Raw genomic sequence first — 72,089 nt, 5'->3', positions numbered from 1 at the left:
ATAAATGAAGTGGTTATATTCGATGCCATGAGAAAGAAACGTTTCAACTAAAAGCTTGCAATGAAGAAAAGTATTTCAACAAAAAAGCTTTTGATGAATATAAAGATGGCATTCTTGACGTTGAAAGAGAATGGGATCTGATACGAATCGTTGTAAGTTTAGCTTCGGGGCCACCCAAATGCAAAAGACTTATGTTGCATTGACAACATTGTCATCAACATAGTCGACTCTAAGGAGGAACTGTGCCTTTAGTTCCTTTTCGATTTCAATTTGTGTCTAGGTTGTAAAGACTTTCACATCAGTCTATTTCCTACATTTACTATAAAGAAAATTAGATTGGCTTTCTCATCAACTTGAAAACCAACAGAGCGTAGAAGCTGGTCCCAACTGATATCTTGAAAAAAATTTGGACGATGGCAAGGCAAGACACAGCTTTACTACAACAATACTAAAGTGTTTTTTGTTGTTGACATTTTGCAATTTTTATTTCACAAGCACAGATATCACTTCACACAAAACGGTGTAGTTAAATTTGTCGGATCGAAGCTCTTAAATAGCTTTGGTGTCAACTGTATATCTCCCAGATCATAGTGTACTACAAGTAAATAATGCAATACTACGCATTGACGCAAATACATATATTATCAGGTTCGGTTGTGATATACAATTTCTTACTTGTTAATCGACAATTGCCGCTCCGAAATGGAATTGAACAAGGTCGTTATTGCTTAGTTTGGGCCATATGCAGTTGTTGTTAAAGACCAAATTTTATTTTCTCCCGCAATATTGACTTGTTTGTTAAACATTGAATAAGTGTTGAACCTACACTTGTACATCTAATGGCCTTTAATACTATGATTAAATGAACGACTGTCGCTGTGTACACGCAACTGAAGTTGAGAATAATAAGGGATTTTACGTCTCGTTACAGATCTCGTGAGATATACAAACATGCTTAGCAACAACGGTTGTCAAACATGTGATTGTGGTCAAGCTTTCGATGTAGCCAGGTGCGATGATGTTGAGAACAATAGTGTTGTTAAAAGTTTGACACTTTCAGCTTGACTACCCTCATTTGGTTGCTATGGATGCAATGGATCACGCGGGATCTCGTGAGATCGATATCTGCCGCGGGACGAAAAATGGCTTATTGTCGCTCCGCTTTTGATGCAAGAAAGTAAATGTCAAATTAAAGTAGATACAAACTTCAAATTGTTTTCTTAATTAAACTATTTCTTGTTTTTCTACTTTAGCTTTACAACATTTTGTGTCGGTTTTTTTTCGAACTCATATCGGGTGCAATTTGGTTATAACTCTTAAGGAAGAAATGTGGAATTCTGTACAAACTGAGTCACATTTTACGATCAAGTATTTTATTTCTTTTGTACAATGCCTTTATACTTCCTCATATTTCTTATGGCCTACAGGTTTAACGCAGCACTTACCCAACATATCTGAATTGCAGTCTAGCCGCCCAAAAATGATTGTTCACACGATGCTCTTCAAATCTCACGTGAACCATTCCGCTCCCAGCTAAACATTCTTTATATTTACAAGCTTCACAAACTCTTAATAGGTTATTTTATTTACCGTCTGGTTCACTTGGATTCGAGAAAAATAATTATAAAATCGCGAAAGTCGTGAAGTCTCGCAAGTAATAGTAGATGCAGAAACTGACATCAACTTAAAAAGACAATATAAAAGTATTATTCCAATCTGTAATGGCTGTACATCTGATAGGAAGAAATAAACAACACAGGCTGAGACCATTTGAAAAACAATGGAAAACCTGAACTAGACATTCAACACATGAAAAAAATATATTATAAAAATGAAATAAAAAATCTACCTATCCCACCTATTTTAAAATTGAATGTAATCGGAACCACACAAATTTTTTTTTTACGCCTTCTCGTATTTCAAAAGTAAAAGTTGACAACGCCATGGGCAAAATGGAGATGTATGTGATAGGTCTAAGAAGAACGGGGAGATAAGACCCAATGAAAGAGACAACAATTGAAGTCAACCACGTTTGTTGTTTGTAATCAGTAGACACTCGGAGAGAAAACAGGTATATAATTACCAATGTGAATAACTGTTTTAAAAAATTAAGGAACCTTCAAGTTATCATTTTTCACCATTGTGCAAACTTATAATCGGCTATTTCATCCTGACGGCCCTAGTGATGTCCTTCCGGGTTATCTGATCAGTGCAGTGGTAAAAATAAAGTAAAATAGGCCTGATACATTACAATATAAATACAACATTAATCCCAGTATATATATCTTACCCAACTCATGTGAAACCCACTTCTCTCCTCATATCACAACTCTGAGAGTTTAATTTGATTGATATAGGTTGATATTATGGTAACTAACCTTAACTTTAACCCTAACCCTAACCCTACTGGCAGCAATATGATTTGGAACTGGTGGCAGTGATGTGATGGCAAAAAAACCAACAAAATGATGCAAAGTTAGACAACACAATAAGTCAAAGTAAAATATGACCCTCCCCTAATCCCACTTTCGAAAATGTGGCCCTCCCCCGACAGCCGAATTGTAAAAAGTGACCCCTCTAATTCATCCGGCCCTCCCGCTTTGTGAATGCTGAAGGCCCCCTTACGATGGTAAGTTTACGGCCATGAATACCAAACATCAACTACATGTATATAATCTAAATTCGCTAATGACATTGCCAATTATATTTTTTTTTAAATCCCATTCGAAAAAGAACAGCTTACTTTCAAATTGTAATATATTGCTAACAATCATAAGGTTTACGTTTACTTTCAAATTTCATGCTGTATTATATATTTCATCACTTTTTTCAGCTTGGATTTCTTATTGACATATATAAGTAAATTGTCATGAATAGTAGTCAAAGACTAGTCAGGGAAAGAAAAACGATAGAAAAATTAGCGTTATTAAACCACCCCAAAAAATCAAATCAAATCAAATCAAATCACTAACATTTTCGCCGATCCCTGTGATAGTAGGATTGGGCAAAAAGTGTATAACCGCGGTCGAAAAGTATCAGTAACCTAAAGGGTCTTTTTAAACTAACACTGAGTGATATAGGCACAAGTTCAACTTGATGCAATTTTAAAATCGTATGGAATTGTCGGTGATCTAACATCATGAAATGACTCTCCACAACCCAAATTTCAAAATGTCTCTATTTCTTGGAGTGGCTTTCCCCTTTAATTAACTGCCGTGTCTGGATCTAATTGGCTGAGATGAAGTTTAGAACTCCCTAAGTTAGAGAGGAGTGCAGTACCAATATTGCCTGGACACTATATATAGCCCAATGCAATAACCACCGTATTCCCATTCACTCTATCTCCTACTTTAATATAAGTACTGAAGACTCCCTTACATAATATAAGGTGAAATGATATAATGTAGTAGTGCTGAAGTGTTCTGTATCACACATAACACGCACCGTCAAGACCTCCCGGGGGCGGTACCAGTGGCCAGCTCTGGTAAGGGTGTGTAGCAAGTGCTGGAAACCCCAAGCCCTATTTTAGACCCACTTTGACCAAACATCCACACCCCATTTTAGACCATTACAGGTTTCTAAAAGATGAAAGTTTTACACTTTTCTTAGGAGGCAACACTCTGGGGGAATTAATGGCAGTTATGATTTGGTATAGGACGTTGGAAGACATTTTAGACCAAGCCAAATAATAAATAGTGCAAAGTGGACCCCGTTTTAGACTCTTCAGCTCGAAAAAACAGACTCCATTTTAGACCCAAGGGCTAGAAAACACATCCCAAAGGGCGGCACATATACATATACTCAAATAAGGGGAGTAGCCCCCCCCCCTCCCAAGACCTATACTATCATCGTTTCCATACCAGGCATCATGAGTCTAAAATGTTCTGTGTAAAGTTGTCGAAAACTCCCCAAGTCGGTATCACCATCACTGCTTTCAACATGGAGTCAACCATTATTACTTTTAGCGCTATTATAGATACATGTACTGTAGTCTGAAAGGCTGGTATGAAACATCCAAACTTTGTTCCTCTTACGTAACCTCTCGCTACCCCACCCACGTCAAGTAAATTATTAACTAAAAGGACATGTGTCAAGTAATCATGGCTGACTCCGGGTTAACAGCAGCTATTGCTGAACAAGATCGTAAGATCGAGGGATTATTCGCAAGTGGTACTACCGACTTGGAGACTCTTCGACAAGTTTACTCGGAAGATTTGAAAGTTATGGCACCATACTGTTACAGTAACATACATTTGTACATGTATCCTCTCTCAGCGAATATTGAAATAATTCAGCCTGGACAACCTACAACACATTCAACAAGTCTTACCAATGGCATTTTAGTAGCTTCCATGATCATAGTATGCCCTACTTAACTCTGATTGTATGGCCTGTAAATAAATAAATAAATAAAAAAATACATAAATAAATAATTAAACTGTACTCAAGGTCACGATACTGAGGCCGGGGGGGGGGGGGGGCTATTCCCCTTATTTGAGTATATGTATATGCCGCCCTTTGGGATGCGTTTTCTAGCCCTTTGGTCTAAAATGGTCTCTGTTTTTTTCTAGCTGAAGAGTCTAAAACGGAGCCCACTTTGCATTATTTTCGATTTTGCTTGGTCTAAAATGTGGTCCACTGTTCTTTACCAAATAATAATTGCCATTAATTGTCCCAAAAGGTTGCCTCCTAAGGAAAATGTATATGGATCTAAACTTTCATCTTTAAAATCCCGTGTAATGGTCTAAAATGGGTATTGACTTGTAAACTGATAAGACAGTGATAAAGTAGGAAATAGGAAAACATTGAGAGGAATAAAATATCGACGGGTGCATAATGTCGAGATAGTATGTGACAGACATAGGGAAGAACCATTTAATTTCGGGGGGGGGAGAAGGATTTTGGGAAAAAACATTGTCGGCAGGTGGAGAAAAAAAGAAAATAATTTGACCCCATAATGGCTTGAGAAAAAATTGTTCCAAGAGACAGAAGTAAAAAAAATTGCTGCGATGTCCTAAAAAATGGTAACCGAGAAAAAAAAATTCCATTGCTTCTGCATATTGAAAAAATAATTTGATGCATGACTGACAATAGAAAAAAATTGCTGTCACAGTAATGGGGAAAAAATTGCTGCCATACCCCCCCCCCCCCACCCAGAAATCAAATGGTTCTCCCTTAGTACACTGTACTTGCCGTAGTAATCATATTTGTAACAGTCCATTTTCTTTCACAATACTGCAGCTGTAGCAGATTTTATCAATGAATTCAAGTCCAACGGCTTAGCAAAGCTGTGCTTTGACATACAGGAAGTGGGTAGAATCGATGGAGACACGGCCTTTGAACGCTCTAACTTTGAAACGTTCAAAGGAGACGGCACCAGTGTGGCTGTAGGCAAAGTTCTCGTCATCTGGAAGAAGGTAGACGGCGTTTATCTCAAGGTGGCTGAAATCTTCAACAACAACAAATAAATCTATTTGCTGTACTTGATGAGGGCATCATTGGAACTTCTATAATTTTAAATTCAATTTAGCAAATAGAAATAAGCACTGACTTTAAAAGGTCATTGATCAGATCTGGACATTTATCTGAACTGATACGCATCCCATTATTAGATGAGAAAGATCGTTAGTATGATGTTATTCATGCATGATGAATGAATTGAATGAATGAATCATTGAATGAATGACATTGTGCCACAATGATCTTTCTCATCAAATGATTGAAATGACGAGAAAAGGAGAGATTAGACTCGAGGCAGTTTTGGGAGAAATAACTGATTTTATAATGCTAATATGAATTAAACATTAGGGATGATAATCTATGTAATTAAATGAATTAGAGTCCCTCAAGATATCTTGACTATTTTGATTTCTAAATACTCTGATGGGCCTTCAGTGATTACGTGACAAATTGTTTTACTCTCTGATCTTTGCACTTAGCTGACAGATCATGTAACTACATTCGAGTCACTCTCGTACCTCCACTTGTAAACGGGATCACTTGGACTTTACTGCATTAACTTGTGTACCGGGATCACTTGGACTGTAGGGAATTAAATCAGACTGTATTCAATGTTCATGGTTGACTTGGATCATTTTAGAAGTAGCCACGGAGCAGATCGAAGCTCCTAGTCTTGGCCTAGCTGTTGTCTTCAGCCCGCTTCCTTCTCATGAATCAACATTAAATTCTTATAAACATAAAATAAACAAATGATTGGATGATAAAATAATCAGCACCATAAATGAATAAAACGGAAGTTTTACCGACGCCTTGATTCAATGCAAATGATATTAACTAATATGAAAACTAGCTGAACAATATGAATTTTAATAATGTTAGTTTTAATTATATATAGTGCTTTCCAACTCTGTGCTCAAAGCGCTTTACAATTATTACCCTAGCCTGGTACTGATCTACAGCTGCACAGCGGCCTTTAAGACTTCCCTCAACTGCCTAGGGAGCATACAATCCATTGCAGCCTTTATAAGCGCACAGATTAAATCATTCACATTGCAACCTCTATCCTACCAGGTCCCCAATTATACAGCTGAGTTGGCTGAGGCACAGTCCAAGGACTTTAGCCTCTCACAAACAAGTGGCAGCGATGGGGGCTCAAACCTGCAACCTGCAGATTCCAAGATAGCCACTCCAACCATTCGTCCATCATGAGAAATCGGTTCTCGAGGAAGGGTCATATATCAGTTGGAAAAACCAGTGCCTTGAAAATTATCGATGTGGTAGTAGCCGTGGGATTGAGTGTTTACCGTTGATTCTGAGACCTGCTTCCCATTTCACATCTGGCAACGTTTCTCAATGTTTTGGAAATAACTTAACAGAAAAGCTATGTTTTAGAGTGAAGGAATCACAGAGGGTCATATTTTATGCAGCGGACTGGGTTTTATTTTTTTTCCAGCCCTCCCCTTGTAAATGTTGAAGGCCCGGCTAAACTAGAATCTTCATACTAGAAAGTTTTGGGCATGTACGAGTTTTTGTTAGCAGTTTTGCATTAAGAGATAACAATAAATGTACTTTGTAATCAATACATATTCTGGTTATTCTGTACTAAAGAGACCTTTGCTCACCAGTTACTCTGATGTATAAGGCCTAAAAGAAATTGTTTGGTATCGGTTACCCGACCCCATCTAGTTTTTCACTGCCAACCCTAAATTTGTTTACATATTCGAGAAAAAAAGTCGCGAAAATTGTAAAGTCTCGCAAGAAATAGTGGATGCGCGGAAACTGATATCAACTTAAAAAGACAATATAAAACTGTTCTTCCAATCTGTAATGGCTGTACATCTGATGGGAAGCAATAGCACAGAGACCATATGGGGAAACAACGGAAAACATAACTATACCTAAACTAGACACATGACAAAACTAGACACAAGTAAAATAAAAATCTACCTACCCCACCTATTCTAAAATTGAGCGTAATCAGAACCGCAATTTTTTTTATATAGGCCTCATTATTTGCATATGAGTATAAAGTTGGTCTCAGATTCAGAATCAGAATCAGAATCAGAATCAGATTCACATTGGAGGACAATATGTGGTCAGTCTCATATTGAACCTCAGCTTCAGAGATATGATTCTCTGAAAATGTTACTGGGTGGTCATATGGATGAAAATAACGTTAATTGATAAAGCAACTCTGCTACGTGTTTTTGTCTGGAAACACAATGTGAAAGAACATATAACAAGTCCATGTTTGTACTCAATAAATTGCAAACAACTCTAAAGCATGTAAAAAGTCTGTTGTATGTTCAATAACAAACATTTGACACATTTTTTAAATGTTTTGCTATACATGTTCTTTCACATTTTATTTTCAGACAAAAATAGTGCCAATGGCAATGCAGCACAACTGTATTTGTCTGTTGCTATGGACATGGTCTTGTTGCTAGGGATATTTGCATACATTTTTGGAATCTTTATTAACTTGCCTACCATTCCCCATTTTTCATCTTTGCAATATAAACCAGTATTGAGCTGTTGCTATGGGCATGGTCCTGTTGATAGGCATATTTGCATACATTTTTGGAATCTTTAGTCACCCATCCCTGTTGTTATCTTTGTAATATGCATCGTCATTTCACTGTTGCTAAGGGCGTGATCATGGTTGCTAGAGCCAATTGTATCGAAATGTTAACAATAACTGCAGAATAATACCTCCAGAATATTCCCACCAAGTTTCAATCCATTCACCATGCAGTTTCAAGATATGTTGTTGACCAAAATTGAGATTGTTAGACCTAATTTGCATATCACAGATTTGATCATCACGTTATGAATATAGCTTCATTTACACATCCCCATTTTCCGTTCAGTTGTGCTAAAAATGTAGAAACGTTGTTTCATCAATTTAAGTCCACAGATAAATAGCAAATGTTTATCCATATGACTACTTTAAGCTATAATAACACTAACATTTAGCTAGTTTTGTCATCTTTTGATAATGTTCTTTAATTTGTGCATGTTGAAATATATATCTAATCTTTACACAAATCATCTTTACATGAATCAGTTCAAGCCTTCTGACTAGCAAAAGTACCTATGCAAACCTGTCTTAATGGCCACTTCTAGTCAGTTGTGGAAGCGACATGGTCCAGCCGCTAGCTTGTTAAAGAAGGTACATTTGTGGGATGCTGATAAACGTTGATCACTTGGTGATCATGAATGCTTTCTGCAAGAAGTTCAATATCATAAATGAGATGAAAATATACATACAAACATTAAAAAAAATAATTCCCGTAACAGCTAGAAAAGTCATATTTCACCATGTCTTTCCACCGGAGTAAATCTTTAGCAGAGGATGTGTACATGTGGTGAGTATGAGACGAAGTGACACCTTTGACTTCATTTTCCAGTGCTGATCCCTCCCCAGGGGGTTGTAGACAGTAAAAAGTGTCACTTGATCTCGTAGAACCCCTCGGCGGAGATGGTAGTTAGGTGGGTCACAGGTTGGGTAAAGGTGGGTAAATTTGACTTTTTGTATAGTGATAGTGAAGCATTATGCTCATCTGAATATTGTGAAAGAGTCCCTTTAATACATATATTTGCACATATGGTAATATATATCTACAATAGCTATATTCAATTCAGACAACCATTTTGTCCAAGTTCTTGAGATTTTCGGATCTGGTCATACACGTTGAAAATGTTTTGTATGCTTGTATTCTTTGATTCCGGCTGAGGCTGGGCTGTATTTGGTTGAATTTACTGTGGAACATGTGAATACTCAGAACACTTTAATGTGATTTAGTTTATAAGTCAGGATTGTAACAGACTTCATAACACAGAACTTAACAGTTAAATAATCAACATTTATTACATGTTACATGATATCATATTGTAGGCAAAAATAAGTTAACACATCTGACAAATCTAAATAAGAATTATTACCCAGGTAGTTCAATGGGTTACACTGAAACACTGAACTGTACTTGACTTTATAACACTCTCTCAAAGTTGGACAAGAATGCAAGATAAATCAGATATGCATATCACAAAGTTACATAATTTGCTTTTTGAAAAATGCATCAAAGTGGTAATGACAAACAAGTTTTTAGCTTCTACGGATGAAAAATAAAAATTGAATTGTCTCAAAAAAACTTTACTCAAAAGTACAGTGCCATCTACCCTACAGTGAACAAGACAGTTGGAAGATCTTATGTTGTGTGTATTTGTTAAATTTCTGGCACTCAGTTCAAAAGGTTTAAAGTAACACTGACTAGCTATCACCAGATCATCATTAGTCGGTGCACATCATTAATCAGTCAGCTTTATAATCATTTTAATACTGTCTCCTTAATATGGTGCACGGATCAATTGTAGAGTGTTTACGGGTACATGTATTTCCAATAAAATATTGGTAGTTTTCACAACAAGACTCTGTGCAACTATGCATGTAAAAAGAGGGGGGGGGGGCACTGCATGTTAACAAAATAAAATTGGTAGACAAATGAGGTGTCAATAAGGCCAGGAAAAGGAACTCATCAAAACAAATCCATAAATGAAATAAAGAAAAACTGAGAGGGTTTTGCAATTCAAACGGCAATAATTCAACAATGTAACAAGTAAAAAAATATTTTGGCATATGCTGATATCGGAAGAAAATGTTTGCCGAATGTGAAATATAAAACATTTGCTGCTCATCCAGTAAAAAAACATTGCTGGTATACCAAAAACTGTTTGGTGGTGTAGAAAAAGACAGTTTCCAGATTTATTGGTTCATTAAAAAAGTCTTTACTGGGCTGCAATGTAAACCTCAGTGAAGAACGAAGTTCAAGATTAATTCAACCCTGCGTTTCATCTATGTATAATGTACAATGTATGTTGCATTAGAGTTATATTTTTACTTTGCCCTGGTATGTACACACATAGTTTATGTTCAATCTTTTTCAATCACAACTATAATACAGTAGATATCAACATGCAGACTGTCGGAACTCATCACTCATCAAGATACTATCTCCTGCCGAAATATAATCTTTATGAGGCAGTTTAGCTGGTAAATACAAACCACAATTATTGTGAATATTGATATTGGAAAGGGTGTACGAGCAAGCACAAACATTACATGACTGACACAACACATGGTTAGATTGTAATTAGAGTGTATATATATGTGCCCTTGCTATGTAGAGTTAGAGGTTAGATTGTGTGTATCACAATAAAGCTCTCAGTATAGTATACTACTGTCTCGTTGTTCATCTCTGTTCGTCAAAGAACCACCCTTCTTAAAATACTCCCAGCTTTTTTGGTGCTGAGACCGGGATTCAAAATGATCAACGATCAGAGTGAACAGCAACAGCAGCCCGTCAACCCAAAGGGCAACACGCCGCATATCGAGGGAAAATGACGATCCTATTCAATCGTGCCAAAGATAAAATGGAGAACTACCAGCCCGGTGGACTGATCGACTTACTAGCTCTACGGGACCTGATCTACGAAAAGTTTCGATGCCTAAATGAACTCGACACCGTCTTTTTCAATGCTACACCAGACGAACAACTCGAAGCAACGATTACCGAAGCAGAAGATCACCTAGACACAATCTATATACAAAAACACAAGTTCGGCCAATTTATGGAGAAAGTGAAGAGAGAAGCTGAGACGACTGCTGCTTCGAATCCCAGACCACCTTTAACCACCTTCAAATCAGTAAGCCTGCCTAAACTTCAGCTTCCTATGTTCCACGGGGATGTCTTACAATGGGTGAGTTTTTTCGATTCTTTCGATTCAGCCGTAGACAAAGATCCCAACCTGAGCAACATACAAAAGTATCAATACTTGAAGGGTCAACTCACGGGAGAAGCCGCACGGACGGTTTACCACTTACAAACCAAAACTACGGGCAAGCACTAGATCTCTTGAAAAAGAGATACGGACAAACCCACAAAATAGTAACTGCCCATATGAAGTCCTTGTGGGATCTCCCAAGACCAACATGTGAAAGGGATAGTTTGCGTACATTCTGTGATACGTTAGAAAGTAGTATTCGTGGACTCGAAGCACTGGGGAAAGGAGAAGATTCGTGCAGAGATTTATTGGTACTGCTAATACTGGAGAAACTTCTCGGTAGTATTCGCCAAAACATTGCTCGCGAACATGGTGACAACGAATGGAAACTACCAAAACTACGCTAGAAGCCAGTTCCACCTTGGAACCCAAACGCATGTACAGAGAAGCGCCGTATACCGCATCGGCATTCTACACCGACACGGAGAAGACTACAACACCACAATGAAAACAGAGACTGTGCACCTACTGCAAAGGGTCACACTTCCACAACGAATGTGTTGTAGTCATTGATACTATGAAATGTTACGATATCCCTAAACGAGATCGATTATGTTTTAACTGCCTTGGAAAACACAAAGTTTCAGACTGCAAATCGAACAGTAAGTGCCATAAATGTGGACGGAAACACCACACTTCGCTATGTAATTCTGGATCTAATGCTAAACAAGAAACTGCGTCAAGAAGGTCTGAAGAAACCATGCAACCCGCTAAAAGTTCTACCGCCCCTCCTTCGACTGTGAAGGAAACTCATGTAAACTTTGCTCAAACGAAAACCGCTCGCGACCAACAAACTGAAGTGAGAGAAGATTTATGGACCATATAATTAATCGTTGATATTAGAGAGAGAGAGAGAAAAGAGAGACACAAAGTCTGTGGAATTAATTAAAAGACATAGAAGAAACTAAACTGTCAACTACAAGGAAACCATACAACAGCTGCAAGGCCAAGAAGACTGTCTTCCTGTCAAGTGAAACGCATCCCTTCATGTGGTGAAAAAAGAGAATGTAATTGAAGTATACAGTGTTACCAGTATATTGCCAAGCCTGCTAAATTAGAATACACTACTTTGGACAAATTTTATATGGTATCAAATTTACTTGTGTACAGTGTGAACAGTGTCACTATGGCAACTGCAGGAATGGTGGACATACTGCAAAGGGAAATAGAGTTCTATAAAGACACTTCAGAAACAATGCGTGATCCAACTGACAGAGAGAAAACACCAGGTATCATGCAAAGAAAAGAAGACAAGAAATTAGAATTCAGCCAAGAGGATGGTAACCAGAGAATACGCAGAAGTAACAGAGTTCACAAACCAACACACAAAAAATGGCTGAATATAAACAGACAGAGAAGGTGAAAAAGGAAAGAAAGTTGAAAGGGGTAGTTGACCAAAAATATGATTCCTGGAAAAGAGCAAGCAAGTTAGGACGTAGAAACTTAAAGGGACAGTGTCCAGAAGACACCATTGCTGAGTTATACACTGCTATAGAAATGGCCCAAGATGACGTGATCACAGCATATGAAGCACTACGTGAAGTTTGCCCTCCAGTCCAAGAGATGCTGCGATGAACTGACACATGTACAGCAGTTACTCGCCAACTCCTCCAAGCAGCAATAACGAGAAGAAAAGGAAACGAAGGGGAACTTGTTAAACAACTACAAGAGGTATTGTTATGTGATGACAATGTTACTATATTCAGTATGGTGTCACATAGAACCACAGAGAGCACGTCAGCAAAATGTACAGATGCTGCAGCTGAACTTCAGCTTCCGATGTTCAACTTCAATGGGGATGTCTTACAATGGGTGAGTTTTTTTCGATTCTTTCGATTCAGCCGTAGACAAAGATCCCAACCTGAGCAACATACAAAAGTATCAATACTTGAAGGGTCAACTCACGGGAGAAGCCACATGGACGGTTTACCACTTACAAACCAAAACTACGGGCAAGCACTAGATCTCTTGAAAAAGAGATACGGACAAACCCACAAAATAGTAACTGCCCATATGAAGTCCTTGTGGGATCTCCCAAGACCAACATGCGAAAGGGATAGTTTGCATACATTCTGTGATACGTTAGAAAGTAGTATTCGCAGGCTTGAAGCACTGGGGAAAGGAGAAGATTCGTATGGATATTTATTGGTACCGCTAATACTGGAGAAACTTTGCAAACACTTCATGGACCTTGGACTACATGTATATCAGTTTTGATCATACCCAAGATTTCCTTGCTGATGACAAACCTTATATTGCACTCGCTTCTAAGCCGACCACACCTGACAGGATTACAATTTGTCCACCCCATCTCAAACGTGGACTCTTTCGAAATTTCTGTACTGATAGGGGCAGATTGCTACTGGGAATTCATCGAAGACCGTATTATTCTTGGAAACGGTCCTACAGCAGTTTGGCAGTTTCGGATATTTACTCTCCGGCCCGACTGGTGATAGGAAAATGGATGGAAATGCAACAATGTTCCACATCACTGTGAACACGTACAAAGATGAAACTCGTCTACAATATTAATCTTACTGGGACTTAGAGACAATCGGAATAAGGGACACTAACGCCTCTGTTGAGAACAAAGATTTGAATTTCGAAACATATCGCGATACCCATCTTAAAGTTGAAGATGGAAAATACGTTGCCAAACTACCATGGAAACAAGATCACCCGCCACTACCAGCGAACTACTACATCACCGAGAAACGAACCCGCTCCATGGTACATAGACTTTTGTCCAATTTATCAAACGTATATGACAGAATAATTAACGACAAAATATCTCGTGACTTTATTGAAGAAGTTACTTAAGATGACAATACTCGTGGACACTATTTACCACACCGCCTCTGTTAAACGACTTGACATCGATCTTACTTAGATTTCGCTTGAATTGAATCGCATTCACCAGTGATATAGAGAAAGCATTTCTAAATGTACGACTTCATGATGAAGATTGCCACTTTACCAAATTTCTCTGGTTATCCGACGCCACAGACCCAGAAAGCCCACTCAAAGTGTATCAATTTAAATCCATACTTTTCGGTGCTGTTTGTTTTCCCTTCATTTTGAACGCAGTTGTGAAAACACACCTCGAAACGCTCAACACAAACCAAACTTCAGACGATCTGGGGGATAATATTTACGTTGACAATGTAGTCACGGGAACTGACAATTTGAAAGATGCTGTGAATACTACAACGAAGCTAATGATATAATCAAATCTGGAGGATTCAACCTTTGTTCATGATTGTCAAACAGTGATGAAGTACGCTCACTTGCACAAAGAGACAACAAATTGGAAGAGGATGCAAACGTGAACATTCTAGGATTATGCTGGGATACTGAAACAGACAAAATTTTGTATGCAAAGAAAGTCGCTCCACACACGACGGACACCCTCACCAATAACATGAAATTGTTTAAGTTACTGCTAGTATATTCGACCCTCTTGGATATTTGTCGCCCGTCCACATCAAAGCTAAATGAGTGATTCATATCGAACTTGAAAGGAAAGGAAACAAAGAATACCCGACATTTAAATGTCACAGAACTACAACGAGCAGAAAATAAATGGATAAAGGACATTCAACTCGCTACCTATCACGATGACAGAAACTATACAGAAACGAAATAGTACTACTTGTAAATTATTTCTTGGAAGACAACTCGGACTTTTCCTCGACGATGATAATATTCTGCGGTGTGGAGGACGATTACACAATGCAACATTGGATTACGCTACAAAATTCCCGATTCTACTTCTTCGATTCCAACTTATCATCGATTCACCCGAGTCATACACGCTGGTTTACAAGCAACCGTTACCAAACTTTGCCAACGCTTCTGGATAACGAAGATTCGCCAAGCTGTTAAGAAACGTATCCACGGTTGAGTGATTTGCAAGAAAATACATGGTCAACCCTGCAAGAAACCCACGCATGCCCCTCTTCAGTCGTATTGCGTAAAGGAAACGCCACCATTTGCCGTAACTGGAGTAGATTTCACGGATGCGCTCTATGTGCTATCACCCGACAACAGTAAGGAGACGAAAGTATTTGTTTGTTTACATGTGCTGTAACACGTGCTGTACAGTTAGAACTTGTTAAAGACTTATCTACAGAAACTTTCTTACATGCCTTCCATCGATTCGCAGCCAGACGATCATTACCGTCTAAATTGATTTCTGACAACGCTTTTACATACTTATCTGCGGCTGAAGAATTATGAAGTTTATTTCGATCGCCCAAAGTGAAACAGTACCTGACAAATCAACAAGTTGAGTGGACATTCATTCCTAGACGAGCCCCATGGTTCGGAGGCTTCTGGGAACACCTAATTGGTATAACTAAAACCGCCATAAAGAAAGTATTGAGTCGTTCATTCGTAACATACGACGAACTTAGTACGATACTCACTGAGATTGAAACCGTACTGAACGACCCTAGCTATATAGGGTTCCCCAACCTTTGCAAATACACTGAAGAAATGTGTCATTGAATGTGAAAATAGATCTAGTGTTGTAAGCTCTGCACAGGTGCTGTTTCATTTCTGTTTCTTTTTTTACGTAGTAAGGAAGAATTAATGAAAAAAACAGCACTGATTCAGTTGAACAAACCAACATGTACGAGCCAAACCAAGATGTTGAAGAAGCATAAAGCTACCAATGATGAAACGGAAGTACAAAGAATAGAAAAACAGGCTAAGAAGATGAAGAAGCGTGTAGGTAGTGAACAGGAAAACGCAAAAAAAGCAGAAAAGGAAGAAAAAAGGAAGGAAAAAGGAGAAAAACGAAAGGAGACTGCTGAAAGGAGAGAGGCTCAAATCAAAAGAGATGAAAAGACAATGAAAGAAATGCTTGCATTTGGAGGCAGACATACTCCTGTTAAACCTATTGTCTCAGGCTGACATACACCTGTTAAATCCCCTATTGTCTCAGGCCAACTTACACCTTCTGAGCCCCCTGTCTCAGGTGCAACCGTGGGGAGAAAATTAAAAGAACTACAGGAGAAGGTTGACAGTCTGACCAAAGAGAATATATCTTTGAGGGAAGAGAATGCTGCCCTCAAAGTGAAAGGTTAGTACATGTACCTTTATAACTACAGTGATCAGTTCACACTTTGTCTTTATAAGTAGTCGAGTATTTGTCATTATTGTAATAGTAATCTACATTGTGCTTTCCTCCAGTATTTAGAGTTCATTGCCTTTTAAACAGACCATTTCAAACAAATTTGTTGCACTAACTAAGGCATTATTTTTTGTTTTCAAGTCATCAAGGATGAAGACATACCCAAACCCTTCAAAGGCGAAAGCATTTGAGGTAATTCAATTATTAAAAACTTGCCTGTGCCATTCATGGTTGTCATGAGTAAATAACTGTTTCACAGTGTTTTTGCTAAGGTGGACCCTGGTAAGAGGTAAAACTGGCAATGGTTCCCATACAATGTATCATAATTTTGGTGGGGAATCCCTGTAAAATGGATTTTACTGCCCTTAAATAGACCACACTCTCAGATTTGCTATGGTTGTCCAATGCATCTTACTTTCATCCAATGTCCAGGGACCGCCTATCCTAGTATATATAATATACTCCCTTCCTTTCAAGGAGGCATTCAATACAATGATTTCATCATCACATCAAAAAAAAACGCTCCAGACTAATTTTGCGCTCAGTTTTTATGATCAAACATGTTTGATAAAGGCAACTTTTAATCAAGTAACATTAACAAAAAGTGAGATAAGTACCCTCTGTCCAATTAGTATGTCACCATGTGGGCAGAAACAGTAAAACAAAGCACATGTACAATGAGTAGTTTGAATTTGGTGCTCATTGGTACTCTCTCTGACTCTGCTCACAAATGATGGTATACAAATTGGACAGGTGGTACTTATCTCACCTTTTGTAGATGTTACTTGATGAAATGTGGCTTTCATCAAACATATCTGATCATAAAAACTGAATGCAAGATAATCTAGAGATGTACTATGATTTTGTTTATTTTGATTCAACATATACATCAGATGATTGAGCTGATGCCTGGAACAAGGATCTATGTGTATGAGCATCAACTAGGGATTGCGGAGAGTAAGTTAAAGAAAAGTGGAACAGGTGTCACTCTCCATCTCCTAAACTGTTTTTACAGTAACAATGAACTTATAGGGAAGAATCTCACTGGAGCAAACGATAAAGACTCCCTGGATGACGATATCATCAAAGCTATAGTTGGTATGTACATTACATGTCCTGTTATCGACTATTTTTATTACCATTTTGATGAAGATATAAAACAGACAAATTCATAGTGCAAAGGCAAGAAAAGGGATGGATTTAACATTAATAGTTATGGTGTTCGGTGCAGTGGTGTAGAGCCCGAGCCTTAGAATGACTATGAAGATATACAGAAGATAGCTAAATTTAGGTACATATGCCATCAAATCAGATCCTATTCTACAGGCAATATTAGAGGAGTATATACTCATACTAAAGCATATAGTTCGTAGGCTTCCGTTTGTGAAGTGTGTTGATGATAGTTGCAGTACTACACAGTCTTTCAATTCTCGTAATCAATGCACTTCAAGCACAACTTCGCAAATTACACTTTTGCTACAGTGGAATCGAATTCACAACCACATTGACAGCGGGCATTATTAGAGGCTGTTAACAACAGTGAAATGTTTTGGGAAGAAACAGCTACAGACTCTCTGTCGTTCATTAATGTCACATGTCGAAGTGTACAACAAAGTAATGGTGTTCAGGAAGCACAGTATGTAGCCATGGATGTAACTACGTGTTCAATTCAAAGTTCGACCAGGAGAGTTTACTGAGTAACCCATACCATGTACTGTGGTCATGGTTGCTAGGGATATTTGCATACATTTTTTGAATGTTTACTCACTTGCCTACCAGATGATGTTGTTATTTGGGCAAAAATATACTGCCATTCAGTTGTTGCTAAGGGCGTGGTAATGGTTGCTTGGGCCAATTCTGTCAAAATATTTTGAAGAAAATCTGCACAATAACACTTGCTGTGACTATTGGAAACATACAGCTTGCACCACATGATCTCCTCCAAGAAATGCCTTAGGAAAACTCCTGGAAAAACATGGTGAAACACAGTATTAATCTATTCTGGAAGCACAAGCTTACCCATTACTTCTTAACTGTGTTAACTTTACATTTTAATCAGCTTCACAACATATGGAAGAACACAGGATTAGACAAAAATCAATATTATGAAAGCCAGTATAAAAAAGACGCTCCTTCTTGATGTTTACTTACTGCAAACATATAAAGCGAAATTTAATCAACACAACGTCAATACTACTTGCCCAATGTGTCAGCAACAACTGGAAACCAGATCTCACTTTCTACTCATGTGCCCAATTACAGAACATATTTGTGCACCACTATTGAAGAAATTGAACCTTGTTATCACAGATTACCTTGGAACTGAATATTGGGAAGAACTATGGCAAAATAAACCACTCCTCCTTCAACTCATCCTGGATGTTACTGCAATTCCAAGAATCACAAACTCACCAGAAAGAACAGTTGTCACCTACCAAATAGAATCTACATCAAAAGGACTGTGCTTCATTCACCATACATGGTGCACCCAGCTTTCTATCCCAATGAGGCTTTAGATTACCACAGTAATTAGCTAGGATTTGTGTGTTTTCCTTGGTGTTGGGATCTTTTTTGCTCTAGTCCTTAACACTTTCAAGTAACTTTTTATTTCTACACATTTTTTGTGGTTCTGTGGTATTGAAGGAAACTAATTGACCTAAATGGCAGCATCCACACAGCCATCCAAGGTCTGACCGCAACGGTTGCGGAAAGGCAGGCAAACCTAATGGCCCTGGCACAAACAAGATAGGTTTGATGGAACAGCCAGGCCAATCACCTTTACCAACTAACAGCGAAGAAGGTGTCCCAGGTACGCTTGGTTCTGTTTTGTGCTCTCCACACCCAAATTTGGCAATGAACCCATCAACTTTGAGCGGTGGTACTGGTACAAGGACACAGTTTGGTATGGCAGCCGAATCTCTACCATTCGTAGATCCATCACTCCCGTGTTATGCAAACATATTATCGAAGGTAAGGATGTCAACCTCGCTGCCCTACTAATTCCCTATTATAATCCAAATGACAAGACAGACAAGTAAGATAGACAGCAGACTCAATAAAGACCTTCATTAAGTGAGTTTATTCAAGCTTTCGGCATCTATAAAAATGTGATGAGCGACGCATTCCCACAACGCAGATTAGAACTAGACCTATACGAAAGGGACTTGATCGACATGGGTAACAGATATGGTGGTAAAGGTTTCTATGAATATCACAAGCAGTTTAGTGCCAAAGCCACAGCCCATCTAAAGTACCACAATGTCAAAGTAGATTGGTCCATCAGGAATAATACCTTATTCTGTAATATTTTCGCCAACCACAAGCCATTAAGTTGCAACTTGTGCCATACAGCTAATTTCTGCCCAAAGTACCTCAAGGGCAAGAGACCAGGAAAACTGCAAGATTACCAGAGTTAAAATACAAGGACGTGAAATTTGTAATAATTGCAACGGCGATATGGGATGAACCATGCGCTAACCTCCACGTTTGTTTGATCTGCAAAAAAGACTGCCCTAAATCAGTATGTGATGAAGCAAAAAAATGGGAAACGGCCAGGGAAAAAACATTATAATGAACATTATCTCTAACCCCCTGGCAGTTACATTATACTCCCATTAACATTGAACGATTATCAACTTATCTAGCTAACCATCCATACACAAGATTTTGTAAATCACCTGATTGACGGACTTATAGAAGGTTTTAACACTGGAACTAATGTAGCTGGTGTCATTTTCAGAGTAAGTTCTCTCAGTTCCCTTCTTATACTACACTCAACATACCAATCTGTTGGAAACCACGTGTAGTTTTTAACTCTTCCCATCAACAGTCAATTATGTTAATTACTAGTATGTAAACGGTAATTCACTTCTTTATGGGAACACCCCCTTGACTTGTAGTTTTAGAGCTTATGTAAACTTGTAGAGTTTGTAATAAACTTCAGATGTGGTTTAGACATTCAACTCCATGCATCTGGTCTCCCCTACTCTGGCCACTTGTCCTCTCTCTCTCTCTCTGACGAACCACTCTCTCAAGTGTACACGCTACATTTGCTGGTGCCAAGACCAGGATCTCAGAATTGGAGAAGGACAAGCAAAGCAGAGAGGGCCACCGCGGTCAGATGACCAAACTCATCAACAAAGCACAAGGAATTATCTCAACAGAGGAGACACTCCAACAATCCCAGGTCAATGTACTCAGAGCAACGATCAGAAGTATGACTACAAAACTAGACCAGATCAAGTCTCTGGACGACAAGATACTGAACCGCTTGGAAGCAGCCAAATACGATTGAGCATTCGAAGAGGCAGATGACTACGACATCGAGATGACAGAAAACTTGGTGTGATTCGAAAGTTTTCTGGAGTGGAAATCAACTCCGATGACACTCATACTCACGAGCGAAACCGTAAGTATCTCTTCGGTTTCTACCTCACGAGCAACAGTACGAAAAGTCAACCTGCCGAAACTGACACTCACTCCTTTCAGTGGTGACATTCTTTCCTGGCAGTCGTTCAAAGAAGGGTTCGAAGCTGCTATACACAACGATACTAGCCTAGATGATGTCCAAAAATTCTAATATTTGAGGGCTCATTTAGAGAGAGAAGCAGCAAAAACAATCCAATGATTACAACTTTCATACCCTAACTATGCTAACGCTATAGAACTCTTAACAAAATGATACGGACAACCACAGAAAATAATCAGCACCTACATGAAGGCCTTATGGCAACTGGAAAAGCCTACTGGAACACTAAACAGTATTGTAACCTTTCATAATACACTTGAAGGTTACATCCGTGGTTTGAATGCACTCGGCAAATTGGAAGAGACTTACAGAGATTTGCTGGTCCCCATAATTCTAGAGAAGTTACCGACCATGATAAGAAAGCAGATACCACATGACAAAGGAGAAGAAGAATGGACACTGAAAAGTTTACGGGCAACAATCCTACTCGAAATCAACGCAGACAGAGCTGGTGAGTCAATCAACGACTTCGTCATCGACCATGCCAGGCAACCACCAGCACCCGCCTCATTCCTGACAACAACCCGCAAGAATTCAATGTCATTATACGTGCATTAATTGTTCCTCAGATTACAACACCACTTACAAATTATTTAAGATCAACTGCTAGCATTGCCAGATTACCATATTTGCAGGGATTAGAATTAGCGCACCCAGTGTCTAGTGAGCAAAAATCTTGATCCGTGCTGATTACTATTATTCATTTGTTGGTGATCATGTCATCCGTGTTGAGGGACCCACAGCAGTGTCTTCCAAATTGGGCTATTTGTTATTCAGGCCCCTCCAATCACCAAATCCCAATCCCTCTCCCACTTCAACTGTAATGCGCGCATGTCGCCACACACACAGTGAATGAGGATTCTTTACTTCAAAGTTTTTTGGATGTTGAAAGTATTGGCATAACTGATGATTCGCAGCAGTCTATGACAATTTTACTCGAACACACCTCCGTTTAGAAAACGATCACTATGCAGCGAAACTTCCCTGGCATGACAATCACCCCCAACTACCTACAAACAGAAATATATGTGAAAAGAGAACGCGCGCTATGATCGCATGACGGACTCCGGAGACTAGACAGGTGTACAAGAGACTGATCAAAGAACAGTTAACACGCTGTTTCATTGAAAGAGTACCTCATGATGATATGACTTTAGGTCATTATTTACCACATCATCCCGTGAAGAAAAATTCCGAGACAACACCTATTAGGATAGTTTGCGATAGCTGTAAAGTCAGGAACCATCCTAGCCTGAATGATTGTTTAGATGCGGGTCCATCACTTCTAAATGATCTCGCTTCAATCATCATGCATTTTCATTTACATAAATTTGGCGTTTCTGCTGATATCGAGAAAGCATGTCTTCACATCGGCCTCGATGAATCCGATCGCGATTTCACTAAATTCATGTGGATATCTGATCCACACGACCCACACAGTTTGTTTGATATTTACCACTTCAAGGTAATACTTTTTGGTGAAGCCTGCTCACCATTCATTCTGAACTCTACTTTAAAGTTTCACTTAGAAAATGATGGTTCCGAAATTGCCTCAGATTTGAGCAAGAATATCTATGTAGATAATGTTTTTAGCGGACAAAACACAGAACGGAAACTCATCAATTACGACACTACGGCTTTAAATCTCATGAAATCAAGCAGATTTAACCTACGAGAATGGGCCACGAATAGCACAGAATTAAAGGAAATAGCCGCGAAGGCAAATATTTCCTGTTCAGAGTCGATTACTAACTTTTTGGGTTTGCGTTGGGATACAAATTCTGATTTACTTGGTTTCCCGAAGAAAGATTTAGAGCAATCTGAAAGCCTGCCATACGTTACAAAATGAGAAGTCATTAGCGTCTGACAGTCAAATTGTTCTACACTGGTTACACGGCAACAAGAAACTACCTTGTTTTGTAAACAATAGAGTCACCAAAATCAAAGCAAACAAAATAAGTAGTGAGTACAAATATTGTCCTACACTGATAATCCAGCTGATTTGATATCTCGCGAAATTCACTCAACCCAACTCACAGACAACAGTCTGTGGTGGTACGGTCCGGAATGGCTAAAATTCGGTGATTGGCCTGTTTGTGATAATTTCGATAGTCAAGTGTTACACATCGCTGATGAAATCGTTTCGACAAACGACAACCAAATTACACACAAAGTTTCTACATACCCCGAGGTTTCTACATAGCTAACGTTATTGACTCGCGCAAATATACTTCCTTATCTAAACTTCTATGCATAAGTGCATACGTCTTACGTTTCATTAACAATTTGAAGGTCACAGGGCAAGACCGTCATCATGGCGACCGCCTGACGGCTCAAGAGATTGATGCCACAGAAAATCAATGGATCCATGACGTTCAGAATCGCGCATACACTGCGGAAATAAAGGTGTTGAGTAAGAAACAGAAATTTGCAGGCCTGTTAGCCAATCAACTTCGCTTATTTCTCAACGAGGAAGGGTTTATCCATGTTGGTGACAGGCTTCATAACGCCCCTTTGAGTTGCGATGCTAAATTTCCAATACTTCTCCCACGAGAAAATCACTTCACAAAACTTGTTGTGATCGCCGCTCATTCACAAGTAAAGCATTTTGGATCACACAATATCACACTCACACATATCTGCCAGAGATTTTTGAGATCGCACCACTCAAGGCGATGATACCAACAACACAAACAATGGACAAAGTGACCCCGACCTCCTCACAATGTCGGGCACCGCCTCTGACAGCCGGCCCCACATCGAGCTAGTGTCGGCTTCTACCCGTCAAGATATACTGCAAGGTAAGGATGTCAACTTGGCTTGTCTCCTTATACCTACAAGCAAATGAACTATGACTGCCATATTGTTGTTGATGATGCATATACACTACGTCCACTACAAGACATTCGCCTCTCTAGACCCTTGACCTTACAAGAATTCATCCTCGCATTTTCGATTTATAAGAACATTACGTGCGGAGCTTACCCAAATCGTCAGGCAGAACTAGATTCATACCAATGGGACATTATTGACATGGCCACTCATTACTCGGGTCTCTCTTTCTATGAATATGACCATGCATTCTCTGCTCAGGCAGCAGTGCAGCTGGAACTGCATAATATTAAGGTAGACTGGTCCAAAGGTGACAACAATTTATTTTGTTCAATATTCCCTGGGCAGAAATCCAATGCCTGTCGGATTTGTAACAGTCTCAGCCATACAACGGGTTTCTGTAACCAACTCACTTCTCCCAATACTACTACAAATACCGGAAGTGCTTTCTCCTCAACTTCCGGTTCTGACGACCTGGACTGCTGAGGGCACCCTTGCATCAAGTTCAGCGGAAAGGAAATTTGTAACAACTTAAACACTGAGAATGGCTGCAACCAGGCAAGCTGAAACCGACTACATGCCTGCACCCGTTGCTATTCAGAAAACTACGGACTGACAACCGGGCAATGCATCTGTATGCAAAACACCAAAAAGAAGAAGAACAGAACAGAACAGAACAGAATATTGCTCTGGAAATTGGCAATATATAAACTTGATTGACTATTAAATTCATTGAATATCTCAAAGAAGTCAACTCCTTCAAGTTAAATACAAGTATGATATTAGTCACACCCAAGATACATTTGTATACAGCCATGCCACCTGGATGGTATAGGATATTGGATCAGCTGCATGCTTCATCTCTATACACTTCAAATAAATGAAACTAAAGGAAAAATTACTAAACTTAAAGAGATATGTGTACCTGTTACTAAAACATCGAGTGGCAACAGAGTTGCAGATATAAGAGTTACAATGGGAACAAATATCAACTGACTAGTTAGACAGGGTGAGAATCAGGATTGGATTTCATTTTGTCCGAGTATTATCATCACAAATCATTACAGATATTATTGAATGTTGCTCCTTAAAGTGTTTATAATGGTTTGATATTTAAAATGATAACGGTTGAACATTGAGGTAAAGACCCGCAGTCCCCCCCCCACCCCATGAACATGCTGATTATACAAAATTTGTCGGATATTATGAACATATCTAGTCAAATCAACATCATTGACCATGCATAACATGCATTTCAATCACATAACATGCACATGACTGAAAATGAAAACAAAATTTATTTGATATGATATATAACTTGTAAGCAAACAACATTGTAGATTTAGTTTGCTGATATGATTATAGATGTCAATGATGTATGTTTTAGAGAGATTTAGATGCACGTATTTACATGTGCTCTATATGCGTAATATCAAGGTCATGTGATTCAGAGCAACCTATGCATGATTCTGTAGCAGACACTGCAACGTGAAAAGGGCAGTGGTACCGGTGGTCTAGACATAACTGTAAATATGTGTTAAGTTTTTGTCATTTTTCTTTTATTGTTAATGTCATAATTTTTTATATTAAAGTTTGGAAATGTAACAGTAAATGAATTGTTGTTTTTTTTCCTCTCCATGCTTTCATGAAAAATATCTCAATAGACAAGTTTGGAAAACAAAGTCATGTGTTTGGCCTTCTGGACAGAATTCGAAGATTCAAGTTTGTGTTCTGATTGTGTAGGTAAACACAACGCTGTACACATTGCATTGTACATGTATTGCTGCACCGTCACGCTTCCTTGCTCGTATGCTTTCTAACGTGTATCTAAACATCTCTATTATCATATGGGAGTGAAGGTCCTATAAATGTAACATGCTTCATACATGTACACAAGTTCTCTTCTTTCCCTTTGATTGGGAAACACACACACACACACAGTGTTTCCACGATGAGCATACATATAGTGTTATATAACATGCTGGTTATAAAATGAAAGTTAAATCTATTTGGTGATTTGAAATGGTTTTAATAATCAGTTCAACTAACAAGACATCCTTAAATTCATACTCTGTTCTCCTGTGACATTTTAACATTCTGTTCACTTTCAAAGAGTTTTATACCATTACTAATACAACTTGTTTGCATTACCACTTTGATACAAATATGACCACATAACATTCATCTTTTCTAAAAGTAACATTCATTTGTTGATGTTTTTTGAACGAAATTTTGAATTCTTGTATCTTCAATCTTGAATGTTCTCTTAACATGCTAGTGAACTCATTACGGTGAAAATTACATATCATATATTGAATGCGGTTTTATAATGACATTGTGGTATCGATGCATGGTACAAATAGGTATGAAGGGTTTCAACATTTGCGTACCAATTCATCAATAAAATGTATTTCAAAGAGGCAGACTGCATGGATGACGATTGGCTATTTATTTTGGACTTTTAATTTATAAAGCAATTTAATCATGACTTCCTGCTTGAAAAATCAATGTGAAACAATATAGAATAAGTCTGTTTGTATTAAACTCAATACAATGCAAAAAGTCAAAAAAATGTGTACAAGTTTGTTATTGTACATACAATAACAAAACATTTTACACATTTAGTAATCTTCTGCAATTTATTGAGTTACAAACAAGAACTTGGCATATGTTTTTTCACATTGACTTTTCAATTAGGAAGCCATGATAAAATTGTTTTATAAATCGAAAATCCCAAACAAATACCCAGTCTTCATCCATATGGACGCTTTATGACTCTTGACTTGATTTAGATATATCTTTACATCTCTACGACCAATAAAACATGTTCAATCACATCAAGCAACATGTTAATTTGCTCTTATATAAGTTTAGCTTATGTACATATTATACATTGATTTTCACCAAAAATAAGACCTCAGTAATGTCCACAGACAGTGCCACTTGAGCCCTACAGGCATTTGTATACTGTGAAGATGCACGCATTACTGAACAGCACTGTCACCACTATTTAGGATTGTTCTAGATTTTGCAACACTTCCGATATATCTACTTTGTCTGTATAACCAGACATACAATCAATGACACAACCTAATTAACGAAAGTGGTGCTAGGAACAAGCACTCGTACTGTACTTTGAACTCACACACATTTGTATCACTATTTGCCTCTTGTGTGTTACAAGTTAAAATCTAACCTTAATATTCTGGGGTTTTGATTACTGTTAGTTCTATATGCTGGCCTGAGGGTTCTAGAAACATTCAACATGCACTATGAGGAGTTGCATATGTGGAAGACAATGAAAGTCATGGTAAACACTAAATGGTTTATAATAATCTAAACAACACAATATGATAAATAACATATACACTTTGCTAATGGACGAAGATGTTGTATGTATTAAGGTCGAGTACATGTAATGTTGATGTCAAATTGATGAAACTTTGGCTACATTGCAGCTATATTTATCTGTCTACCAATAATCCAAGATGGCTGACACAGTTACCATGGCAACAATGATGGGTGATCTTAATATGTTCGTTAATCTATGCATATTAAAGCAGTCATTATGGGTAACACATTACGTGGAAGCAGCTTCAGCTGTTTTCAAACCCTGTTGTGTTGTTGACACAGATGGCAGTCTTCTTGTTTCATCTACTTTGCTACGGTGTATCTGAAAAGATGGAGTCACCCAGGCAGCACAGGAGCACTGGTCACCTACAAATAGACACAACAATTTATTAAATGGGCATATGCTAGATTTGAACATTTTTTTTTGCATTGTATTTGACCCATTTGAAGAGTTACTCAGATTATTGTACTTACTGAAATATGCTCAGTCATCGCTAGTAACTTTAAGATTTGTTACATTGCATTTTGACAAGTCGATGATTTGATGAATGGTGTAATTTTGGGTCACCCCCAAATATTAACATTGGCATTCCAAAATGCACATGGATAGATGTGGCATGATATATGGACAGTTTATGCTAATTTCTATGCAGAAATTGACATACAACACTAGGTGAGTTTTATCTTAATCTGTCTCCCTTTATACACTATGCTTAGTGAATTGGAAAGCGCTTTGAACACAGAATGGAAAAGCGCTATATATATATATATATATATATATATATATATATATATATATATATAATTGACTGGATGTAGATAAAACCACATAAAAGTGCTCAATACGGGTAGTAGAGCGAATTATATACAGGTTTTGAAAATTTGAACCAAATTATATGCTATAGACCCTACAGAACTGTTTCGTGAGGTGCGTAGTCCTCACTCATCAGGGGTAGAATGGAATATAGTATCTGCATGCGTTTCCTTACCGTTAAATTCTATTATTCTAATGTTCCTAACAGGGAATATCTACCTAGTAACATATAATTTGGTTCAAATTTTCAAAACCTATATATATATATATATATATATATATATATATATATATATATATATATATATATATATATATATATATATACAAAAAAAAAAAAACAGTATTAAATTAGAGAACGAAAACCAGGTAAATCTTAAACTGATCTCCATACTGCACAATTCACAAATTTTGATGGTAAATAACCTTGGGAAATCAGATAGGTTTTACCTACTTACTGCCTTTAACATTAACAAAACCACTGTCATACCACATGATTTTAGAGAAAAGGGGTACAATGGCTTACTGTGGATGGACAGTTTCTGTAGAGAGGAAACTAACCCATGCTATGACAAATTGTGTTGATTTAGGGACGATCACACGATGTTACACAAGTTCAATACAAAAAACTTCAGGGGTCTGCCATCAATGCGATTGCTGAACTTCATTTTTGCACTTAACCAAATTTAGAAAACTTTCACATCTTCAATGATAATAACAGGTCCTGTATTTACTACTGAGATGTTGATTAAAATTTACTTCTAATGTGATATACAGTGCTGGGTTTCCATTAGACTAGTATGTTAATGGGTATATAATGTTTTTACATTGCCTTGATTATAGTAGTGAGACAGCTTCAAATTTCATTATGGTTTACACCATATAAAAAATGTTGATGTTGCACTTGTGAACGTTTATTTAGAGGGAGGGGTTTTTGGCCTAAGCGAATGAAGTTCATTTATTGAGCTTGTGTGAAATTGTGCAATTGTCACTGAAGAGACCATGAATATTTCTGAGACCACGAAGTGGGAGCTGCAAAAAAATGTTTTGAACACAATAATTTCTCCCCAGGCCCCCTCCCCTGCCATAAATTCTGACCATAGCCTAAATTAAAACTAATGGTATTTTTTCACCATGCTCTGTCTGTTCCATAGATATATATATATGTATATATATATATATATATATATATATATATATATAAAGTAAATGTTACTTACCACCCCAATTGAAAGAGCCAAGTCTTGCATTGCACTTTGGACAGAATAGCTGAAGAAGAAAATTTTTTTAAGTAATTGACGTTGATGAAAAGAAATTAATTGTCTCTACTGAATGTCTGTTTCAAAATTTATTTTCCATCTAGAAAGTGGGTCATAGAAACTGATATAATGACATTGACATTATTCATTTTGTCATACTACTACAAGACAGTCAATCATTTAAGACATGGATACAAAATGTACAATGATTTCAATTTTCTTTTCTGCCTTTGAAGGGGAAAGGATATCATGTGAATTACCTATGTCAATGTAAACTTAGATGCCAAATGAGATCAAATGCATTGGTTACATTCACTTTCATTCATCAGTACATGTATGGAGTTTACATCAGAATTTTTGGGGAAGTGACTTCAGGCCTTCATAGGGAACTTCCATTAAACATTTTGTCAACTGTTTATATTATTGATATATAATTACAATAGCAATATAAACCTTCAACAAAAAATGTAACTAAAGTTGCTAGCTGGTCCTATATGTCACATCTGCCTTAGTGCCAATTGATGCCATCACCATACTGATGCGAGAATGTGAACGAAACTGACGGATTTTCTCTCATACCATTCAAGTTTTCATTAAACACGCTTAGTAATTCACAAGGTCTTATTTCCCTTTAATGTCTACAAAATCAACATGCACAACATTGCTGATTATAATAACTATAATTATACAGTGAATTTCTCAACACCGTGCAGCTTTTCTGTTTGATACAACAACGGAAAAAGCAATAAGAAACTGGACATGCTACACTTCAAGATAGCAAGATGGAATGAGAACAGTTTCTTGCTACATTTTGTATAAGTGAAATGAACTACACATGCCACACAATACAGACATCAAATGAACACCGCCAAGGACATTTTGAACACCTTTCATCGGGTGTTTGATACTACGAAAAACATTGGCGCTGAATGTCTGCATGGAGTTGACTAAATGTAGCAAAAAAATGTGATCTTGCTATTGAAGTGTGGCATACAATGCATGCAGTTTGTTGTTGGTTTCTGGGTGGTTGTATCAAACAGAAAACCTGAATGGTATAATTGTGAAATTCCCTGCAAGTACTCAAGATATTTCAAAGCAATAAACATGTATCTTACCTTTCCAGCGAGATAACCTGCAAGTACTGGTTCCATCCATGTCACTGGTTCGATAAACAAAGAAGTACAGGTGATTTCAACTGGTGTTCTAGATTTACCAGATTTGAATTTAAACATTCTTGGACCACATCCAGTTTTATGCTTGATGACACTAGATCCTCGGAAGACAGCTCTCCGACACATCTTACATTTGTACACCACTTGTGATGTATCACCATCACTCTGCTGGACAGGGTCTTTGGCTAAACAATCAGATCCTTCGTCAAAATGCCTGTTTTCTATCAAAAGTGAAAAAAAAATAGTTCATTAATCTTAAACTGCATTCCTTTAAAGGACCAATTCACATTAGGTTTATTTGGGTGAGAAAACGGTTCTTTGGCAAAGTGATAATTGAGAAATTTAGCCCGGAACAAAAATGATGGTCCTATGTAAATGTAGCTGTTATGATTCAACTGATTTGCTTACTGGTACACTAAACATAGAACGGGAATCTGGAATTGCAACCTTGGCCTTTAAAGATGATTTGTGTAGCTTTAACTTTTCTTGTACACATTTCATATCTTGGTGTACATGTAGTAGAAGTAATGTGCGGGGTTTCCTCGACAATTTCTGTTTATCATTGTGTGTGAGCATCTTTTGGTTTCAATGATGAATGAATTAGACACTTGAAGAACAATCATAACTACATTTTTGATGATTCAAAGAGTTCGACAACAAAATGCCAGTTTTTAACTTAGCTATCTAGTACATGTAATGTAAATGAAAAGATGAAAAAACTAATATCTCAAAGACTGTGCCACTGACCCCAGTAACAGTGTAATTTGGCACAAAGCCCACCTAAGTGACCAGTTTTAGACTTACCCAATACTATCTTGGCCACCTTTTCTAGTTTATACTGTTTGTAAAGTGGGTCATCTTTGAAGTCCTTCTTGGAACCCATGGCTTCGAATAATCTCAGCTGATCCATAAAGCCATGGTTTGGTCTAGGGGAATGAAAACCCATACAAACTTGTGATTCATGAACTGCTATGCAATGCTTCATTGGGTTTAAATTCTACACATTCCACTAACAAGTCTAGTCAACTTATTTGGCGACAAAGTTATTAAAGGGGCACAAGCTGAGTTTATACATTTTGGGTGCAACTTTTACTGCATATTTCAAAGGTACGCTCAGTATTCGACTTACTGCCGCAAACTTAACCATCACTTGCAAATGACTGAACTCACATCTGGTATTAGGATAAATGCTCCGATGACATAATTTATCATGAATATCAAGAATAGAGAAAATACTTACTATGCAATCATTTGTTCTAACAATGCCAGAAAACGACAGTAATGTCATAGAAATTAGAATGCATCGACATTAAATAGTTACTAATTAAGAATTTCTATAACTATTTTCACTTTAGCCATTCAGTGCTAATGAACAGAACATTGCTCTGGAAATCGGCGCTATTGAAATTTGATTGATTGATTGATTGATTGATTGATTGATTGATTGATTGATTGATTGATTGATTGATAGATTGATTGAGTAAAAACTTATGAACTCAGCTTATACCACTTTAATCAGGAAGGAAATAGTGCATGTGAAATTTAACCAAAAAAAATTGTTTGTTGTGTTAACTTAAATTTTTCCTATCATTTTTAGTATATCTCAGAGTAGAACCCACTACTTTAGAAAGGCCAGTGAAGAACACTGCTACAGTAGTACCATCAAGTTTTCAATCTGTCATGGTTGAGAATCCTTCATTGAATGATTTCACAAGTTCACCACTAGGTGGCGGTATGATGTGATCAGCTCATTATAAAATGTTCTCTAGTCACAGTTGGTGATGTGTTCACATAATTTTATATATTTGCTATAACTTTGCGATGGAATATGATCACCTGATTATAAATGCTTGCTAGTAAGTTACCTTTTGAAGACTAAGTGGCAACGTGATCACATAATTTTAATAGTGAGTTACAATCACATAATTTAGAGAGTTACAATCACATAATTTAGTGAGTTAAGATCACATAATTTAGCGAGTTTCGATCACAGAGAGTTATGATCATGTAATTTAGACATTTATGATCACGTAATTTAGCAAATTACGATCACATAATTTAGCAAATTACGATCACATAATTTAGCAAATTACAATCACATAACTTAGCATGTTACGATCACATAATCTAGAGAGTTACGATCACATAGTTTAGCATGTTACGATCACATAATAACTAGGTACAGTTCAACACTAGGTGTCCAAATGATCGCATGTTAGTGATGCAGGCTAGTTAACAAATTGAATATAACTAGATACATATGTAGTAATGCAATGAACTGATTGTAGAAGTTTGGTAGTTCTAGTACATTCTGAAATGAATCATAAATCCACTGAAATGAAACAATCAGACTTTTTTTGTGGCAAAAGTAGAAACAACATTTTAGAGGAAAAGGCTTGACTGACAGATCAGTCGTTGTGGGCACACACGGTCTAAACTCCCTTTTGCCAAGAATGAATCAATCATGACAGATTTAAATCACAATGGGTACTTTACTAATTTGAAATGTCTGTTACAAATTATGCGTAAATGTTTGACATTAAATTAAAAAAAACAGAGAAAGCCTACCCGACAGTATGTTTAACCTTTTTGACAAGATCAAGTGTTTCATCCACACATTTTTTGTCTTTTTTCATTAAATATGCAACAATAATGGTGGTACTCCTGGAAACTCCCATAAAACTGTATAAAATATGTATGACATGAGGATATAAAACAAATTATTTGTGAAGAGAACAGATTTATAAAACTACAGCAGGCAACAGTCTGTCAAGCTGAGAACAAGGTTTTGTTGAATCCTGGCCAAAATAATATACACACAGGCACTTGTGGGCTGGGAATTTACTAATATAAAAGAGTTTTATAACCCAAAGTTGAGATTCACATTTGGATGTTATGTGCCCTACAATTTTTACTTTCACGATAATTCATATATTTCAGTATAGTGAATTCCAGTGAATAAGATTTTACAGGAATCCGAATCTACATAATTTGTTTTGCCATGGTTGGGTAACCCCGGTAACAGAACAGCGAAATCTGGTAAGACTGGCCTAAAGTTTCCAATATATTGTCCTAACATAATTTTGGTGGTTGAACCCTGGTGAAATGACATGGGAACTCAGATACATTTTACCTGCTTACCACCCTAAGAAAAACAAGGATAAAATTAATATTACAAATGCTCAATTTCAGTTAAGAAATTGCCATAAAGTATCACCACCACAGCCCAAAACTGTGAATCTATTATACAATGTAGTACAACTTTGTACAGGATAACATTAACAAAAACCTTTTCCCAAATCTGATAGAATGATGTTTGCCAGCACTGAACCTGTGACATCACTCTTTGAGTCTTTGTAGCAAATGACTTTGAAAAGTGAGGTCAAAGGTTAAATATCACAGCAGCAACGATTCAAATTTTCATTCTACCGTATTTTTTGAAAGTTCAACTTTTAAATTTTGTGAATGACTCAGAGGTAATCAAAGTTATCTGTAGCATTTCCAAAAACTCACATGAAATGCAAAATTTAGGGTATATGTAAGACTGAAAATTTGAAACTTGGCTGTCTTCACCCCTTCAGTACCACAGATTTGACTTGGACTAAAAATAACAGAACTGCAGAATTTTGAATTGGCAGCCATTTTGGATTTCATATTCTGACCTTTTGACCTTTAACGTGGAAGGTCAGGCCTAGTAAAACAAATGTTAAAAACAATGATAAATAATAATGCAAGTGAGGTTCATCCCCATGTAAAAGGTCATAAGGTATTAAAACATTTTACCCAAAATGGATTGACAGTGAAATTTGAACTTCATATATTCTAGACCATGTAATGATATTAAGTTTCAATACGTCATGCCCTCTACGTTATCTAAACACTTGTACAGGGCTTGCATTGAAACACCTATGATAGTCAAAAAATCTGAATATTTACATTCTTGCACTAACTTTTTGCAACAACTTTCCCAGAACTGGTAAATCAATCGAATCAATCGAATTTTTAAACTTGTGTAAAATTTGGGAAACAAAAAAAAAGGATTTCCATTTTGGGTTATAACACACAAGCAGTTCAAAGTTGCTAGTGGTGAGCTGTAACTATGGTATTTGATATTCTGATGAGGATCATCAACCAAAACACATCGAAAGCTGAATACTAAAAACTTTGAACTACATGTACTTGTGAGTTATAACCTTCATTTGATGTATAAAGCTGATAAACATTTTTTGGTAACAAAAAAAAAAAGGTTTTAGAAATCTGAATTTGTGGATCTCTAGTGGTCAAGAATACAGAATGTATTAATTTCTCAGTTTATTTCAACCAAATTTCCATTTATTAAAAGCTTGCAAAAAAATGAATTTTGAAATCACCATTCACATTTTCATTTCTGCAAATATGTGCTACTGAATGGGGTGGTGAAGACATGATAGAAATAACTCGTACCCAACTCTGGGTCTGATCCGTTTGACTTGCATGAGTGTCTCCTCCAGTGTGGTGTACTCCCGCTGCATTAAGTATGCGATGACAATAGAACCACCTCGGGATGCACCCATCATACTACAGTTTCAAAACATTCAAATTCTCAAATATTTTCCACATTTCTTTTTTTATAGAAACATGATGAAACAGGTTTGGGCATTGGAAATTCTGAATACGTATTGTTTTCATAATAAAATGATGGAGTGGTACTACGGAAATGAGGTAGATTTAGAGAAAGTGAATTATGTCATTGGGGAGACATACACAAACATTATGGTGCCTAACTGAATGTATAATGCTACCTTGAATTCACAGTATTTTTGTAGACCTCTGGTGGTTGAACTCTAACTTGAGAGGATTTTGAAATGATTGTTTGTTTTTTGTTCTAAGGAATTCAAAATAAAATCCAAGTAATAATTATTCAATATTCCTGGAATCCTGCAACCTTCGTGCCACCACAGCCAAGCAGACAAATTAATTTGTGAATGTTGCTGTAATGCATTGTTATTGAAGCATACAAAAAGGTGCAAAAACTGCAAGTGATAAATAAAATTTAAACTCCTTGCCCAAATTAACAGAACATTGTTTGCAGTGTTTTCGGTGTCGTTAGTGTATAATGGGTGTCATCCAGGTGTGGCGTGCAGTGTCATTATGCAGCATAGTCTCCATGCAGTGTTAGAATACACCATACTGGAACGGACTTCATTTGTGGTTTAAGCTCAGGGAGTCCTAGTTTTGGTTACCCAGAATCTCACCACTGGGGCTCTACTACAAGACCACCCACATGATCTGGGTAAACGTAATCCCAAGATATCCACACCAGATGTCACAAATATTGGTTTACAGGGCCGTTCTTTGTAATTAACATGTATGGATCACTTGAGACATGAAAATCTGTAGTGAAGGAACCTACATGTACACATGTATATAGTTACAGCATGCAATGTTGAATGTGAAGTATTCCCCAGAATGCACTGCTTTGGGAGTGAGATCTGGTGAGAGTGAGTTGTTGGTAAATTACGTTTCCCCAAGATTCTTGTCTAGGTGGTCTCATAGTACATCCCCCAAGAGTGAGAGTCTGGGTAACTGAGACTGAGACAGTCCCCAACTGACTACTTTGTGTAAAGAGCATGTGTCACATCCTTGAACCATTACCACTTGGTGAAAAAAAAATGCAAAAAAAACCATAAACAGGTGAAAAAATTTATGCAAGTGTACAGGTAAAGCTATTAATCCCTCATGCATGCCACCAGCAACATTCAAACTCTTTATTTTGTGCATATAAACAAACAAAATATTGGCAAGCTGAGTGCAACAAAAGAGTGTGGACATTTGGCAGTAAATAGACAAGTGAATATCATTAATTATTTTTCACTACCAAACTATGCAAGTTAGTAAAACAGCAATCATTGTTGGAACACACAGGCTTCATATTCCTTTCTGACATTACGTAAAAAAAAATATCACAGTTTTACAAAACTTAGTGTACATATTTAAAAAGTAAAACTGGGATTTATAGGGACCTTTGTAATATAAAAAGACATGGATATACTGAAAGATCAGAACAGTGGATATTTCAATCTAAAAAATATGGTCAGAAGTAAGGAGACCAAACTTATCCCAGGAATTGTAACCCCATATCTGTAACAGTATTCTTATATTCAACCCTGGATGGGGATAAATTCGTAAGGTCAAATGTCAAATTTATGATCGTCAAATGTCAAAGGTCAAATTGACTGATGATGTTAACCAACTGATGAAGAAATTTCTGTTAGCCATCACATGACAGTTAGTGGGGATTTTGCTTTTGTTTGATATGTTTGATTAGCTAGCTGTGCAGCACTCTGGGAACTCCAACATCCCACATGAAGACATGTAGAAGTCCCCTGAGAGATGTACATCAAAAATTTCTCAAATTTCATACATACAATGTATGTAGATCTATCTGAAGTATAAAATCTTCAAGCATTGTGGTGAAAATTTAACAGGAATGTAATGAGACGTCACAAGACATATACATATATTTGTAGCACCCCACCCCCACCCCCATTTTCTCTCCTGAAATAAGATGATTTCATTCTTTAACCCAGTAAAAAATTGACAAGTTCGATATAGTTACATTTCCACTGTCATAGCACCATTCATAGCTTACCAGTGTACAAGAACTCCACCTTTTCTTACACCCTCGTCAACAAACTCGAGGCATTCTGGAAAATGGCTGAGTAAGTCTGATTTCGCTTGATCTGGTACACACACAAACTTGTACTTGAAGTCATTCCGTTGAATTTCTAAAGGCTCACATTCTATGGTTAAAATATGGCTGATATTGGCCGCCTTCAGTGCCTCAAAATTATATGCATCATCACGACATCCAAGATACAGACCTGGTCGTATTTGATGCATCTCTGTTGTATAAACAATCTGAATAATTGATAGAAAAATGTGGTCGTGAGCTCCTCCACTGTCGCCGAGTTCGTTTTGGATCCAACCAAAATAAAATCTGTCTGATTCTTGAGAAGAAAACTTGCTTATATAACGAGACTGGAGTTACTTATTTCATTCCATGATGCAAATGCAAATAGTTCACGTCGATGTCACAATCATCTGAAATTTATATGCATGATGCATGACTGTCTTCATGGTCGTCGCCATCTTGTATGCAACTTTCACAACTACGCCCTCATCGTTTTGTAAATAAAACTTTTGTTTTCCCCTAGCGTGCGCGCGATGCGGCTCCGGCGGATATCAACTTGGTTGACTGAAAACAATATTAGCAACATTTTGTCAAAAAAAAGCGTTGTTGCTTTTTGTTACAAGTGTTTCAAATACTGTACAGTATATTGTGCGTCTTTTAATTTTACAAATGTTGCTGCTAGCGCTGTCATAACATCATGACAAAATCAGTCCGAAGACATCATGGTTGACATGACAGTCACAAACCATTAGCGGTCCAAGTGCAACAAACCCGCGGGCTTGCCTGGTGAAAACGAGTGTCATAAAAGTTGTTTGCATCTCTAAAGCTGTTTGTAGCGTTACTTATAATAGCCTAATAAATTGATAACAACTGATATAAGACGGAGATAAGGTTTGCCTCAATTGACTCACTCCTTAGAAATGATCTTACGCTGTGAACTACACTTTTGAATTATACTGATTTTTGTTATTAGAGAAAAGGTTACACGTTGGAATTAAGTCACACATTCTTCGCTTACATTAAAGTTGTGGGATTTCAACTCGAAATGAGCATTAATCCAAGCTATCGGTAATTCGAATTGTTCGACTCCCCCCTATTGAGAATATTGTTTCATGTTGAAATGCCAAAAGTAGTGCCGGTGGGTAATAAAATGTTTTACAGCTGTTTACTTGTGTTATGTAAGAGCCCATCATCACATGTGTAAGAATTGGTACTCTTTGATAACAAGTCCACTTGCTTGGCTAATGGCTTGTCCCAGTAATGATAGCCACATTGCAGACGATCTAGTTTTTCTCTTAAATGCATGCCCATTATGAGTGACTTTTCTTGTTATCAGTTCTCTTTCTACGGACGTCACTTCTTTCTCGATTTATATTCTCTTCCTCCAGTCTCCTCACCATCTCATTATTTCTCTGCTCCACATAAGTTGTCATTCTTGCATTTTTATAGTGCAAATGGTATACTGGATCATCTGCAATGTTGAAACGTATATATAGAAGACGAACTAAATGGGAAGGCTATCGAGGTTTCAAAGATATATAACAGGATTGAATAGAAAAAAAAGATGTGAGGATCTTATTGTGGAGAAGGACAATTTGTGGACTGTTAGGCATGCAAGCCCTGTGCCATGTGGCACGAAGAAGAAAAAGTGGTTGCAGTACTAGTAACAGAACTGGTAAGGCAAGAGAAAGTGGCCGAGTTATCAAGAAGCAAATTAAATGAGCTGCAGTGCATGTGGATATTGAAAACTATACAAGACGACAAATGGGCGAGGAGAAAAGTCCTGTAGAACAGATAAGGAAAAGCAAATTCAAAAGAACGAACATCTTCAATATATTTCTACTAGTATAGAGATTGATACATTTGTAGCAGCAGAATTCGCACGATATTATCCTAAGAAAACGGTAATCTGAGCAATAATACGTACCCCGCCCTGTGCAACACACTAACCACAACACAGTCTAGTCTGGTCAAATGGCCTCAATGAGATTGACAAGGACCATGGTTGCTAATCTTAGAAATGGAGGAATGGTTTATTTACTTTCTTCGTAATTCGGACGTAAATTGTGAATTTTCATCGCATGTGTAAAAATGTAGATTGTATATGTACAAAAATAAAGAGTTATAACAAAGGAAGAATCAATGGTATAGTGAATAGACTGTAACTAATTTCGGATACGTCGTGTCAGTCCGCCCTCACCGGTGCGGCCTCCTCTCGCCCGCCGTGTGCTGAGGGCGCCCCGTCATGACGGCATACGTTACACCCGGTATGCTGTGGTGAATTATAGTCAACAATCTACAGGTCCAAAAACAAAATCGGACGAAAATAAAGGTGGAAAAGGTAAGATAAAGGGACGCACAGTTGATGGGGAGAAAACATAAACAGATGAGAAAATCAACCACAATTGAAGATAAACTAAAGTAGGTAGTAAAAGGTAAAAGTTTTCCCCGTTTATTCTTTTCTTTAAAAAATACATTTTCGGTTGCGCTCATAATTAGTGTTTGTTCTGTAATATATAACTCACAACTAAAGTAAATTGAGAGAGGTCATATGTTTTTCCACAGTTTAAAAGAACACAAGCTTGAGTTTCTACGGATGATTTGTTACTGTTTTTGATATCAAAAGGGAACCCCACTGTATTCTATTTAAGCTCTATTATTACATAAACTCTCAACTCTGGTATTACAATGTTGGTGAAATTTCTATACACGTAAGTGTACTGTCTTATAAAAATGTATGTTCAGGAAATTCCTACGTACTATGCAATCAACTGTTCTAATAAAGCCAGACGACCATAGAAGGGTGCATCGATATTAGAATTAGACTATAAAACTTTAATTTTGGTTTTATGTGTAAGTTTTTTTTCGCCTTAATAAGAAATAGTATGAACTCAGCTAATAAATGAAAATGTGTTATGTTAACTTTGATGATGACAAAACAAACTGAAACCTTATAGTAACCATACACGCTACATACACGATGCATATTTCTCGAGAAATGCATCTTGGAACCGGAAATTTGATTATCGATATTCCAATGGTTAGGTTGTATTTTTTTTTCTGTATCTCATTACCCGACCGACCTAATGAATTTTAGAAAGAGAACGGGTACGAAAGAGATGTGTACAAAGAAAGAAAATGAACTACAGATTATCCAGAGCACCTGCAATGCATGGGTGGGAAGTGACAACTCAAATAGACCAATCGAGGTTGTACAAGATATCGGTGAATAGAAAATGGGTTTTTATAGTGGAGAAGGAAAAATATTGATTTGTGAGAGAAGCTACAGAACAGAAAGGGTATTATTTACCCACATGAAAATGCAAGAAATATAATGATCCATCCATTCATCCGTCAAATCAACCAACCAATCAACAAATCATTCGATCGATCGATCGATCGATCGATCAATCAATCAATCAATCAATCAACCAACCAACCAATCAACCATCAACCGGATTTTGTTCAACAATCACAATTGGAGGTTGTGGGATGTGTTATATGCATATATGTATGTATGTATGTATGCATTGCAAGCTACAAACTATTGTCTATGAGTTAATAATAAATCGTTTGAATTTGTGAATTATTTATTAATAAATGTAATGTCATAACAGATGCCATCATTGGGTGTTCGAATCACGGCCAGTTTCAAAGCAAGGGTCACATTTTTTCGATTCGAGTCGTCAGGGTATATGCGTCACTATTTTTTTTTTCTAACTTACAAAGAAACATATAATAATATATTTTACTTCGTTTTATTTTACTGTGTGTTATTTATATGTGTGTTTGGAAAGCGCATAAAAGAAAAAAAAACAGCTAAAAGCGTTGTTGCTGCGGCAAAGTCCACTACCCAATATACATGTGCATGTAGATGTACCGAGGCATAAGCTTGCCCACGATCACAGTTTTGTTATGATTAGATGTGATGTAACAATAATACATGGGCCTGGCGACGACAAAGGTACTGAGTCGATAGGCTCTATGACGTATATGTCACATGACCTCATTAAGGTATCGCTGCCATGGAACAACGTGATCGGTATCAAAATATGTATCATCCCAGATCATCAGCGGTGTTTGTCATACCATGTGACAGTGTGCTTCCTCCATAGCGTGGACCCAATGCAATTCTAGTGCCAGTCCGTGACAATCGGTGTACCGGGAAATTATTATTACGACTGCTCTCACACGTAAAAAGCTAAAGCAACACCTTTAGCCTCCTCATTTGATCATACTGTCTGTGTTCGGCTCGGCGCTTAACCGGAACCTCCACAATGCCTTCCACCTGGTCAGTTTTCGTGTCATCCGGGATCGTCATATTATTGGCGGCGGCTTCGTCGCCGGAGAGTTGGAATATTCTGCCCTACGGCCAGAAGATGTACGCTGCATCTCAAATAGCATTGGAGACTGGACTTGAACTATTGCGTGAGAGGTCACCGCTAGAAATTATCTTGTACCCCCTTCTCGCGTATTTAGCGGTCAAAGTATACAAATTACTGTTCTGCCCTCTTATAGTAATACGTAATCTCGAAGACGTCGGTTATGTAGTAGAAAACGGCAGACGGAAGGCTGATGTTGCTAATGATGTTCGTAAGCGCCGTGCAAGAGGTGATCTTCCCCCAGTGTACCCCAACGGTTGGTTCCGATTATTGGATTCCTGGCAGCTAAAAATTGGCGAAGCGAAACACGTGACAGTTTTGGGTATGTATCAAACTTTTATTTTTTGGGCCATCAGACTTACGGAGAATACTTATATTCATCTAACATAGTCCATACCCAGGTATTTAAGGGGGGGGGGGTGCGGCGCCCGGGGTGCGGCGTCGGAACCAACTAATATTTAGTCAAGATATCATGTCTATGATGTCATTGATAAGGTAAGGGGTTTTTGTGCACGTAGCTTTCATATCCACCACTAACTTAGTCCTGGTTGCAGACGGTGCACGAGTCTATACATTGTATACCGACTTGACAATTGTCAGAATCGAGTCCCGGATTACTCCGTATGCAAGCAGGACTACCACTAACACAGCTGGGCAACAGAATTTTAAAAACTAAAATGTACATGTGGTACTAAAATTCCCTGTGTGCTATGCATTGTGCAGTTATGTGAAAACTTGAATGTGTGATCAAGAGAATATAGCATGGTGACTCTTTAAGATGTTACACAATAAAACTAGTCAATTAAAAGATACTTGTAAGATATGAAAATGAGGAGTACTTGTGTGGTAACAGGAATGGGGAAGGGCTAAAAGTTGAATACCTTCCCATAGAATCTACCATCATTAAAATTTTGTTTTGGAACCCCAGTAAAATGACTGGGGAACATCGGTATATTTTACCTACTTTAACGTCCCTTAACAAAAACACTGCTATGTATATGGTTTGTCATTTCAAAAATTTCAAAGTTATGGAGAGTTTTAATAAAACACTGAAAGTTTTACTTCATGAAATGGAATGGTGGGGTGGGGTGGGGGAGATGATATTTTCTTTACCGTTCATTTGACAGGTGTCACATGTTTCTTTAACTGTATGGCAGTGTGCTTAGCACTGCCCTGTAATGGATATTTACTGGGGTATGGAACAAAGCTGAAAGGTTTCTTAGACTTTGGAACTACAGTAGCTATCAAATTTCTAAACTTTCTGTGTGGAAACTTCAGAAGAGTTATTACAAGAAGCAATTTGAAAACATAAATGACATCTTCTTGTAAAAACTTATAATAAAAGAGCAGTATGTCTATTTTACTCGGCCATTGGTAACCTTGAAGGTAAAAATCAAATATAACAAAGTGAAAATTTGCCTTCTTTGTACAAAAAATTATAATTAGGAATTTCAAAGTCTTATTTGATTTATAATACGTGTTAAATTTAATGTTTAGTTTATTGAGAAGTAGTTTTACAATTTAAGTTAATTTGAGTGACAACTTTGAGAAACAAAGAAATATATTGAAGTGGCCGAATATATCTACATATTAATTAATTTATCTGCAGAATGAGGCCACCTTTGAACAGGTGTGGTGGTGTGATGTACATGCCTGTAGTAGACCGGCTCTGTCCCTAAGGTCACCAAATTGTGCACTCACCCCAAATGAACATGTGCACAAAGCGCTATGCTTGATAACACATGTCAATGTAAGGGTCAAATAAAGATCATTTGTATGGCTATTGTTGTCATTATTGGCATGTCCAATCTTGTTGGTTGCTAGGGTAACAACCAAGTGTGTTGTAATGTTTGTCTTTCTTCTTCTGTTGGTGTTCTAAATTGATGGCTTTAGTTACATGCTCCCATAGGTTGCATGGATATCTGAAGAAGTTCATTCTCGCAAACCAGAACTGTTAGTGTTTAAGTTCTTTGCGACCCTGCGAAATATTAGTGTGTACTAGTTCTTCGCGACCCTGCGAAATATTAGTGTGCTGTAAAAAGAAGCTTTGGTTTACGACAATGAAGAAGTTTGGAAAACAATCGATCAAAAATGTTCACCCAAATGATGATGATGATGATGATGAACTGAAATTTAAAATATTATATATATATTTTGGTGCAATTATGCAATAGCGTATGAGGTCTGGCATCAAAGATTTTGAGGACTGTGTGTGTGTGTGGGGGGGGGGGGACGAGTACAACACATGTAAGTGAGGAGGGGGTTGGGGGACTACAGACAATGTAATAATGCCATTTCGACAAGTATGTGAGTAAGAAGTCCAAATTATGAATTTCAACTAAAATTATACCTTCCTTTTTTATGTTAGACAAACAAAAAATTGTAGTTGTATGTCAATATAAATGTTTTTTACTACATTTGTAGTATGCAGAAAATGATACTTTTTAACATTTCACGAAAAAAAAGATTGGTGATATTGAAGTACAATTAAATATTATTCCTCAATATTTTTCTTTGTTCAGCCAAGGAAAATACGAGTGACCTAGGGGGTCTTACTCGTCTAGCGACTCATAGTGACAACCCCTTAAGTCACAAGTATTTTCCGGCTGAGTGAAGAAAAATATTGGAGAATAACGTAATGATACCAATGCCATTAATATCAAAGAAGAATTAGGGAATATAATGGTAATTTTGAACATTTTGACTCATATTTTGAACACAGCAGAACCAGTGATCTAGACACACATTGTCCTGACATAGAATGAAAACAGTATACATTTTTGTATATTCCATATTTTTTGTTCGAAATGGAAGTGTGCATGGTATAATTAAGCAATAAACCACCCTGGGAATGGTATACCAAGAGGTTTTGACCAGTGAACGAAATATATGCATGAGCGATAGCGAGTGCCTATATAACCGAGTGGTATACCATTCCCAGGGGTGGTTTATCGCTATTATATTATACCAGTATATTGAAAATATCGGAAACAAGATAAGACGCAATGTTTTCTGGTTTCATTTGCGCCCTCATCCCTGCACGAACTGCAACGTTCGTAGACGAACAGTGAACATCAAAATTTGGATGCGTGCCAACTGTGCATTATCGCTCATTTTAGACGCGCTCGTTCGATGTCTAGACCAATCAGATCTTTCGATTTGCGCCATCAATATACTGGTATAATATAATAGATATTAAATGACTCCAGAAGTAGGTTTACTGTTACAAAAAAGAAAAAAATTTGCTATCACCTATGAAAAACACAAATTTAAAGACAAATGGTCAAGTAAGGACACAGATAAAGATTAACTATAACGTTACTTTTTTAAAATAAAGTTTCTTAAAGAATAGTTTCCTTGTGACTGTGAGTCACAGTCTAAAGTATATCATACAATAAGTAATGTTTTAATCTATCCAAGTGAAAAATTGAACCTAACTGTCAACTTTGTCAAAAAAGGGCCTTGACTTAAGAACTTAAGATCAATACTAATATGTAACTAGTACATGGTACTGCTAATCTTGTCTGGCCACTATCTGTAATGCTTATCACTTGGATATCTTGAGATCCTAGAAGGAATGGTTTGTCATTGTAATGTGTAGACCATACATGTACATGTATATACTCATATTTTACTGCTGAAATGATGTAGGCTTGGTATTTCTCTCATGGGACATTCATCTTTACAAATGTAATAACGCAGTGATTGACATATTTCAAATGTAGACTAACAATAACAGACACACAATAAACACAGCAGAATCCTTTGCCCAATCACATTGAACAGTGATAAGCAAATTGCTATTCTTTCACTGTATTTGGAATAATTATTTTCATCATTTCAAGAGAGAGTCCTGTGAAATTCCAAGTGGAGGGTGCCCTAGATGTAGCTTTGTTCGTAACACCCAGTATAGAAATCATTCATACTGACTTTATTCATAGCTTTGAGTTCAAGATGATTTTGAGAACGGTACAGGAGATTGTATATGTCAAGACAATTTATGTCGGGTTCATGTAAAATTAGCAGAACTGACATGTGAATATCAACTACATGTAAACGTTTTTTCCATTTTTGAACTAATAGACAACCAAAACTATTGAATGAATGAATAAAGGAATGAATAAATAAATGAACGAATGAAATTTATTTCATCAGATAACAAGAATAAGCTTCATGTACACTTTCAAAGAAACATATACAAATATTCAAAATGAATACAAAAAAATACACAATTGTTATCTGATGTGGACCAAGGAAATAGTCCAGCAGAACTTAAAACTTGTCCATGGCCCGTATATTTTTCTACATTTCAAATCGATACTGGGACGCAACGAACTTTGTATATACTTGTATTGTCTAAAATGAACATTTCAATTTCATAGTAGTTTACTACTCAAAATGTTTTTACTGGTGTCATATAATATCTTTTCTAGTGTAAGATATTTTCCAGTGTGGATAAAAATGATTACGTCAGCAGGCTCAGGTGTGTTCGAGATTTGACCTTTGAACTTTTGGGGTGAATAACAGGTTATGTGTGCGGCCATATTTTCTTTGCTTTTGTACATGTACTAGTGTGAGGTGTAACCATTGAACAAAATGACACCAAAATAGTCATTTATGCAGCTTTTCTTAACACTTTGAATGTAAAATTTGATTTATAAAAAACACCTGAGATCTTTTTTAACCAACAAAATGGTGATATCACAGTCCTTGCTCAAAAACTATCAAAAGGTATAAATCATGGAGTGTTGACTAGGCTATTAATCAATCATTAAAAATATTTTTTTCAAAACTTTCTAAATTGAGATGTAAAAATGTAAGTTCCCAAAAATACACAAAATGAAACCATTATATTATTAAAAATATTTGGAATATGATTGAGTTACTCAACTGGCGCACCCTACATTTTTCTTTACTATTTTACAAAAAAAAGGGGGACAAATTTCATCATAGATACATGTAAATGTTAGATTCATGGATTCTATTGTAACACAGGAGTATAGAGAATCATTGTTATTGCAGGTCATAGTAAGGCTAGTAATACAAAGAATGTTGTGGGGTTGTTTTTATAGTTTTTATGTACAATGTACTTGTGACCTTTTTTCACACTGTGCTCCTAAAGTGTAGAATTCCTTCTTTTGCACAAAAGACATGTTACTATTAATCTGGTATATGGAGACATACATGTAGTATCAATTCAAGAATGCATGCAGTGTAAGATCAACCCTTTCAGTGTGACCGAATAAAACAGTGCATTAGAGTCAGGCACTCTATTAATTCATTTCATTGATTGCACTCTGCTACTAGACCAAAAAAAAATAGCATACATGATAATAATATTTCAAATAAAGCAGAAATTTTAACCAGACTTGGACTTGTCCTTTTTATTCAAACTCAAAAGTTATGCCATACTCAAGTCCATCTGTGTTGAAAGGTTTCTCGTACCATATCACTAGTTGGACTAATACTTACTTTTATAATGGTCTCACTTTTATTGCTTTAGACCAGAAGTGTCAAATCTGTGTCATCATGCACTTACATTCCTACAAAAACTGTTGTGTGTGTTGTTTGTACGCTGCCATATAACTGTTGTTAGGCCATACAATTCATTCTTTTTGTTATGCAGATTGATTGTGTGTGAAAACTATGGAAGCTAAATTAAGTGTACTAATTTAACGAGATTATATGCTATATAAAGTTTGTGCAATGTGTAGGAAAGCAGTGTGGGGCATTGTTTTGCAGTCATCTAAACACTGTTTAGATAAACTTGTTGTCTTGGTAGTGTTTACAAAAGTAAACAGTAGAGATGCTTTGAGTGTTTAAACACAGTGGGTATTGTCTTTTGATGTATCCCTGAGGGAAGACTGCCAAAGACATTTATCAGCTGTACAGTTTAAAAGGAAAGTCAGTAAATTAATTCCAATACAGATACACTTTCACAAAAGCCAAAATTTCTATACACCACTGACACACAGCAATTTCTCATGACATACCGAAATTTAGTATTGTTGTCTCCTTGTGGTGAACAATATTACCCTCTAAGCCATTTCTATACACCACTGACACACTGCAATTTCTAATGACATACCAAAATTGGTATTATTCTTGATGTATCTCTTATGTGGTGACTCATAAGAAAACACAGTTTTTATCATTTTGATTCCCAATTGACAGAAAACTTCTTTGCCTTTCATTAGAGGGCATGTACATGTACACTACACAGATGACTGCATGTGTACACCAATAAATAGTCATGTACATCTCAATGTACCCCAATGTATGTACATGTATAGCTAGTACATATAAACAAAAGATTATCACCTCAAAATAAGGGCATCAGTAGAAAACCTGAAACATCAATAGTATCAAACAGCAAAAATTGATTACACTAAAAATGGTGAGCACTACAGATTGATACCAAGTAGGGCATAGGTTGTCTGACTTACAATTTGTTCTCAGTTTTGATTTGCTATTTAGTCTGAAAGGTCCAGTCCACTCATGTAAACATCACCACCACCCAACTAGTTTTAAATGTACTATACATGTAGTTGGACTACTACAGTGCATTTGTAAGAAGAAACAACCACTGGGTCTTTCAGACAAATTTGTGAATTTTGAAATCATTGTCCTTGTATTGAGATAAATTTTCATCAGTATTTTAGACGTAAGTTGTTAAAATTGACTAAAAATAGACCATATTGTACATGTATCTGGTTGTTCTTTAGGGGTAAACCATTCAATTTCAGGGGGGGGGGGTCAGATGGGACAGGAGGATTTGGACCCAACAACAGATTTGTTTTTCAACCGCCATGAAAGCAATTTCTTTTTTCCAAGTAGGGGTACAGCACGTTTTATTTTTTTGTGTAAATTTTTTATGCTGTTTTCTTGAGTTGGTCATGAAATTTTTTTTTTCCTGCTTTTGGCCGGTGACAATTTTATCTCTCTCGAAAATCCTCCACTCCCAATCAAATGGTGTAGCCCTTATAGCAAATACAAGTGTAGCATGACTTATGATTGCAGTAATTGATAAGGTATACAAATGTTGCATAAAGAGCTAGACTCTCTCACAGTCCTCTGAGCATCACATTGCTAAAAGGGCTGTTTTGTATCTTCACTGTACTGATATCTACTGCATAATTGTACTGAAAAACGTGGGCCCTCATCATCTACATGTACATTTGTTGACGTGTTACTGTGATGCTTGGGGTGTTGTAATAACACGAAGTCGCTGTCAACAACTGATTTTGTTAATTGCCCATTTTGGGATAAATAAAGTTATATTGAATTGAACTGAATTGAATAGAATTAGCCCCATGTAGTCAATGAGGGCCCCCACAGTACAAGGATATTCTAGTACAATTATTCGGTATATATTGGTACATATGTAACAGCTAATAGCAATGCTCCTGAGGACTGGTTTGGGAGTCTAATAAGAACAAGCTGGCAGACTTCTTTTGCTGTGCGTACGCCACACAATGTGGTGATGAGGGAAAAGACACATTTTTGAGAGCAAATTAATCCGACATTTAGAAGAATAACATTTTAGTGGTATAAATTACATGATGTACATGTAATTATTAATATTACATATATAAATAACAATGTACATTATTCCCAAAATACCAACACAGGTTTATTTGCAGGGTCTTTTCCCACATACAGTCATTTGCCTTTCATTTGCAGTCATCTAAACACTGTTTAGATTATAAAACTTGTTGTCTTGGTAGTGTTTACAAATGTAAACAGTAGAGATGCTTTGAGTATGTAAACACAGTGGGTATTGTCTTTTGATGTATCACTGAGGGAAGACTGCCAAAGACATTTATCAGCTGTACAGTTTAAAAGGAAAGTCGGTAAATTAATTCCAATACAGATACACTTTCACAAAAGCCAAAATTTCTATACACCACTGATGCACAGCAATTTCTCATGACATACCAAAACGTAGTATTGTTGTATCTCTTATGTGGTGATCGACCCATAAGAAAACACAGTTTTTATCATTTTGATTCCCAATTTGACAGCAAACTTCTTTGCCTTTCATTAGAGGGCATGTACATGTACACTACACAGATGACTGCATGTGTACACCAATAAACAGTCATGTACATCTCAATGTACCACAATGTATGCGTAAATATACACTGAGTAACAAAAGATATTAACAGTTATGGCAAACAAAGTTATCTCCTCAAAATAAGGGCATCAGTAGAAAAACCTGAAACATCAATAGTATCAAACAGCAAAAATTGATTACACTAAAAATGGTGAACGCTATAGACAGAGTGATACCAAGTAGGGCATAGGTTGTCTGACTTACATTTTGTTCTCAGTTTTGATTTGTTATTTAGTCTGTTAAAGGTCCAGTCCACTCATGTAAACACTCACCACCACCCTACTAGTTACTACATGTACTATAGTTGGACACTGGATCTTTCAGACAAATTTGTGAATTTTTAAATCACTGTCCTTGTATTGAGATAAATTTTCATCGGTATTTTAATCTTAAGTTGTTAAAATTGACTAAAAATAGACCATAGTAGTACCTATCTGGTGGTTTTTTAGGGGTAAACCATTAAATTTCAGGTAGACCATAGAGTAGTACCTATCTGGTGGTTCTTTGGGGTAAACCATTCAATTTCTGGGGGGGGGGGGATGGGACAGGAGGATTGGACCCACCAACAAATTTTTTTTCAACCACCATGACAATTTTTTTTTTTGAGAGCATCTACACATCAATTTTTTTTTCCAAGTAGGGGTACAGAAATTTTTTTTTTGTAATTTGTTTATGCTGTACGTCTTCTTGAGTTGGTCACTAGATGTTTTTTTTTCCTGTTTTTAGCCGGCGACAATTTTATCTCTCTTGAAAATCCTCCACTCCCAATCAAATGGTGTAGCCCTTATAGCAAATACAAATGTAGCGTGACTTGTATGTGATTGCAGTAATTGATAAGGTATACAAATGTTGCATAAAGAGCTAGACTCTCTCACAGTCCTCGGAGCATCACATTGCTAAAAGGGCTGTTTTGTATGTACTGATATCTACTGCATAATTGTACTGTACTGTGGGCCCTCATCATCTACATGATTGTACATTTGTTGACGTGTTACTGTGATGCTCGGGGTGTTGTAATAACACGAAGTCGTTGTCAACAACTGATTTTGTTAACTGCCCATTTTGGGATAAATAAAGTTATATTGAATTGAACTGAATTGAATTGAATTAGCCCCATGTAGTCAATGAGGGCCCACAGTACAAGGATATTCTAGTACAATTATTCGGTATATATTGGTACATATGTAGCAGCTAATAGCAATGCTCCTGAGGACTGGTGAGAGAGTCTAATAAAGAGCAAGCTGGCAGACTTCTTTTGCTGTGCATACGCCACACATTGTGGTGATGAGGGAAAGACACATTTTTGAGAGCAAATTAATCCGACATTTTGAAAGATAACATTTTAGTGGTATAAATTACATGATGTAGTTATTAAAGTGGCCATATGGATGAGAATTTGGTATTCATTTTTGGATTTTTATTTGATAAAACAACTTCACTATGTTTTTCTACTTGAAAAAATAATGTGAAATAACATATACCAAGTTCATGTTCATAACTTAATACATTGCAAAAAGATGCAAAAAGTATAAAAAGTTTGTTATTGTACGTACAATAACAAACATTTTACACATTGTTTAATGTTTTGCCGTTTATTGAGATGTGACATGGACTTGGTATATGTTATTTCACATTATTTTTTCAAGTAGAAAAACATAGTGAAGCTGTTTTATCAAATAAAAATTCAAAATAAATACCAAATTCTCATCCATATGGCCACTTTAATATTACATATATAACAATGTACATCATTCCCAAAATACACTTGTACCAACACAGGTTTATTTGCAGGGTCTTTTCCCTACAGGTACAATGTACATACAGCCAGAACCTTTGGGGAAAGATCGTTTCCTGTAAACAGCATAGCATTGAGAATGTATTGAGAAATCTAAACAATAATTAGTGTGTATCACTCTATTGGACAGAATTAGTTAGCCAATAATACAAATATAGGCCAAATTAAAAGAGAGCTTCCAATAACCTGACCGACCCTAATTTTAAAAAATGGTAAAATATGGTAACAATTTACTTCTATTTCCGTGTACATCTTCATGCCTTTGCCTATTCTGTAGTCACTTTTTAAAAAAAATCGTATTCCAGAGAGAAACAATGTATTATGACTGTCGAGTATCTTACCTTGAGGTCAAAGTACAAATGTAATCTTTAAGAATTTAGTATACAATGAAATAAAATTCTGACCAACGTACACCATTTTCTGACACCATCAAGATTATTTGAAAAGGCTTCATTTCGTGGCTAGAATTTAGCAGAACTATGTAAATGACTAAGCTTGGCTGTAATTAAAGTGTTAACCTTTTAGTCAGTATATTTACTTTAATTGGCTCTTTTTGTAAGTTTTTCATCTGACATATTTGATTTAATGAAATTGCCAAGTTAACGGCTTGACGCACAGGGGGACGTATTATTGCTCAGATTGCCATTTTCTTAGGAAAATATCGTACGAATTCTGCTGCTTCAAATGTATCAATCTCTATACCAGTAGACTCTTTTCTCCTTACAGGTAGGAATATATAGTCAAAGGGTTGTTATATTTAGTTTGTAGACCGGGAAAACAATAATCTATGAAATATTACAGGCCCCTATGTCGTGACAATAGTAAATAAATGCACAAATGGTCATTAGCTTTGTTTGTGTAATTTTACTGTTGACAAACTGTAAAGGTGTGAAGAAAGATTTATAATTAGAGTGTAATTCCCAAATATTTTTCTTCATTAAGCCAAGGAAAATACAAGTGACCTAAGGGGTCTTTGTTATTATGAGTTGATAGACAAGTAGTGACAACCCTTAGGTTAGAAGTATTTTCTGGCTGAATGAAGAAAAATATTGAGGAATAATATAATTATACCATTGCCAGTAATATAAAAAAAAAATCGGGGAACGTAATGGTAATTTTGAATATTTTGACTCATATTTCATTCATAGCAGAACCACTGATGGAGATGCGTGTTGCTGTGACATACACTTACATGTACATTGGCATGACCTACACGTAGAATGACCAAAGTATATATTCCATATTTTTCATTGAATCTGGCTTGTGCATGAGTAGCAATGTATCTCACTGTCAAGGTTACATTGTTGTGCTGTAATGATGGGCTCTGTTATCCACCTGTCTTTCGGTTTGTATAGACTGAGATATTTGAAATGTGGTTGGTGAAATTGTAACAGTTGGGGTTCACTGATTTGATGAACAACTTTTTGTGCCGGTTGCAGGACTTTAACCAGACATGGTTAAGTTAAAGACCCCATTGGCATCCAGAATACCTCCCATGATCCTTCCGAAGGGACAATCACACGATATCACACATGGTCAATAAATGAAATTCATTTGTTTCGACAGGGGAAGGGAGGGGAAGGGAGGGGAGGGTGTTGGCTTAAATGAGCAAAGTTTGTTTATGAGCTTGGGTTACAAATTGTGTTAAAGGGTTTTGATGAAGCGAGACTCAGATGGCGAGAATAATAATAAAATGTATTTATAAATCGGCTATTCTCCAGAGAATGCCAGCTGCAGATAATTAATACTCCTGGCACCGATCTATGGAAGTGTGAGAATCCATTTCACTTCCTCGCAACTCCCTGGAGAAAATATAACGCATATAGTTTCCTGATATATGTACAGTGCAGCTCACATAAAACATCACCTGAGTGCGCGCACCACAAAAGGATCATTCTTGCACAATTGGGGTGCTAACTATGCATTGATGCACTCAGTCTGTTGTTGTTGCATCATCAAAGCATCTGCATGGAACAACCATGCTTGTATCTCTGATACAAAATAAACAGCACTTTATGCGCACATGCTTTGTGACTTAGTAATAATCATGTACTCTGCTATCTTGCAATGTGAGATGCTGATGCATTGTTAACTTGATGCACCATTAATGAGATGCTCTGTGGACACCTCAAAGGTGCAAATTGAATGCTGCTTACAAAAAAATGTACATACACCAATCCCCAAGAGTATTATTGTTCATGAACTTTGCCTGGATTATGCTTCAAAGATGCAAGCAATTAGTTCATGCACAATATCCAAATACTGTACAATGTACTTGTCTCCCCCAAATACTGTACAATGTACTTGTCTCCCCAAATACTGTACAATGTACTTGTCTCCCCCAAATACTGTACAATGTACTTGTCTCCCCCAAATACTGTACATGTACTTGTCTCCCCCAAATACTGTACAATGTACTTGTCTCCCCCAAATACTGTACAATGTACTTGTCTCCCCCAAATACTATACAATGTACTTGTCTCCCCCAAATACTGTACAATGTACTTGTCCCCCCCAAATACTGTACATGTACTTGTCCCCCCCAAATACTGTACAATGTACTTGTCTCCCCAAATACTGTATGGTGTACTTGTCTCCCCCAAATACTGTATGGTGTACTTGTCTCCCCCAAATACTGTACAATGTACTTGTCTCCCCCAAATACTGTACATGTACTTGTCCCCCCCAAATACTGTACAATGTACTTGTCTCCCCAAATACTGTACAATGTACTTGTCTCCCCCAAATACTGTACAATGTACTTGTCTCCCCCAAATACTGTACAATGTACTTGTCTCCCCCAAATAATGTACAACGTACTTATCTCCCCAAATACTGTACAATGTACTTGTCTCCCCCAAATAATGTACAGTGTACTTGTCTCCCCCAAATACTGTACAATGTACTTGTCTCCCCCAAATAATGTACAATGTACTTGTCTCCCCCAAATACTGTACAACGTACTTGTCTCCCCCAAATAATGTACAATGTACTTGTCTCCCCAAATAATGTACAATGTACTTGTCCCCCAAATAATGTACAATGTATGTCTCCCCCAAATACTGTACAATGTACTTGTCCCCCAAATACTGTACAATGTATGTCTCCCCCAAATACTGTACAATGTACTTGTCTCCCCCAAATACTGTACAATGTACTTGTCTCATCCAAATAATGTACAATGTACTTGTCTCCCCCAAATAATGTACAACGTACTTGACTCCCCAAATACTGTACAATGTACTTGTCTCCCCCAAATACTGTACAATGTTCTTGTCTCCCCCAAATAATGTACAATGTTCTTGTCTCCCCCAAATAATGTACAATGTACTTGTCTCCCCCAAATACTGTACAATGTACTTGTCTCCCCCAAATACTGTACAATGTACTTGTCTCTCCCAACATGTGAACAATTGTACAATCGTGTATTTCAGTTAAAATGTGTGTGTGCCAAAATAAATACACTAACAGTATTCTTCCGTGAATTGTATTTATGATAATGACATTTACATGTAAACACTGACACTGACAGTAGATTTCAAAAATAATAATTATAATCATGGTTTATTCAAACAAAATTGTGACAAAATGAAATGGTCAAATTGCTTGAGTTCACATATCAGTAAAATAAACATGTTAAGAAAACAAAAACAATTAAAGTTGATCAATAAAACAAGTCCTAAAAGTTGTAAAGGACTAGTAGAATCACAGGGTAAAATGATTAAAATTAAAATGTCATCTACATGTACGAGGTACACAGAAAATAGTATTAAAATAAACAACGATAAACAAACAAACAAACAAACAAATGTCGACATACCAAAATACTCAACCAACCTAATGCTATATACAACAGGACTGTTTTCTCTTCGCTTTGTCCTTCACTTGAAAGTGACTTTTTTATTGGAATGTGTACGACACTTATGATGATTCGGTAATGGAACTAGGTGATGATGTCTGAGATTGTCCTTTTCTATGGATGATGCAAACATCTTACAAATATTGTTACGCCTAGGGTGTCAATGTTTACTAACTGAAGAGCCTGGCTGTGTAAATGAAATGGGTAAATCTCACACAGATGGAATGGCTTGCCATGCCATTTACATGTAGCTAGCGCAGTTCTAATACATGTACATTCAGGGCTGACGCTAACAACTCAATAAGCACAATAACAGTTTGGAAATTTAGGTTTAAATGTCTACACTATCCTATATGTAGTTTTCAAATGTAATACCAGACGCTTACACAAAGCTAGCAATCTAAGGAGTTCTGGAGGCATCACACTTTGTTGTTATGGCCTATTGAAAATCTTGGTGTTAGTGCTAAATACAGTTACTAGGGGCGTGGTCATGTTGCTAGAATATTTGCATACATTTTGTAAATTGGTTATCTACATATATACATCAATCTATAATGTTAATAGATTATCAATATGGATTGAAGGTCTCTTCAGGTCAATCTCTGTTTACCAATTTATATATCTGTTAACTTATTTATTAGACTGGGTGTGGTGTTATGCTACCTTTTCTCACATAGCATTACATATTCATATATTCATAAAATTTGATGAACTAAATATTTTCACAAATAAGTTTGGTGAACGTTTACTTTTACATTGTATATAGGAAACATTCAACACAGCTTGGTCATCCAAAGAGATTTTTTTTTCTTTTATATATTTATATTAGATTTGTCCTCAGAATTGCATCCAGCGATTTTTTTGTATATACATGTACATGTATACATACACGTATATACACATATGCTCACAATACTACAGAACTCCATTCAGGTTTGGGACCACGTGACAGGGCTGTGCCGCATGTGCTGTGCTTGTTATCACACCACTGTGGAACTGTCAAGGCTTTCCCGGTCAGTCCACAGTCTATCCCAGAGTCACCCAGGCGCCCAGCAACATATAGAACCTGTGGGCTCCATATGGGTATTTGTTCTAACTGCTTGAGTCATTACTCCAGGAACTCCCCCCCCCCCCCCCCCCAAATTCACACTGAGCTTGTAAGTGAGATACAAGGCTGAGTGATACAACCTACCCCATCAAGTCTGTAGAGCACTCACCCTGGGTTTGTTTCGGTCACAGAAAATCACCTGTTTCAAGTTGGATTTGAACCCATGACCTTCTGAATACTCATCCTCAGAGCTCTAACCACTATACTACAGGGGGCTGGTAAAAAGAAGTTCTTATGTTTGTCTGAATTCTGTAGATGTACAGTAGAGTACTAAAGTCCATATCCACTGCAAGACACAAACCGTTTGTCAAACATAGAAAGCATATCATGATCTCCGTAATACAAATGTATTCATATTTCATCAAAAAGTCTGACTAGCCTTGACCCTGTTAACAGGCCATCATCAAATTAGCAAACATATTGTCAAGACATTTCAGATATCACACAGTTAGAGTATTGTTGTAAAAAAACATGTTTATCACCAATCCCCTTTATGAGTCAGTAGAAATCAATAGGAATAACTTTGAGTCGTCCCCCCCCTACCCTACCCTTAAAGATATAAACCATGTACTTAAAAAAAATTTTGACAGCTCCCTAAAATCAAAACTATTGGAAATATACTATGGGGTTTGTTTAACTGTAAGTGTATAGAGTACACGGTATATAATGTATATGTGCACTTAAGCCTTGATGTCATACAAATTTCTGTCATTTCTGTGGTCAAGGAACTTTGGCATAATGAAATGGTCAGAGTTTACGGTGAACTGGATAATCTGTGTCAACGCCCTACTGATAGTTGCCGTGACCTTATCGTTTGAGGACGTGACTGAGAGCACATGCAACACCATATCTAGGCCTAAGACTAATTGTCTGTCAATAGAGATAGCCAAATAGTAAATACCCCACCTTTAAAATAAATTGAACTTTGGTCTAAAAAAAAAAACCCAGTGATGAGTAACAGAGATCCATCACTTTATTAATCATTCACCAAAATATATGATATGACTGTGTGACAATTTTGATTTGTCATTTTGATATTTGAAGCGACGTGGAAGATTTGAGAATATTTGATTTAAATCAGTTCCTATTAACAGGAATTTATAAATGTGTAATATTTTAGTTTTGTGTTTTGATATCTGAATCAACATGAAAGTTTTGATGATATTTGATTTAAATCAGTTCCCATTAACAGGAATTGTAAACGTTTTAATGCACGTGTACCAGACAGCAAAGTACATGTTCATGTATGGTACTAATTGACTGAACAAAAAGTAGGGATATTATTTTTAGATTGCTATTCTTTTTTGTAGACAAGTGATTTCATTAGAATTGATAAATTGATGGTACGTTTTATTGTAAAATGGCAATATCATAAACCTGGAAATTTTAATTATTTTCGATTCTGTTACGGAAAACAAAAACACAAAAATGAGTTGTGACTGAAATGCCATTTTGTACATAAACTGTACACCAGACTTAAATGTAGAATAAAATTAGTAAAAAATTAATTTACGAGAACTAGCTGAAGACTGTAAAAATAATATCACAAATTTTCCAGAGGCAAATATATCTACTGGTAGCTTCACACTGTACCATATATCAGGGGTACTGTATTAGTCGCACATTTACCAGCTATTCCATGTTTCAATGACAATTTTTAGACTGACTTACGAGTTACGTAAGCCTAGAAAACAAAATGTATTGTTGACAGAAATGGTTTGGGTGTGGTTTCTGCTCACAAGTTGATGAATTTCATTTTCACAATCATATACCTTTATGAGCTTGATAACTTGCAGTATTGTTCTAAGGGTTCGATCATTTCCCCTTGGATGACCGCCCCTGAATAACTGGGATACAGTAACTGCCCTCATAGGATAACTGTTGGACAACTGCCATTGTATAACTACCCCAGTAGGACAACTGCCCCGGGATAACTGCCCCCATACGTGTAGGACAATTGCCCCTGTATAACTATCCCCATAGGACAACCCCCACCAGGGTAAATAATCACAGGTCAACAAACTTCTATTAGCAACAATATTATGAAATTGTTTTTGTAATAACAGCTTACCAAGCTTTGACTTACAGCTAAATATTGATATATTGAAGTATGCAGATTACATGTAAATGTACATGCAGGTTAGAGTGTTATTGTTCAAGACTACATGTACTTGGATTTACATGTAGGTTACTGAGAATTGGTGCACGGACTACCCAGATAACGATTCACGATAATGACTGTCTAAATGATAACCCTTAATTAAATGGTTACAATTGTCAGTATTCGATGAAAAGATTATATAAATAAGCAAGTCATGCAAAAAGTTTCAAAATGTGTACAGCTCATTTCAAATTACTGTTCAACGGCTTTGTTTGATATAGCCATGCAGAAACCAATAAGAGCAAGATTGCAAATTGTGCTACATTTTGCCTACTATGAGATAAATAATATGAATGCTCTGCAGTAGATGCAGACATGTGGGTGCCAACACTTTGATGTCTGTGTGGTGGCACATTAGTTCATTTCATTTAAGACAAAATGTTGCAAGAAACTGTATCCATTCAATCTTGCAGAAATGTGTAGTTTCTTATTAGTTTGGTTGTAGCAAACAGAGCTGGTGAATGGTAACTTGAAATGAGCTGTATTATGGTCCTCAATGGTCTCACTAGTCTAGAGATTTGTCTCTGAAGTTACTATACATACACATCAGTCATACACTTCAAAGAGCTTCAGTAACACCAAGAGCAGTAAGTCTCCGGGCTATGGGTTTATGCATTCAAAAAGTTTCTTAATGCAGTATTTTTTACCAAGACTCAAGAACCCCTGGCAACCTGGTAAAACTGACATCATTTGTCATACATTACACTATATTAGGAACCCTCGTAAATACCTGGGAAATTCATCGGTGCATGTAGATTCAACTACTACAATGTACTTGTGTACTTGCCTTCTGAAATGAAAATACTGGTGGGGGAACCCTGGAAATATGACTCTGGCCAATTTTACCTAATACCACCCTAAACATTTACATTCATCAATGACTTCATCTACATTGTAGTTCCAAAAATAAAGGTCATTCATTCTTCATCATTCTGGTACAATTTTGATTTTTTTATGCATGCTATAAATTTGTTCATTAATATTCAAAGTTTTTCTATTCTACACAGTAAATTTATGCAAACTCAGCTTTATTTTGATGCACACTGTTGAATCATAAATTGATGTTTGCAAAATAAATTAGATATTTTCAAGTATTCTAATATTGATGTCAATATTTTGTATATTTGCCATGAATACACCTTTTGTGTTTCATGTTTGTGTTCAGCGGTACCATTCACGGGTACCATTCACGGGTGTGTCATGAGTGTTGATAACAAATTACTTGTTATCAAAATAGTATTGTACATATTCATGATTTATTACTTAAAATTTATGATATTGATAATAATACACACTACATGTATTTCATTCATAAACATAGTCAAAATGTTTGATAAAATTAACAATACATATGTACATACAATGTAATTTATATCCATTGTGACAGACTGCTGGTGGGTGTGGGTCAATGAACCACAGTGATGTGCCACTGATGCACAAGTCAGCTATTTCTTAAAGTTGTGATATATACATTTGTATGTTTTATGTATTTGCCTAATTTCCTTACTATCTGGTGACTTGTGACTTCTGAGTCTGTGTGACATGCCACTGACACACAGCAATTTCCTGTGACATGCCAAATGACAGTATTCACCTTTATACTATCCCCAACTTTGACATACATGTACATTTGTACATGTACATTGTATCACCGATGCATAGAAATTTCTTGTGACATTAAACTGGTATATGTCTTAAATTAGTATCCCTTATAACTTTGACATATGCCACTGATATACAGCATTTTCTTGTGACTAACCAAACTATAATGGTATTCACCCCTCACTATAGTCACTTTTGTGCCATTTATTAAAGCCATTTTGATGTGACGATTATTATCAAGCTCATCAATTTCTTGTGATCCTCCAAACTAAAGTGTTACCTACATGTACATATATAATTGTACATGCGCTGATTTATATATTGTGACGATTATCTAACTTGAAGTGCTAACATTCACACAGAACATGTAATGTCATGTGATAGACTAATATTCGATGTTCCTCAATTGTGAACTGCATGTGATTACAAGAAAACCCATTTTGACCCACAACAAATAATTTGTTTTTCAATGGACGACGCACTGGTGTGTGGTCCACAACATGTATGGGAGAGGGATAATTAAACCTTTCTAATGACTTGGTTTCTAGTAAGTTTATGTAATTACATACATGTATACCCTAAAATTAGGTGTCAGCCTTTGAAGTTATATCTCGTCATACTACATTGTATTCTCCCATAAAATATTCGCGGAGTGCCAAACATTGTGAAAAGAGCAATTAATGTAAGTAGTGTACATGTATAAGGGTTATTTATCCATCAATGTGCTCGGAAGCCCTTAATAAAAAATTAAAATAATAACAATATGCCCCTCTCCCAATAAAACTATAAATATAAACTTTAAATCAATTGTCTGTTGTTTCCATGTATGTTTATATGCATAGTGATGGAGATACATGTAGGGGGGGGGGGGGTGCAAATTGGAAATCAAATGTTTTTGGTATGGAAGTTAGCATTAGGATAAAAATGTTGTGCATCAACAGAAAAAAATGAAGACATAATTGTTTTAATTGAATTTTATTGAGAAAAAAAATGAAAAAGTTAATGTTGATTACAATACAGCAAGTTGCACTGTTTTATTAATTCTATATGTTATTCCTATGTTCACAGGTGAGCATGTGGTGGCATTTAGAGGTGAGAGTGGAAAAGCGTTCGTTATAGATGCATACTGTCCACATATGGGTGCTAATCTAGGCATTGGAGGCAGAATACTTGGAGATTGTCTTGAATGTCCATTCCATGGTTGGGCATTCCGAGGAGAAGATGGAAAATGTGTCAGTATTCCATATGCTGAAAAGGGTAAGAGTAATTTTCAGGATCAGCTGATCTTCAAAGCAGGCTAGCTTTTACTTAGTTATGGCTATTCTATAACCTACTAGCAGAAAAATAATACCAGTGTTTTTTGCTAATATTTGGTAACTTTGTATTGATAATTAAGAGAAAAGGAGTAAAGGTGCAGGTTACATGTACCATAATTTGATTTGGTAAAATGACTGGGGAACCCAGGTAGATTGTACCTACATAACACCACTTAGCATATTAGTTAAAAACACCCAGGAGTTTGTAACTCACAATACAATGTACTCCGTTTGTTCACCCATTTACTAAGGGCTCTTTGTCCACATCATCGTCAATATTTAATGACACATTTACATGTACGTGTAGCTCAGTTTGTGCTAATTCATTGACCAACTTTTGGAAGAATTTCTTGAAAACATCAGTCGCAGTTACTGTTCACACTTTTTCTGCACTGCAAATTGAGTTATTTGTATTAGTAAGTTAACACATTTCAGGAAAGTTAACTGTCATATCTTTTGTGATTTTGTATTTTCTTACGTTTATAGGTCTACCCACTACAATATATGCTAAATGTATGTTTTGTCACCGGGGGTTGACATTTGTGTACGACTGCAAACTCAATAGAATATGAATAGTTTCAGTTCTGTTACTAAATTCAAAATTTATCGTTAAACTTCTATAGTATAGAGCATGGAAATGAAATTGAGCTAACAATAGAGAACTTTGCAATCCAGAATGAACATGCTCTGATGCAAAGGATTATGGGATTATCTGTAGTTATCGTAATACCTAATTTGGATAGAATAAACCTCCAACAGTGGTCAGGGTAACCATGACAAGATTATTTGTGGTTACAAACAATGTAACACAATTGTTCACAATACCAATTAATTCATATTTATCATCATATTTCCCATGATGAATCAATCAGGATATTCAAGATGTCGGGTTGCAAGTTCCCTATCGTCATATCATTTTTAGACAGTTCAGTGCTCATTCTGATACCCATGTACCAGTGAAGTGCTTATTGTGTGAGAATATATTTGATGAAAATGTCTAATTAAACATATTAATTATATTAAAATGTAATAAAAATTTTGCTCATTTTTCATTTTTTGTTTGTGACATTGTAGTGCCAGATTTTGCTAAGGTGAAATCTTGGACATCTATGGAAAGGAATGGATTGATATACATATGGTTTGATGCTGAAGGTAGAGCTCCAAGTTGGGAACCACCAATTATTGAAGAAGTAGACAATGGAAAGTGGTCCTTCCGTGGATACTCAGAACATCACATAAATTCTCATGTAGAGGTATTGCACATTGTACACTTATGAAATAGATATATTTAGCTGCATGTTTAGAACACATGTGCATGGGTGGGTAATGGCATAGGCAGACACTTATGAAATGACTCGAATACTGCAGGGATGTTTTTAGTTATGCCTTTTGGAACACGAACTTGAAAGATTAAAGAATTTGTATCATTTTGTGAAAAATCCAACATTTGGTTTAATTTTAAAGTTATATTTCATAAGTTTGATAGACCACCCTTTCCATGTACAGATGAGTGTTATGGAATGCGTGCATCAAGTTGCCTTTGAGTCATGAGGGAGATGGTACACGTATGGAACACACATACAATGTATCTATGAGCAAAACCTCTACAGCTCATCATGATGTAGTGCTGTCTCTGAATACATGTAGAGTAAGAAGGGTGCCAACCCACTTGTAATTTCTAAGCAACCCTCTTGATATATTGCATATACATTATGTATCTTCAAACCACTTCATTTAATACAAAAAGCGATATCAAAAGAGCTACCGACCCAATAATCTCATCCCCTGCATGGTCACCAACTTGTAACTACAAAAGTTGTTACTGATCTCCCAGAGCTCTTGTTAATGGATAGTAACAAGGCTACTGTGTCTTCTCTAACACCTACTTATATGTTTATAGTTATGCAGTAACTGTAACCTTGTAACAAACGCCTCAATGTAATATTTTGCATTGCACAAAATATTGCAATCTGAATGGATGTGCTGTGAGACAGTGAGTTCATCCACAGTGTGTGAGATAATATGGAATGTACTTTTATTTAATGTACCCAAACATGTAATGCTTATTTCAATAGTGTGCATAAGTAATGAGTGTAGACTGTTCAAATATAAAAATCCAGGGGGAATATGATGAACTTAATCTTTTTGTCAAATGACGGGCAAATGTAACATTATTCTGAAAATTATTGATTTGTAGGAGGTGCCAGAAAATGGAAGCGATGTGTCACATTTGCATTATCTACATGGACCAATCATGGCTAGCGGTACAGATCTTAGATATACACGTTCTAGGTAAGATTATTGTGAAAAATCTAATTCTGTATTGATTAAATATACAGTGAATGTCCAGGAAACTTGCTCAGCTGTGTTGTCTTAATTTGGTTGTTCTTATGACATTATTAGTACAGTACGACGACTCAATTGAATAATGGTGAAATACAATTTCTGAAGTTATGAAATCATTTTATATGGTTTATTTCAGATTTTGGGAATTCATTGGCAGACATATCTGGGATGGATCATGGGCACAAGATGAAAATCATAAACATATCGGAATATTATCACTGACACACAGAATGACCATATTTGGAATTCCTATTACACCTGTTGAAATGACTGTAGTTGCAAAACAGGTAATGTATAACCCCAGAACACCTGGAAGGTCTGTTTGTTGATGTTATGATTTTGAATTTAGCTAGCTTCAGAATTAATTTGTGTGTGTGCTGTGTTGACAGATTGTATTGACTTTCAGGTGTCATGTGATCTGTAGCTGTAAATCAGATGGTTAGAAAGGAACCAATCATTGTCAAGCTGGAAATGTGTCAAAGGATTTCATTGGGTTTCAGATATCATGTAATGAGCAAGTGGACCAATCACTGTCAAGGAATGTGCTGCAGTTTTGTAACAATTATGGTACCTGCACTTCAATAGAAAATAATTTTGATCATCTGCTGTTTTGAGTTGCTCACAAAGGGTTGCTTTATTTATTAGTTTTTGTGTGGAATTGTACTAAACTATTGCTTTTAACTATTTGTACAAAATGATTTGATGATTTGACTACAATTGGCTTCACAGATAGGTCCAGGTATTGTTTATTTAGAATTGAAGAACTGGTTTGGACAAGGTGTATTCATTCAAAGCGTTACCCCTGTTGAACCTTTACTCCAGAAAGTTACTCACTGTATTCATTCAAGCTGGTCTTGGCCAACTTTCATGGCTAAATTCTATCTTTATGGGGAAACAATACAGGTTGGTAAATATGTGTACGTCCCCCTGATATGTATTCAGGGGTGTCATTCCTATGCTTATGTCACTCGTCAACTTTTTTTTACACAGATTGGTCCAGGCATTGTCTATCTACTGTTTAAGAACTGGATTGGTACCAGTGCCTTGCTCCATCATATCACACCTGTTGAACCATTGCTTCAGAAAGTCACGCATACCATTGACTCTGCCGCTACAGTACCAACATTTTTAGCCAAGTTTTATCTTTATGGTGAAATAGTTCAGGTTAGTTCTACACACAAGTAAAGAAAATAGGAAATAGTTATTATTAGAAATCTCATAAACTACTACGTAATACCACCCTCGTTCTTAAAAATTCATTAAGACATAACTAACATGGTCACATTTATCTCACTGTATTTTATTGTGTCTAATAGAAATAAATAGTTAATTGTCTCATTATAATACTAATAATGAATGTCACTTTTATCATGTTGTAATATGTCTAGTAAAATAATATGTACTGTTAGCAAACCATTGTTTCAAGGCACATAGCAGTCAGCAGTCAGGCCTTTTGATTAGTCAGCCAATCAGAGTGACTCTGATATGATTATTCAAATCAATCAAATCAGATAGCCAATTGTATTGCCTATGACATTTATTATACAAATCAGAGAGCCAATCATACTGCCTATGATATTGATTATTCAAATCACATAGCCAATCATATGCCTATGATATTGATTATTCAAATCAAATAGCCAATCATATATAAATCCAATCCAATCAGTGTGTGATGAAATCAAATCACTTTAAATGAAGCTAAATTTAAAATAAATTAAATGTCTTGATTCAGTCCTACAAATCATTATAATAAAAAAAAATACAATATTAATCTAATCAAATCAAATTTTGAAATAAAAAGAAAAATAGAATTAAGTCAATTTGCAAATCATTTTAAAATTCAGAGACAATTTTTGCCAACAAATAATAAAATTTACAAGTGATAAATCTATCAAATTACATAATAATCTGTTGATTCAATTTCAAAATATTCCAAATGTATTTCTATTTTATCATCCAAATAACTATAAAAACATACTAATGCTTCACATCATTTGTAGTGTAGAGTTGGTTTGTATTTTCCTTCATTGCCAAACACAATTCATACCTCAGTCATCTTTAACTCTCTATTATATACCATGCTTAAAGTGGCCATATGGATGAGGATTGAAAATTTATTTTAGATTTTTAATTTATAAATCAATTTTATCATAGCTTTCTACTTGAAAAATCAATGTGAAAAAACAAGATCAAATCTATAGATCAACTCTGTGTTTGTAACTCAATAAATGGCCAAAGATTAATAAATGTGTAAAATCTGTGTTATTGTACATACAATAACAAACATTTTACACATTTGTTTAGTTTTTGCAATTCATTTTTTGAGTTACAAACAAGGAGTTGACGTGTTGTTTCACATTGATTTTTCAAGTAGGATGCCATGATAAAATTGATTTTTAAGTTAAAAATTTAAAATAAATACCTAAACCTCATCCCCATGGCCACTTTAAGCCAAGTAATAAGCAATCAAACAACTTAATATATAAGGAAATATATGTTGAATCATATTCACACCAACACAAAAACAATTTTGCTTACAAAGCTTTGATAATGTATATAATTAATATGTACATTTTTTGCAAATACATTATAGTGGTATTGTTATCATTAGTTGCATATATAATTTGTTTAAAAATTAATTTTTGCATTTAATTTTGAAATTTATGGTAGCTTTATGGTGTAGAACTATGTGCGTTATTTTCATTCATACTGTTGTTATGATCATTTGTATATACAAATATGGACATTTTTCACACAGTTGTACAAATATTGATAAAGGTAATGAAAGAATTAGTTAATTTGTAAAAATATTAAACCACATCTCAGCTGGTTTGAGTTTGTAGTCAAAATAATAAGCATGATCAAATGAATAACGTAATTAAAACAAAGTTTGTAACAATTTGAATGTTCTGTTTTGCAGTTTGAACGTGATATTATGGTTTGGAACAACAAGAGATGGGTTAATAAACCGATGCTGGTGAAGGAAGATAATTTAATAGCAAAACACAGAAGATGGTACTCACAGTTTTACTCAGAGAACAGTCCACGCTTCACATACCAAAGAGATAGTCTTGATTGGTAGTATTTCTTTGGTACATACAACAATTTGTTCAAGTTTCAAGAAGAAGAAGAAGAAGGAAGATAAGGATTTTTTGGCATCAGGCCAAAGTAAGGATATCGATGTCGCACACAATTTTGTTGAATCAATGAAGTAGTATTATTCTCAACGAAAACAGACAATGTCGCAATCAGCACTCTTGAATCAGCTATGTAGTTGTCAAGTGACACACAGACTTTGAAGTAGATATACAATACTTGAGATTAGTCATAGTGACAATAAAGTTTGCAAACTGAAACAAACAGGTATCACTTTTCATGCGAAAACAAATTCAACTTTTTTTCGAAAATTTAGAAAAAAAACAGTCGCAATAGAACAGATCAGTTTGTACTGAGATGTGAATGAATATGACAGCATGTGATTAAAAATTATCTATTATAAAATAGAAAAATGGCTGAAAAGAATAGGATAAATCTTCAGGAAGAGATAGAAAATAATATTTATGTAAGAGTTTTGATGTTAAAGTGGTTTTAATCACAGATTGCAGAATTAGAGTGAGCTAGTAGGAGTGCATACTAGGCAATTTATACTCAAATGAAAATGTTTTAGCTTTTTGCAGTCATTTATATTTATCTACCAGAGATATAGTGACAATAGACTTGTTATAGGTTCCAAGGTGCATCACATGTCTCCCCATACGTCATGTATTCTGTGCAGGAGGGGTTTACACATGCTCAGGGGTGATGGTTGTTACCTGACCATACCCTGGATTTAATTGTAAAAACCCAGCTGTCATTGATGGCATTTAGTCTTTGTTCTGTAAAATCACTCATGATTAAAGAGTTCATTCAACCATTCCACAATGAAAAGTTATTTCAAATGGGATAAAGACAAAAAGGGCCTAAACATAACAACATAAGGAAGGGACATTGACTTATGCAGAGCATCTTGAAACCAGAAAATTGCCAATTATAACAATTAATTGTGCTCAGATGAAATTACCTCTATCATGTAAACATGTTAGCTATCACATTGTCAGCAATACTTCTAGGGCTTAGGCAGGAATTGAAGTGAATCCTAGTTTAGCAGGCAGTTAAATTACAATTGAATAAGCTGTTAAAAGTACGAGCATGCAAAAACATGCAGCAAGAACTAACCAGATGCACGGCTACATCAAATTATTCAAATGCAGAATTTGAACCTGGTCAAACCAAATATACTGTTCCAACCAAATAAATTGTTCAGTACACAATATTAACTAACAAAATGTACACATGTACTGTTATATATATACATGTAACATTGTTCAGTGTGCAATATGACCCGACCAGATGTTTTGCTATGTGAAATATTATTCAAGTGCACAATATGAGATGTAAATATCACATAGAATTAATTAAATGCACAGTATGAACCAATCAGATGTGCTGTCACATAAATTTGTTCTCACTGACAACATGGACCAACCAAATGTATTGTTTCTTGAAATGGTTCAAGTGTACAAGAGGAACCAATAAGATGTCTTATACCTGTTACTTGAAATAGATCAAGGGCACAATTAACCAATCAGGTGTAGTGTAGTATTGTTCATAAAATTATCAAAGTGCACAATACAAACCAATCAGATATATTGTTACATAGATGCAGACATGCTGTATTATTTTAATCAGGTGACAAAGTTTGAGCAAGTGTTTTCGTAAGGCAGAATGTTTGATGAAAAGTACATCATTTTACTCAAAAAATTTCACTTTGAGGTCATCAAAGTAAGTACTGTTACAAGTAGAATATCGTGCCGAATCTTATTTTCATAGTATCCAGAATTTGTTGAAGTGAATTTCTTAACCTGATTGATGTGTTTACCGTGTTTTACTTAGTTTGAAGTGTTACTGTGTAATACTAATGTCATTGAGTTGAATATCAAAGTTTCCTATTAATTTATTGCAGTATAACCCCCTCGTTTAAAAACTAAAACCTCTCTCACTTGCACATGGAATGGTCTGTTATGGATGATGACACTATGGGTTTCCCAAATGGATACTGTCGAAACATTTTTTTTGGAGGGGGTAACTGATTACTAGTATCATAGATGTACTTTTGATGGATACAGATATACGTTTTATGATTTAAAAACTGGAGTATGATATTTTATTCATGAATGATGCAATAATTACTGTTTGTTACCGCTATATTTACTACCATGCATATAGTCAGAGAGGTGAACATGTGCAGCTTTTAAATACATTTATTGAAATTAGCAGAGAAGAAAATTAGAGCATAGGCCAAAAAGAAAAGAATTGTTTCTGGTCAGCAGGCATATCACTTAAATATCCCTGTGTCATTCTTTTTTGTGTGTATGTGTTTGTGCAGCCCATGCAGTCTGCAGATCTGGAGGAGAAACACTAAAATAACCCTCCTTACTTCAGTGAAGACAACTGCAGAGCCAATCATAAACAAGCAAATGACATCTGCCTCACATACACACTTGCTCTAAAGTACTAAATAAAAAGAAAAGTAACTGCCATAAAATAGTAGACTGAGTGACAGGTTCGTTGAGAATTTAAAAAAAAAATGGTGTCATTGCACCATTGTAGACCAATTGTCCTGACCAGAAACAATTTTTTTGGGGGCCATAGTGAGTTGTTATTTTTCAAGGTGCTACTAAATATGCAAATTTTCTTATGTACATGAAATAACTTCTTAATATGTAAAGTTTTTATAAAACATTTTTTGTGTGAAAACTAAGAGTTTGATATTGGGGAAATATTGTGTACCATGTAGTTGAATTTTCTCTGTTGCCTGTTATACAATATAAATTGCTCAGGATGTACAAGGGGTGGCATTTGGGTAGTTTACTTCATGTACTATGATCTATATAGCTTGTTTTACTCATTTGTATTGCTGAATAAAGTTGAAATGTGCCTCTTTTTTTTCATTATACAGTGTAAACGGAATTTTGAGAGAACGATAATGAAATCAGTGTTACTTATGTAAATTGTGATTTGATAATTCTTTTCTATATGACTAATTTGTCATTTGTACAGCAAAATTTTTGTAAAGTACATGGACCTCATACACTATGATTTGAGGAACTTTACCTCGCTTGTCGAGAGACCTGTGTACAAAACAATGATGTGTAAATTCACTTATAAATCAGAAGCTCTTTCTCAGAGGACGGAAATAGTAAATAGTTTGGGCATGTCTGGTGTAAATTACTTCTTGTTTGGTAATTGTGATTTTTTAAAAGAAGCTGTAACCCTATTTTTGAAAAATGCTTCTCATTACGTTTTCATGGTAACTATAGGTTAGACAGTTAATTTTTTTATAAAAAAAACAGTTAAAAAAGTAAAAACTCATCTTGTTCGTGTTTCTCTGCCTCTCCTTTTCCTCCTCTCTACCTTCTTTTTATTTGATTCCTGGTAAGCTTTCCCAGCTTCTCTACATAATATTGCATGTTTTCAGCCCCCTACTTGAATAACTTCCATTATGAAAGAAATGCTCTGTTTGTGAACAAGTGTCGTCACCTCCATGACTGTAAATGATGTCGACAGTCCATTTATTTTGATGTCAGAACTGAAAATTTGGGTTGGTCGGTTAATGAGAAACAAAAAAACAAAAAAATACAATCACCCTAAGAAATAGTCTAAGCAATCCATAAATCTATTAGATATTGAATGACAATATGTAAATATATAGGTATGAACTATACTCGAGTAGTGCCAACTTTCTATAACTTCATTTTGTGTAACGTTTTGCCAATTTCTTTTTGTACCAAGTACCAAACCCAAGTAATTTACACCTGGATATGTGTACGTTAAAATGTAAATTAGTAAGTGAAACTTGATGTTGTCATATGTATATTTCGGAGGTCATCAAATTTATGTAATTATTCCTAATCTAAAGATGATAATTTATGAATATATTAACATAATAGATTCTTTGGACTGTGCAATGGAGCTTTTATGGAGGAATGAGTGCAATGACATATTTTAAGAAATACATATTTCTTAAGTTTTATTCTAGAAAACCTCTGTCATCAGGAGTGCATTTAAAAAAATACTTTATGATAAAGATTTCTGATTTTTACCCATAACATGTTTTGATTATGGTTTGAAGGTGTCCTTGCAAATTCAGACAAAAATGACAGTTGATGATGCCAACGTGCTCGTCATGTTTCAGAAGGCAAATTATGCAGAAAGCATAGCTATTTTTTTTGGAAAAAATACATCAATATATACTGTTAGAAGAAAAGAGATTTCATCACCTGTTTTAGTACATGCTTCAGTGATGTAGATCTGAGGACATTGGACAAGTGTATGTCATTATGTACAATAAGAACTGATGAGGCCTAGGTGATTTAGCTGAAATATATGAGATAGAGAGTGAATACTTTGTCTGATAGTTAAACTACTATAGAAAGTATTTTTTATGATGGATGAATGTCATAATTTCTCTAATCTGTCTGTTTCAAGTAAAACAGTTACACTGTAATTAGGCATATACCATATACTGTTGCTATGGCAACAATGTCAGATTATGCTACACATCAGTTGCAAAATTTTTATATTCATGATAAATTTCAAAACGAATGTTTTTCCTGGTGAATTGTTATGTTAACCCATACAAAACTGATATCCTGTTTTAGGTTGTCATGAAATACATAACACTTTCTCAAAAAACAGAGTATTGTAAGGTTAAGCTCAGTCTCTCATCAGACCTGTTCACTATTTGTTACCATCATCAGAACACTGAATTAGTTATAATTGGTGTCAAGAATGGATAGTTTAACATGTGGGCGAAGTGTCAGGTTTGATAATGAAATGATTTTTTTTTTGTAGTTTGTTAGTATTTTAACTTATCAGAATTGCTATATCTACTCATATTGCTGATCGATATATCTGAAATATTGGGGGGGGGGGGTGGAAGTCAGGGAGACATGCCATTGGTCTTCAATGACAGGAACTTAGATACAGGAGAAGGGGTGGGGAGAGTACATCAACCATTTTTGCTTTGGGAGCAGTTTAATAAAGGGGAGGGTCAAACCAAGGAGGGCAAGTCATTTTTGTAAATCTCTAAATGTGTGAAGTAGGGGACATAATACATACCATTTTGTCTTCAGTAGCAGAAACATGGGGGGGGGGTGGTATTTCAATCATTTTCTCTTCGGGGATTTAAGAAGGGGTGGGGGGCATAAATCAACCATTTTGTCTGTAGCATCAGAGACAACTTCTAGTTATAGTCATATGTTTGCATACCCAGTGTCATGGTTTAAGGTG

The 72,089-nt window shown here is 36.1% G+C and overlaps 3 protein-coding genes across 3 annotated transcripts; 2 read left to right on the top strand and 1 right to left on the bottom strand.

The window, feature by feature from the left end:
- Positions 1-13,011: 13,011 nt before the first annotated feature.
- Positions 13,012-13,521, top strand: LOC144440722 (uncharacterized). Its single transcript, XM_078130104.1, has one exon. The coding sequence runs from the start codon at positions 13,012-13,014 to the stop codon at positions 13,519-13,521; it is 510 nt and encodes a 169-aa protein (XP_077986230.1).
- Positions 13,522-27,381: 13,860 nt separating this feature from the next.
- On the bottom strand, positions 27,382-37,516 carry LOC144440721 (dual specificity protein phosphatase 12-like). Its single transcript, XM_078130103.1, has 7 exons — positions 37,029-37,516; positions 34,841-34,954; positions 32,966-33,079; positions 31,202-31,323; positions 30,341-30,618; positions 29,187-29,235; positions 27,382-27,518 (listed from the first exon to the last, which is right to left on the bottom strand). The coding sequence occupies exons 1-7, from the start codon at positions 37,277-37,279 to the stop codon at positions 27,382-27,384; spliced, it is 1,065 nt and encodes a 354-aa protein (XP_077986229.1). The 5' UTR covers positions 37,280-37,516.
- Positions 37,517-41,347: 3,831 nt separating this feature from the next.
- LOC144441478 (cholesterol 7-desaturase nvd-like) lies at positions 41,348-66,840 on the top strand. Its single transcript, XM_078131059.1, has 7 exons — positions 41,348-41,774; positions 61,162-61,350; positions 62,484-62,662; positions 63,607-63,701; positions 63,892-64,042; positions 64,746-64,919; positions 66,679-66,840. The coding sequence occupies exons 1-7, from the start codon at positions 41,348-41,350 to the stop codon at positions 66,838-66,840; spliced, it is 1,377 nt and encodes a 458-aa protein (XP_077987185.1).
- Positions 66,841-72,089: the final 5,249 nt, after the last annotated feature.

This window comes from Glandiceps talaboti, chromosome 10 (assembly GCF_964340395.1).
Source record: "Glandiceps talaboti chromosome 10, keGlaTala1.1, whole genome shotgun sequence".
Classification (NCBI taxonomy): Eukaryota; Metazoa; Hemichordata; class Enteropneusta; family Spengelidae; genus Glandiceps; species Glandiceps talaboti.
Note: the sequence above shows the minus strand (reverse complement) of the source record. Positions and strands in the feature narration are given on the sequence as shown.

What these genes read in the sequence shown, in the direction of transcription:
- LOC144440722 (XM_078130104.1), top strand. Translation starts at nt 13,012, where the DNA reads ATGGTGTCACATAGAACCACAGAGAGCACGTCAGCAAAATGTACAGAT.
- LOC144440721 (XM_078130103.1), bottom strand. Translation starts at nt 37,279, where the DNA reads ATGCATCAAATACGACCAGGTCTGTATCTTGGATGTCGTGATGATGCA. An exon ending in GGTGGAGTTCTTGTACACTG is followed by an intron (nt 34,955 to 37,028) that starts GTAAGCTATGAA and finishes TTGAAACTGTAG; the next exon opens with TATGATGGGTGCATCCCGAG. An exon ending in TGGCTCTTTCAATTGGGGTG is followed by an intron (nt 27,519 to 29,186) that starts GTAAGTAACATT and finishes GTCTATTTGTAG; the next exon opens with GTGACCAGTGCTCCTGTGCT.
- LOC144441478 (XM_078131059.1), top strand. Translation starts at nt 41,348, where the DNA reads ATGCCTTCCACCTGGTCAGTTTTCGTGTCATCCGGGATCGTCATATTA. An exon ending in GAAACACGTGACAGTTTTGG is followed by an intron (nt 41,775 to 61,161) that starts GTATGTATCAAA and finishes CTATGTTCACAG; the next exon opens with GTGAGCATGTGGTGGCATTT. An exon ending in TGACTGTAGTTGCAAAACAG is followed by an intron (nt 64,043 to 64,745) that starts GTAATGTATAAC and finishes TTTTTTACACAG; the next exon opens with ATTGGTCCAGGCATTGTCTA.